Source organism: Hemicordylus capensis, chromosome 4 (assembly GCF_027244095.1).
Source record: "Hemicordylus capensis ecotype Gifberg chromosome 4, rHemCap1.1.pri, whole genome shotgun sequence".
In the NCBI taxonomy this organism is placed as follows: domain Eukaryota; kingdom Metazoa; phylum Chordata; class Lepidosauria; order Squamata; family Cordylidae; genus Hemicordylus; species Hemicordylus capensis.
In genome coordinates this window covers 282,564,148-282,636,236 of record NC_069660.1, presented here as the reverse complement: position 1 = coordinate 282,636,236, position 72,089 = coordinate 282,564,148, and the positions used below count along the sequence as shown (strand labels likewise).

The following is a 72,089-nucleotide window of genomic DNA, read 5'->3' as shown; positions in this document are numbered from 1 at the left end:
CTCAAACACATTAGCATGAGCTACTGAAAGTGTCGAACCAGTGGCGAAACCATATGAGTTACGGGAAGTGGAGAAATGGGAAGTGGAGAAACCAAATGAGTTAAACTTCACCTTTGGAAGAACCCTGGAATACTCTTTGCATTTCTTGCAGTTTCATTTTGGAGAAATTTCAGTTGTAGCTGTCGCGAGCAGGTCAGTCTTTGCTTTTAACACGCTTAATAGCATTTTATTTTTAACGTGTGTGATTGTTTAACATTGTATAAGGAATATGTGTTTGTGTGCATGAGTTCAACACAACACAACCTCCATCATGAATAGTAAACGTGCCAAAGAGCCCACCACAGACCTGACAGAAACCAGTCTGAGCTGGGTTTGTGGTTGAATCTGTCTGTACAGTATGGAAACAGGAAGAAATGAGAGACAGCCCTGAACATAGTATAAGAACACTGCTGTGATAGGTATGCTTTTTGGGAGAATACCAACGAAAAGAAAATAGCAACAAGATAGTACAAGCATGTACCAGAGCTTTGACATGGACTAATTTGATTGGCTTCTAAACAAAGTCTTTTTCTTATTTTTACATTAAATTGACTAGAGAAAAACTGTATTTAATTACAGATTACTTTACTCCACTGCTTTCCTTTATCTTTTTTTCTTTTTCTTTTTCAGTTTGCCTTGAAGCAATCATTCAATACTTTTTGGTAGATAATATGCTGGACACCCAAACGATATATAAGCCAGTGAGATTCAGGTTAAATTTGAAGCTCATAATTGACAGAGTTGCCACTTTTCTGTTATCATACCTTTTCCTTTGGACTTTACTTAGAAAGGAAGTTTGGTTGGATCAGATAACTCTGATGATAAGATTGCACTTTATTCTTGGATAACAAGTTTGTAAAATAAGTTTGTAAAACTGTTTATTTGTGGATATTGTAAGTTTGGAGATGCATCCTATTTTTTTGATTTTATATTATTATTTTCTTTTTCCTTACTTTTGTATCTTTGTATTTTGAAAAACAATAAAATCTATTTTTAAAAAAGCACACAGAGTTCTGCCCTGAACATCAACACTGCCTTAGAATCTGGCCAATTCTCAGCATGTGCTTGTGTGAGTATGAGAGTGGTCAGTATTAAATGAGTGAGCCATTACTTTCTACTTACTTAGGTAACATGCTGGTATTATTTATTAATTAGTGGCAACAAAACATGGTCATCCTTTCTCTTTCATATGCTTAAGTCAGTCCCTTATGGGTCTGAAAATTCTTAAATAAAATTACCAATCAAATTCATGACACAGCTACAAACTCAGGTCTGGATACCTGTTCAGTGGGCTAAAGGGGCAGGACATGGGAGATTAGAGAAAGAGCTGTCAAGAACGAAAGAGGACTTGAACAGATGTGAGCTTGTCTAATTCCCCTTTTAACACTATTTAAGCCAAAGGGCATCACCAGTACTTGTGACTGTGAATGCCATATTTCAGTTATGCATTTGTGTGTGTGTGTGTGGCGGGGGAATAAGTGTAACATAGGAAGCTGTCATATACCATCAAATATATTTATTTGTTTGCTATTTCTCTTTGTAAACCGCCCTGAGCCATTTTGGGAAGGGCGGTATAGAAATTGAATTATTATTATTATTATTATTATTATTATTATTATTATTATTATTATACCATTGGTCCATCTCGTTCTGTATTATCTACACTGACTGGCAGCAGTCCCCAAAGTTTCAGATGGTTATCCTCAGGGAGATCGTTTTGGGAGTCATGGAGGGCTGCAGACTAGGAAGAGGAGATCACCGAAAACCAGTTATCACCTTGCACAGTGAAAAAACCAGGTACATGAGCAGGGGGTTAGTCGGGACATCAGCCAGCCTTTCAAAGGCAGCTGTCCCAGAGATTTATTTAAAGTTGTACTCTTTACCTAGCAGCCTCTAGCAGCACAGAGCACCCTACTGTATAAAGTAAGTGTGCAAATATCAGTGTGCAAATATTAAACTACCTAATCAAATGTAAGCAATTTTATCAGTATGAGTTCCAGTTGGCAAAATGGGCCAAGAGTTGATTAATGGGACAGAGGGCAGGAAAATCTAGCTTTGGGATGGAACATGTTGAATATCTTGCTTTGAGTATTCAAATGGTGGCAAATATGACATCACAGGCATAGTCCTGAATTGTATCACTACATTTTACAGCAAGTTCAGTTGTACTCAAGTCAGTGGATGTAAGGGGGAAATAATCAGTGTTCCTATCATTAGCAGGAAAATGACCACATGACTTGAATTAGCACTATAATCACAGGGTAAATATTGAATTTGCAAGATAGCTTTACTTGTAATTAGGGATGCACACAGAATAGGATTTGCATTCTGTTCCGAACTCAGTATGAGGGGGAGAAATCCCCGGAAAGAAGATGTTCAAACTGCTCCATCCCAGAACTAGATTTCCCTGCCCTCTGTCCCATTAATCAAATCCCCAGGTGAGCTGGCTGTTCCGATGGAACAAGCTCGGAACATTTTGAGTGTTCTGAGGTTCTGAGCACCATCTTGGTGGACTGTTTCCCCCTTGCATCCTGTTTTTGGCACTGGCTTCTAATTGGCTTCCTTGCTTCTTGGTTGGCTTGTTATCATACAAATCAACTTGATTTGGAAGCAAGGGGAAAACTGCCTGCCAAAATGGCACTCGGAATGCTTGGAACATTCCAACTCAGAACAGAGTCGTTCCATTCCGAGCTCGAAACAGGCCTTTCATTTGAAGGGTATTCTGTTTCAAGCTCAACACTCAAAACGGCCTGTTTCAAGTCAGAAAGTTCCGAGTTTAGAACATTCTACACATCCCTACTTGTAATGTTTATGCTTTGCTTTCAGATGTGAACTTCAGAAAATGCTCAAAGTAACAAAGAGAACCAAGTGTAAGTGGTGTCTTTAATGAATGGACTGCATGTGTCAGAACCCTGTCTTCAGACACAAGTTGCATCAAGATGCTGGAAGGCAGGGGTGGTTTTCAGGCAGAAACAGTGGCAGGCTAAACCGCTCCTGCACCCACCTCCATGTAGGGTTGCCAAACCTCCAGGATTGGCCTGGAGTCTCTGGGACACAGCATCAATCTGCAGGTGACTATTGCACACAAATCTAGAAGTTTTAATTGTTACAGAGATTTGGAGGGAAGATCATTTATCTACCCTACCCGCAGCAGAAGTGCACAATGTATGGAGAACACTGCTAATTAATACTGTCTGGAGACATGGAGTTAAAGTTTAAAGTAAAGTAGTTTATTTAGGAAATACATCAGAGAGATAGGAAAGGCCTACATGCCTAGCTGCTTCCTTCATCATCAGGAAGGAGAGAGAGGAAGGAGAAAACCTGTCTCTCAGGTGAGAGAGTGAAACTTGAGACTATCAGTCTAACAAAGGGGAAGTAGAGTAGAGAAAACGTAGTCAGAGAGGGGGCTCCCTTGCTCACTGGTCCTACCTCTAGGGCCCCTAGTGGTCAATAGGATTGCTGGTGCTAAGAGTTGATACCATCAGGAGCTGCATTTCCAACATTAATGGCTTAATACAGTGAAAAATATTGGGGAAAATATTGGGTGTGGGTGGGTGGAATCTCCAGGAATAACTTCAACCAGAACAGGCAACTTTATGCCAACATAAATAACTTCAACTGCCCCTCCCAAGCTATTGTTCTAATAACTGGACTTTGATACCAAAATAATTCCAGCAAGCGGGGGGGGGGAATCCTGGGGTAGGGGTTAGAAGCAGAATAGCAGCAGGCCGAATAATGGCTTACCCAGCAGCCAGTGGATCTGAACAGCAGAGCACTGGGTGTGCTGAACCCATGAATTGGCCCCAGATGCTGAAAAAATATTCTAAATGGCAGAGTTTCTCTAACAGAAACTAATAAGATAATTGTAATGACATCTATAGAGAACTGGCAGCAGCTGTGGAATCCGTGAGTCACAGCCCTGTCAATGACGGCCACAATGCTGAAATCTAGGGAGATTCTATAAACTGTAATAACGTAAACAGAAGCACAGAAGGTCATGTGAAATGATGAGCTCCTGTAATATCAGTCTTTCAAGAAGAATGATTAGACTGGCAATACAAACTAGAAATACACTGACAATGTCATCTCAGGATGTGCCAAAAAGGCAAGCAGAATGTTAGCAGCTGGACAGAAAACAATGCAAAAGTATAATTATATGGCTGGTAAAGTTATGGGGCTGGGGCTGTACCTCAGTGGCAGAGCATCTGCTTTGCATGCAGAAGGTCCCAAGCTCAATTCCTGAAATCTCCCGTTAGGGCTGGGGAAGGCTCTTGCTTATACCTCTGGAGAGCCAGTCCCAGTCAGTGTAAACAATAGTGAGCCACAAATTCTACCACTGAGCTATGGCCATAGACACCCATAGCAGGGGTGGATGGTGTGGACAGTGCGGGCAGACTCCCCTTGATTCATGGCCATATATTTGCACATAAATACTTGTATTTGTATATACAGGTTGAGTATCCCTAACCCAGACATCCAAAATCCGGTTGCTCCAAAATCCGGAAACCACCACGGTGTGCACCCGCAACATTCTTGTGTTGAAAATTTTCTCACAATTACTTTTCCTTACATTTACAGCTACCTGTAGTTACTGTAAATTCAATGCTTATTTGTTTTTGTACTTTAAATAAAACCTATAAAATAAAATAAAATACAGTGTACAGTAATCCTTCGTGTTTAGACTTGAATCCCATGCCCAAGATATCTCATTACAGTATGCAAATATTCCAAAATCCAGAAAAGTCCAAAATCCGGAACACTTCTGGTCCCAAGCAGTTTGGATAAGGGATGCTTCGCCTGTAGGCACTTTCCCTCCCACTGGGAAAAAAACACATTTTGTGGATACTCTTGTGGATATCCCAGCCCCTCCCTAGAGAGAAGAAATGATGTCAATGCCAGAGGAGACAAGTCACAAGGAACCATTCTGATTCTTGTTGAAAGCAATTATTGTGTACCATTGGCTTCAATGGGGCTTAGTCACAAGCAGCCTGGTGACCTCAACTGTAAAGTCTGCATTAGCTTTGCTGGGGATTCACCAGCACTTCATGCCTAACTGATGCCTCATCCAGATCTGTCCTAAGCATTCTGTTTTACTTAACAGTAAAACAGGAGGCTGAACTAGTAGAAATATTTGCTGCAGCTGTAATGTAATAAATATCGTACGATGTCCTTATGGGTGTTCATAGATAAATTCAAGTTATGATTCTTGACATGAAACTTCTTTCAGTGAACATTTATCAGCACTAATTCATTACTTGTTGGTGGATGTATCAAATCTGCTAGGATCATGATGGTGTCATGAATATAAATCTAATTAGATTTATAGTTTTAATATTTTTTTAATATTGCGTTTTCAATGTTTTCAATATTTTCAATGATTTTAATTGTTAATTGTTAATTGATTGGATGTTTTTAATTATTTTACTTGTAAACTACCCAGAGATGCATGTTTTGGACGGTATAGAAATATTTTAAATAAATTAAATAATAATAATAAATCAATATGGACTGGAGGAAGTACCTAAGTTAAGCCTATGAAGTGATGCCCTGCAGAAGTTACTCAGAGATAGCACCCCAAAATAAGGTCTACCATAGGCCAGGGTCAACACTGAGGAGCCTGCCTGAGGGAAATGTGGCAAAGTGACTGGTCGGAGGGCAGATACACAAATCAAAGAATGTACTATCAGGTAGACAAGCAAGACAAGAAGACAGTTGTTGCTCATTGAAAGGCCTTGGTTCTGACTCAGAAGTTCTTAAAGGTAGACCAGGTCGGCAAGGACTTGTGTGGGCTATTGAGACTAGGGTGGGGTCATGTGAGAGCCGTGGAGAGCTGATCTTGCAGTAGCAAGCCTTAATTGGCCCCTTTGCTAAGCAGAGTTCACCTTCTTTGGATAGGTGACTAGTACTACTACATGTGTGTGCTGTCCACTGTAAGATATTTCCCTTAGGCGATGGAGTGATAGCTCAGTGGTAGGGCATCTGCTTGCACGCAGAACGTCCCAGGTTCACTGCCTCAAATCTCAAGGTAGGGCTGGACCCCATCCTGAAAGCATCCTTGGAGAGCTGCTGCCAGTCAGTGTAGACAATACTGAGCTAGATAGACCAGGGGACTGACTCGATTTAAGGCCTCCTATGTTCCCTGGGAGCTTTGCCCTTTACTCATTGTGACTTGAAATGATTTGCCACTGAAGGAGCTATTATACAAATCAGAAGGTTCTCAGTTTGTATCTGGTTGACTAACAAGATGTTCTTTTGGACCAGAGCATCAATTATTGTTAATCGACACTTGTCAGTGCTCACTGGTCTCCCAGGAACCCACATCTTGCCACACTGAAAATATGGTACGAATCTGTCCTCAGGCAGAGACACAGTAATGGAGGCAGAACAGATACACATCTCAACATGCTTGCCCCGTCCTCTTCCCATCATAGCTTCCTCACTGAACTCATCTTTTTCCTTATAGATGTTGTTTCCCAAGTAGCTCACTTGTTTCCCTGTAACACAAGAATGGAGGAGAGAAGCAGTTGCATGAGGCTTGGAGAGTGCAACTTAGTGTGTGTATCCCTGGTGTAGTGTGTGGTGTGTGTGTGGCCCTTTAAGCTATAGAGCAGCCACTTGAAGTTGCATGAACTCTGTGAGTTTTTTGCTGGCTTGGGTGTTTCCCCCCCCAGAATTACTTTCATTTCTAGATTTGCTGGTGAGGAGTGCAGGCTCCATTTGGAGGGATTGCAGAGCAGTGTTTTGGTGTTTTGGCCCTGATCAGCTTGGCTCAGGTGAGTTAAGGGGAGGATGATCCTTTGACCAGGCACATTTTGGCCAAGATGTTTTTAATTCAATTTGTTGCAAGGTTTTTCTTCAACCTTTGTGAGCATCAATTCCCTGGAGTACACAAGAGATTGTGGCCACATTTGCACGTAACACGTAACACGGCCACCACTACCCTTGCTCTCCTGTCCAAATTCCGATGATGGCAGTGATGGGGAGAGAGGCAGGCAGCATGTAGCTCTGCTGGTCCTGGCCCCACTGGGAGGCCTGTGTTCACTGAACACTGTCACCCAATGGTAGATCTGCCACCAGCAGAGGTGTAACTATAATAGGGCCAGGGGAGACAGTTGTCTGGGGGCCCACTGCCTTGGGGGCCCCCCAGAGGCAAGTCACATGACTGACTGCCCCAGCTGCGCACCTGCCAGGGCTTCCTTCAGTTGTATTCATCCTCCAAAACTGATGTGAGTGTTCAGACCTGGAGCTACCAGAACAGCATGTCTTTCTCTAGTACCATTAAATCACTTGCATCGTCCACAGTTTACAAAACCTTCAATTTTACTATGATTTTTGTTACCACTGTTCAGCCTCATTTAAGATTTCTTTACTTCATGAACTGAGCTTCAGTGAGGGGGGAGCTTTTAAAATCTTGTCTCTGGGCCCACTACAACCTTGCTACGCCCCTGGCAGTATGTCTGCTGTGCCAACCCTGATTTTGTGGATAATGAAAGGACACTTGTGCTGCTAAAATACATCAGGCACAGGAAAGATTTGTTGTATTTCAGAAAATTTTGGGCTGGGATTGTGTTTAGATAGATAGATAGAGATAGAGATAGTCAAGGTTTATTTCTGTGGGGGTCCACAGAGTGGGAGAGACAAGAAAAGGTTATAATGCATACAGAAAATTCCAAGAACAATCCCTAGTATCTCCAGGGGCATTTCCAGATAGGGCTTTTAGTTAGTTTCTCCTCCATAAAGGAGGATGTGCATTCATATATTGGCCAGATTTACCCGGAAGTCCTTGCAAGCTATTAGGGAGCACTCCAGACACAATTTGGGTTCTTCATTGCACATTAGAGCATAGCCCAATTTATGTCTGGGGTTAAAAAAAAAAGTCCACTTTTTGTGTCCTTTTGTGGGGACAAATTTGCAGTATAGTCTTTTTGTAAACCCACAGTAAATCCTGCTGTCTGGAAATGCTCCAGGTAGGTTTGGGAAAGACACCTTGCTCACTGAGACTCCGGAGAACTGCTGCCAGTCAGTGTAATAGTGTAAAACTAAGACCAAAGGCTAGTTCACCTGACTGATATCTCGGTAAGAGTTGTACCCAGCCAGAGTAGGAGAGCTGGGCATGCTCTTGATCAGCAGCCATATGAACTTTAAGATCAAGGTCGGAGGGGAGGGTGATTGTGTGGGAGGCAGGAGGTGGGTCAGACTGGTGCACCCGGCCCAGATTTTCTCCCCAGCATTTTACTGGTGGAGAAAAACCTGTTTGACCCAGCTTCCGCTTCCCACACGGGAATGATCCCCCAAATCACCTTCTCCTCCTCCTCCCACCGTGATCCTGCAGTTCACACAATGGCTGATCAGGAGCACACCCGGCTCTGCTACCCTGGCTGGGTGTTCCTCTGATCCAGATTTCAGTCATGTGAAGTAGTCTGATATTAGCTTGGTACTACTGAGCTAGATGAGTCAATGGCCTTACTCTCTGGCAGGTCCATATCACTGCCCTGACAGACCAAAGCATTTTGTAATCAAGACATACCAGTCTTGAACATACAGATGGCTGGAGAATGATGCTAGCAAACACAGATAGAAATGTTCAGTTGCAAAAATCCCACTGAGGATTGAAAATCCTGAGGTTTAAACCAATGCAAAAGTGAGGTTTCAAAAGTGAGGTTTCAGTGAGTTTTCAACCAATGCAAAATCCTTTGCGTTGCATATCTGTAAAAATGGGGATGGACATTATTTATTTTTATACTGCCCAAAACTTACGTATCTGGGTGGTTTACAAGAAGATAAAAACAAAATTAAAACATTAGTTAAAAACAAACAGAAGAAATTTAAAACACAATTTAATTTTTTTAAACAATATTCTAAAACAACATTAAAAACAATAAAAACAGTATCAGTTAAAAGCCTAGGTGAACAGATGCGTCTTTAAAGACTTTTAAAAAATTGTCAGAGATGGGGAGGCTCTTATTTCACCAGGGAGTGCATTCCAAAGACTTGAGGCAGCAACGGAGAAGGCCCGTCCCTGAGTAGCCACTAGACGAGCCGGTGGCAAATGCAGACGGACCTCTCCTGATGATCTCAATGGGCTGTGGGGTTCATAATGAAGAAGACGTTCTCTTAAATATCCAGGGCCCAAGCTGTTTAAGGCTTTATAGGTTATGACCAACACCTAGTATTTTGCCTGGAAAATTGACAGCTTCATTGATGGTAGTGTGTTCAGTCCAGGGAGGAATTAGCTGGATAGAAAGAAAGTATTCATTCCAAGCCCTCTCTGTAACTGTGGCTCTTAGCCTCTTGCTGACTCATTTCCTCTCTAAACAATAGTATGAGCTTATATATATATAAATTGTGTGGGTTTAACGGCATGTGGGTTCAGCAATGCAGGAAGTTAACGTAATGACATTGACATGCCTCATTCAGTGTCTCTGATATTTACTTTAGGATGGTAAAATTGATGTATGTTGGAATTGCAAATAATTATGTGCCTTTTGGCATAGTAAGACCAAGGCACAGAGGGAGAGAACAGGGATGCTTCATGCTGATATGGAAAGAGTCCCTTTTTCTATAATCATAAGAAGTGCTTATATGAGATGTTAGGGCCAATCTGAGTGGATAAAAAGAAGCTTTTCTCCTTCTCTCATAACACTGGAACCTGGGGTCATCTGTTGAAGCTAAATGCTGGGAGACTCCAAACAGGCAAAAGGAAGCACTTTATGCAACGTGTAGTTAAGTAGGAGACACAATGTGTAGTTAATGTGTACACAATGTGTAGACACAATATGTAGTTAAGCTGTAATGCACAATGTGTAGTTAAGCGGTAATGCTGGGAGACAAGGCAAAAGGAAGTACTTTATAACTTGGCAAAGAGGCACCTTTTAACGTGGTGATTCTCTTTATTTAGCAGGGGGAAAGTAACTGGCCCTATCAACCCCCAGCACAGCACCTTCAGGGACTGTTGCTGGTGTCTATCTTATGTTTCTTTTTAGATTGTGAGCCCTTTGGGGACAGGGATCCATCTTATTTATTTGTTATTTCTCTGTGTAAACCACCCTGAGCCATTTTTGGAAGGGTGGTATAGAAATCGAATAAATAAATAAATAAATACATACATACATACATACATAATGTGTAGTTACGCTATGCAATTTGCTGCCACTAGATGTAGTAGTGAAGGCCGCCATTCTAGGCAATTTTTAAAAGGAATTAGACAAATTCATGGAGAACAGGGCTATCAGTGGCTACTTGCCTGGATAGCTATATATTTCCATCAGGATCAGAGTAGGCATAGCCCTGGACACCAGGTGCTAGGGAACACCAATGGGAGGGAGCAACTGCCCTCTTTTCGCCACTTGTGGGCTTCCCTGATGTATCTAGTTGGCCACTGCGTGAAGCACTTCACACACAATTTGGGGTTTTTATTGCATGTTAGAGTGTAGCACGATTTATATTAGGGCGTGAAAAAAATTCCACTTTTTGTTTTGGGTTGTTGTTGTTTGTTTTTTAGCAACTTGGAACTTGCAGCAAAGTCTCTCAGTAAACCTGCGGTAAAGTCTGCTGTCTGGGAAAGCTCCAGGAGAAGTAGATCTGGAGTATTAAATGTTTTAATAAAACAAGCAAGCAAAGAAAGAAACAATGTGCTCTTTCTTTGGGAAAAATGCGTGCATGCCTGTGTAAGGCAGCAGGGAAAATGTCTTTAAAAGGTATTTTTGAAATAACTTTCAAAGAGGAGAGCTGATCTTGTGGTAGCAAGCATGATTTGTCCCCTTAGCTAAGCAGGGTCCACCCTGGTTGCATATGAATGGGAGACTTGATGTGTGAGCACTGTAAGATATTCCCCTCAGGGGATGGAGCCGCTCTGGGAAGAGCATCTAGGTTCCAAGTTCCCTCCCCAGCATCTCCAAGATAGGGCTGAGAGAGAACCCTGCCTGCAACCTTGGAGAAACCGCTGCCAGTCTGGGTAGACAATACTGAGCTAGATAGACCAAGGGTCTGACTCAGTATATGGCAGCTTCCTATGCTCCTATGTTCCTAACTTCCTCTTAAAAAATACTAAAGCAAAAGAAGCTTCTTTATCTGAAGCTCTTCTTGGATGAAACGAAGGCACCACTAGGATGTGCTGTAATTGGAGAAAGCTAAAATGGGGTAATGAGGAAAATTAACAGAAAATGGGATGTCAAATGAGGTAAGGACATGAGGCAGAGAAACATCAAAATTCAAGAAATGGGTAAGTGGATGAAGCTATGAGCAGCAGCACGGCAAAAACTGTTTATGGAAAAACTGACTCACACACTAAACACCTTACTGCTGCTCGGTCCCTTTTCATCACCCACTCTTGAAGAAACTGCTGGAGAGAGACTCCAGTTTTTTTGCTGATTGACTCCTCCTCAGAGCTTCAGATGTAGCTACTGGACTTTATAATATTTTGACATCCTGTGAGGTGTCTTCTAAGTTCCTTCTCCAGCCTACGAGGTGAACAAAACATTGTGGGCAATGTGTGCCCCAGTTTTGTGTCCACAGCTGTGAAGCATCATGCCCATTTCTGTGGAGGTGTTGTCTATTCATATCATAGCCCGATTCAGACATTATGTTGTACGAGTGTACCGGTGTTTGTACACTTGTGTTTTTGTGTGAATCGCTTTATCTTGCATTCATTTTAAAAGTGAACCTGGGTACAGGTTCCTCAAATGCATGGTACAGAGAGGAAGTATATGTACTGCTGTGCCTGTGTTCAACATGTGAATAACTGTACCTCTATGCTGATCCTTACCTGTGTTGTTTGAGTGTTGTACAAGCGCTGAGCGTAACGTATGGATAGGGCTATTGTTTTCAGCCTTGGCCAAGCTCTGAGCAAGCCACAACTAGGGAGTCTGGTTCTGGAGCAGGAGGTTCCACAAATCTGCACACAGATTTTGAATCTGGAACCTGTTTGGTTCTGCCACACACTCAGGTGTGATACCTTGAGAGGCGGACAGTGGATAGGGAGTTCAATTAGGGGCATGCTTGTCCGTCCCTAGTGCAGCAGTAGGGCTGGCTTTCCCAGTACCGTGCAACTAGGGTTGCCATATTCTGGCTCTCCAAATCCAGGTGCCTAATTTGCATATTATGTAAACTGACCTGCATATAATTTGCATATGCAAGTTAGTAGCTGCACTTTCCAGCTGACTTGTCTTTGCTCTGGAGATCTACCCACAATAGTTGGGGAAGATATATCTGCCTGACCATTTTCTTTGATATATTAACAGCAGCAATAGAACAACAACAAAAAGCACAGCTTTTTAATTAAGGCTGCAATTCTGTACACACTTATTTGAGAGACAATCTGATTGAAACCAATGGTGCTTACTTCTAAGTAGGCATGCATTGAATGTAAAGCCAAGAAAGTCCTCAAACATTACAATACACAGCTTGGTAGGCAGGTATTCACATCAAAAGCAAGCTATTCTCTCAACTACCCAATAGAGATCCCCTGCTGACAACAAAGACGGCAACATTCCTCAGGGGATTACTGTACTTATGAAAGTGAAATGCTCCCATTTAGCCTCCTGTGCTCTTCCTCTCTTAATCTAGGTCCAGCAGTTGAGCAGAATAGAGACTGCACGTTTTGCTCCATAACTCCACTTCTACAAGGGCTGGAGCTTAGCTTTTTTAAATAAATAAATAAATAAATAAAAAGCTGAAATCCAGGTGAATCTGGGTGGGCTAAGCAATCTGGGTGAGATACTTAAAATCTGGGTGATACCCAGAATTCGGGGGGGGGGGCATGGCAACCCGATGTGCAACAAACAAGGGTATTCTCCATGGCAGCGATTTACACGGCAAGGGAGAGTCAATCCCAAATGAGTTTTCTTCCTCCCAAATTGTGAGACTCAAGCTCTACTAGGGCGCAGTGTGTGCTGGGTGCAGCCCTATTGGCCCACTCCTTTTCTCTTTCTTTCCCCCTCTCCCCTAACCACATCCATCCCCTCTTTGATGCCTACCCTTTGACAAACTAAGGGGAAACTTGATTGATGCATGTACAATTAAGCATGGTAGATGCAGGAGTGGGATAGGGAAAGAGGCATAGGGAAAGGGGCGGGGTTGGCCCCTGCAACTCCGCCCTGCAGTGCTACTCAGTCCTGCTAGTTCTGCGCCCCGCCCCCCCCCCACGGTGGGAATGAGGACTTGAGGCTGCGTATGCCATTGGAGGAGGAAACCATGTTCCTCCTTATGAAATCCAGTGGTGATGGCTGAAGCTATGCTATATAAACCACTTTTTGTTGTTGTTGAAAAGCATCATCATCATCATTATCACCACCACCATCATCATCTGCCATGAGTCTCAGTTGTGAGCAAAGAACAGCAGCTAAGGATGCCTTAAGCCCCTTTGGAAGAGGGAGATATAACTGGAGGTTTCTGGGGTCCTTGTAATATTTGGGTTGTTTTACAAATATGCTAGATGGAATTGAAATAGGTCAGCAACAGGTTTCATCAGGAAAGCCTGCACCCCAAGCTCCCTGCCCACTGTCTCTGCCTGCCTAGACTCAGCCTGTTTCTCTCTGTGTCCCATATCTAGCCGGAAAATTGGTATTCCCCTGATTCCACACTCACACTGTGTATGAGGGCGGAGAAGGAAGGATGAGTCATTTTACAGTCTCACATCAGCCTCTCCCATCATGCGGGTGATATGTGCCATCTTATAAAACTCTTTTGATGCCTGTTCCAGGGTGATCTCTCAAACATTAGTCTACCTTAAGAAACACCCACTAGCCTCCTGGACTATTACCCGTGACCTGTCTATTACACATGTTAGGAAGCTTGGGTTTGTATTGACCACTGTGCGACATATGAAGTAATTCTTACAAAGTGAGGGCAAATCCCCCGCTGAGTACCTGTCACAGCTAGAAACTCCAAGCCACAGAAGGGCTTTTGCCCTTGCTCATTGTCATGTCCTTCCCTCCACTGTATTGGACAGCAAATACAGAAAGATTCCAATTGCAGAGAGACTTTGTCCCTGTGGCAAGGGGGAGGTCGAAACCACACAACACGTACCCCTCTTTTGCCTCTTTTACAGAGACATTTTGGCCAAGTTTATATTTCCGCTATTTCACAAGTACCCTGGCTACCCAAACCATGTCTACACCCAGTTGCTGCTTTCAGATGAAGACCTGACCTTCACGTTTAACACTGCCAAGTTCTGCGTGACAGCGTGTAGGATCCTCTGGGTCGTGACTATCAGGCCATTCACATGCATCAGTTCTGCATAGTTTTAAACCGCTGATGTTTTTAGTGTTCCTATTTAGATGCCTTATTTTATATACCCTGTTTTGGCCACTGCTTTTTGCATTTTATATGTTTCAGATTTTATAGGTTGTAGCAGATTATAGCCTTTGTCTCAGAGCAAGCTCATGTGAGGGAAAGAAATGCTAACTCATCCCTGCAGAGCTTTCTGGCAAAGGCTACTCCTAAAAACTTTCCTGTATTTCTGGTAGATTCAAAAATGGCTGCCGCTGCCACCCCTCTTTTCAGTAGAGCTTGACCCTCCCTGGGCTTGGGATGGAATTCTTAGGGAAAACTCTATTTTGCTATTGGAAAAGTGCAAAAATCTTCCACATAGAAGCCCACATGTTGTGGGGAAACTAATAGCTGCTGAGCTCCTGTCCTGAGGTGTATTTTGTACCCCCTTTCAGCCCCCTTTTCCTCCTGAGTTAAAAATCGAAGAGGCTTGTACAAGAAAAGATTAAAAAGAAAACAGTTTTATTCAAAATGCTACAGACTGCTTCTGTCTTTGGTTTTCTCAGCTTCCATTTACTGGTAAAATTACTCAGTAGGTTACAAGAATACTTCAGAAATCACCCCAGATGAAGTTGGGGAGGCATGCTTTAAAAATCATGATTACCCAGTTACAAGGAACAGGTATATAGGAAAATACAAAAGCACAATTAAAACTTACAGAATCTTTTGCAATGCCCAGGCTGGATGGACAAAGGCTAGTGTTTCTTAGCTTAATTATGTTGCAGATAGCAATAGCAATAGCAATAGCACTTACATTTATATACCGCTGTATAGCCGGAGCTCTCTAAGCGGTTTACAATGATTTAGCATATTGCCCCCAACATTCTGGGTACTCATTTTACCGACCTCGGAAGGATGGAAGGCTGAGTCAACCTTGAGCCCTTGGTCAGGATCGAACTTGTAACCTTCTGGTTACAGGGCGGCAGATACACAATAGTAGACCAGTATGTTGGAAGGCATCCTCTCATACTGTGCAGGAGATGGCAATGTTAAACCCCTCCGGTATTCTACCATGAAAACCACATGGCTCTGCGGTCGCCAGGAGTTGACTCCGACTCGACAGCACAACTTTTCATTTCCTATCAGGGATATACAGAGCACACACAAAAGAAAACAGAAAGTCTAATGCAAAATCTGACTAAACAAACTACTTTCCCTAGACTAAACTTCCAGAAGCCAAAGTCCTGGCTTCCTTTGTCTGAACTCACCGAATCCTGGATGAGAATTCAAGCTTCCTGCCCTCCTGTCTTTCAAGGAGCTGCAGAGGTCATTCCATGAGAGAAATCTCCAGGCTAGCTTTTGACCACGAGGGAGCAAACCTCCATTGCTCCTCACTAAGCATTTCCACCCATGCTTCTCTCACCTGCAACATAGCTTCTTCTAACAAAGAAGTCTTCCTCCCCAATGGCTCTCTAGGTCTCTAGGCTCTCTGAAGTGAGGGCAAATGAGGGAGAGGACAGAAGCACACAGCCAGGGTGGCAAAAAAGTGCCCATCGGCTTATATGTGGAAGAAGCATGGCCAGTGTGAGGTAGCATGCATGCACACAGCAGCAGAGAGAAGCAGGTGTGACCTCTGGCAGTAGCGGCAGGGAGAGTAGGCATGGTGCCCACTGGTGGAGGCTTTTTTGAGGGGGCAAGGGAGCCCTGGTAGCTCCCTGCACCTCAGGTATATTTCTTCCCCTTGTCCAGTGGTAGCTATGCCACTGGCCTTCAGTCTGAACTTACTTCATGATGATAGTACACAGACAATAGCCCTATTCACATTGTGTTCACAGCACATGCAATGCCATTACATGTAATTATGCATATATGTATGTTTTTATATCCCTTTCCCACAAAAAAACCCTCTCAAAACTTACATCAGGGGAAAAGCAGGAAAAAGATTATCTCTCTAAAAACAATATGTGTACAGTGTCTGCACTGGCAGATCTGTATGTACGTATACTTATTCTCATGTTATTGAGCCTTATTTATATGTTACATCCAACATTTCTAGAATGATTTGTACACAGGTACAGTTATTCACACACTGAGGTCATTCACACAATCAAAAACTGTGTTCTACCCGGGTTTGGGAGCTATGTGTGCTCCCAATTTTCACTTGTGTGGTAGGAGAAAACCTGGGTAGAAGTGATTGTGTGGAAGCAAGGTAGGAGGAAAAGCTACCAGGTTATCCTTCTACCTTACTTCCACACAATCACTTCTACCCAGGTTTTCCTCTTACTAGGGGTGTGCACAAAACTGGTTTGCCCAGTTTGGTTCAAGTCATGATGACCTGGCCATACAAATGGCCAGGGCACATGCACAGCAGCCTCCAAAATGGCCACTGCCACCTTAGAAGGGGCCAAAATGCCCCACAAAACAGCTGAAACAGCTCTTTGGAGACTGGGGGGAGGCCAGCAGGGGGGAACCACTGGAGACCCCCCCCCAGCCATGGCAGCACCCCTGAGGCTGCTGTTGAATCTTGCAGTAAGTTTTTAAAATTCCCTCTCTAGAACCCCTGAACTGACCCCGAGCCAGCTCTGGGGGTTCGGCTCGACCTCAAGCCATACTGTGCCCATTTCATCTCAAGGGTGAGTCCTCAAGCTAGACCAGTATGATGTTGAACAGGCTCGGGGTTGAGCCAGTTCACACATCCCTACCTCTTTCCTTGCTTCCACACAACCGAAAATTGGGAGCACACACAGCTCCCAAACCCAGGTAGTACAGTTTTTGATTGTGTGAATGACCTCAATGTCTAGACTATGGTCAACACACATACATTTGCACACTTCCTATCTGTACCCTGCATCTGAAGAAGGCTGCACCCAGGTTCACTTTTAAAGTGAACACACACCATTTACAGAAAAACATGTACATGTGTACAGACACCTATACAACATAATATCTGAAGAGGATTAATGAGATTTGACTACGTGATGATGTCTGAAGCCAAGTGAGAGTGAGGGCAATGCTTCCTGTCCTTATCCTGGTATCTTGCGGATGAATGAATGAATGAATGAATGAAATTGCATCCTGGAGGAGTGGGGAGCGTGGTCATTCCATCACCCTAACCCCTGACCCTAACCCTAACCCCTGCGCAAGGATGACACACAAATTTGTGAAGCATTCCATTTTTTTGAGCCCCTGCTAACTGAGCAAAGAGACACCTTTTAAAAGTGGTGATTCTCTTATATTTAGAGCAACTGGCCCAGCACAGCATCCCTCCAGTGGTTGTTGCTGGTGTCTACCTTATGTTTCTTTTTAGGTTGTGAGCCCTTTGGGGACAGGGGGCCATCTTATTTATGTATTTTTCAATGTAAACCACTTGGAGAATTTTGTTGAAGAGCGGTATTTAAATATTCTTCTTTGTCGTCATGGGGAGTGTAGTCATTCCATCACCTGGACTATGAACAGAGTGTGAAAAACAGGTGAAAAAGTGGAGCAAAGGGGACGTATGTGACACTTTCACTGCCCCAAGGGGCCCACCTTTGAGGCTGAGAGAGTGTAATAGAGAACTCTTGACTCAGTGTTGGGTTTAATATTGTTTGAAGGACCTAACCTATGAAAATCAGAATATAACAGGAAAGTTCAGTGGAAGAAAATGAATAGGAGGGAAATTCGCATATTGAAACGGCTTCTTTACATTTGATTGCGACAGTTGCCATTTCAAGCCACACCTTGCCATTAAATATCGGGACCAGTCGATGTGCAAAGTTAATGTTTGTCAAAAGTCTATGGAGAGTCTGAGAAACTGCCAAACAAATTGAGAGACACGGGCAGAAACCACCAACTTGGGCAGGTGTGGGACTCTATTTCAGAACAACACAAGGTTTTCTTGCTCCAGGTAAGAGGTTATTTATCTATGATTTCTTTAGCAGATTTTAAAACTGGATAAAATTATTTTAATCATTCTGTCTGAGTTTCAAGACACTTTCTTTCCCTGCTCAAGTTGGGAGAATTGTCTCTGGTCGCAAACCAGTGTCTATTTGGTGCTTTTATCTTACAGAATCTAAGTATTTGTAAGTTTTATTTTACAAAAGCTAAAATCATTTTCCTTGTTTGTCGACAATCCACATTGCTACAGGTAGAACCATACTAAGGTGAGTGGGTGATTTGCCTATCAACCAGAGGAAGGAAGCTGGAGGAAAAAGAGAGTGCCTGCACTAAATATCCCTTTTAACAAGATGCTCTCTGAAAGATAGATAGATAGATAGATAGAACTATTTATCCCCATTATTCCCTATGGGAGAAATGCAAAAATTGAAAAAATCTTCAGAAAAGCATTAATAATCACAGAAGTGTCTGATTACTTTGGTGTTCGGTGGGTGGTAGGCACCCCAGTTTAGTGCCACTAGGTGCTTCACATAGGGAATAATGGGCCAGTTTAAATTCAATTATACCTTATGTAGAACTTTTTAGAACCAGTTCGAATTGGGTTTGAATTAGAACCAAACCAGGGTGGGGGGTTCGAGCAAAACCAAACCCAAACCTACTCACCTTGGTTCGAAGATGGTTCAAATTCAAACCAAACAGGCCAAGCCGGTTTTGCGCACATCCCTAGCCCGAACGTATAAGACTAGTCCTGTTGCTTTCCATTAAGTGGCAATCAGGTCAGGCTTACTATTGCAGTGAAGCATTTACAAATCTCAGCCATATCCATGTGAGAAAGGATATATCTGCCAAGACCCCAAGATGGTACAGTCATATGGAGAATTGCTTGAACATTTGAATCTACTTTAAGAACAGAATCTCTACTCAAATCTATTATCTAAACCTCTTGTAGGAATCAAAACCAAATACCTCACCAAGATGTTTAAACCTTTTGGACCTCACTTGCTGTGTCTCCTTGTGCTTTATGAGGTAAGCAATGAAAGCTTTCTGTCAGTACATGAGATATCGGAACCTTTAAATATTATAGAATTGATGTTTTATACCATCAGATGCAATGGCAATATCAGAGATTAGGATGGAAATAGCATTTTGTGAAGTATATTCATTTATATGAGTTCTAATCTGCCTTAATCTTCACAATCATGGCAGGAAAATCCATTTATTTTGTCAGAATAATAAATGGGTTGAAAATATTGGTCTTCGGTTGGGTTTGTGAATGTGGGGAACTTTCTCGGGGCATTTTTGTATGACTGTGTGTGTGTGTGTGAAATGTGCACTTGTTTCTTCTTATTTGATGTGCCTTCCTTCCAAGCTGTGCTTTGCTTGTGGAGATATAAATCAAAATGCAATGTTTGGTAGTCAGGGGAATGCAATATTTCCCCCCAGATAAATTACTAGTGCAATTGATGTGAGGAACTGATTGCATAAGAATGTCCGATACCTAGTGTATATTGTTGATGACATGTAGTGCCATGATTAACAGAACTCTTTGCCATACCTGCGCTACGTTGTGAATGCCCCCCCCCCCATTTTCACATTATAATTTTGCAAATCTTGCAAACTATCTGGAGGCTGCCCCAGCTCTACAACACCCGTGCAGGAATGCTCATCAAGCAATAACCTTGTAAGTGGCAAACCAACTTAAAGCTGATGCCCCAAAACAGCACATTGCCATTTTGTGAACTTTTCATTTGTCTATCTGCTTAACGTTCTCGCGAGGCTGTAGACATCTCGTACATCTCCTGTGCTGGTGTCTAGCACATCTAGCCGGATTTAGCAAGAGAAGGAGGAACAGTAGCAAGGCTGTTTCCCGATCAAATACACATGCCCATGAACAGCAGCAGAGCTGCATGGTGATCATGGGGGTGGGGAATTCATGCCCTTCGCTTACAGCACTGGGAGGTGGTGGTGGAGGCGGTTGGTGCAGCCACATGGCTGCTGACTAGAGAGGTGCGCCTGCTGACATCAGCAGCCTAGCTTTGCACTAGGCGTCTATCCACCCAGCTACCATGTCCCTGCCTCTGCCACCGCCTCCGTGCTGAAAGATAACAGTCGGCATTCCCCACCCTCTTGGTCACGATGCAGAAACCACCAGCGGTTTCACCCAACCTTCCCTCGATTGCCATGCAGTAGCCACTGGAGGCAGGGGCATAACTATAATAGGGCAAGGGGAGACTGTTATCTTGGGGGCCCCTGCCTCGGGGGGGTCCCCCAGAGACATGTCTCCCCAACCCAACACCCGTCTGAGCTTCCTTGAATATATTTTTAAAATTTTTTAGAGGATGGCAGTGATGGGGAGGGGGTGGCATTTTAAAATTTTGTCTCTGGGCCCACTCCAACCTTGTTACGCCCCTGACTGGAGGTTTTGCCTAGAGTACCATCCCACCCACTGCTGCAATCCATGAGTGGACACAGAGTCTACTAGGATGGAAAAGGGGCTTCCAAAATATTATTCCAACAAGTCTATGCAGTTTGACTAACTTTGCAGAATGGTCTCCAGTTTCATACCTTGCAGCATTTCATAGGTGAAATTAGGGACATACCGTTCCCATTCCAAGGACCGCTTCATGAGCCTCTACTGTTACATTGTTTGGCTGTAGCTCCTTATTCTGCCATCACTGGCCATCCACTGATTTATGAGCCAAACAGTGTGATTTTGTTATTTATTAATTTATTATTATTATTTCTTGTTTACACAGTCAGACAGGTGTTATTGACTGGTTTGTTTTATCCAGACATAGAGTCCTTCCCAAGGACCTGGGATGGCTAAATTTTTTATTATTATTTCTTGTTTACCCATTATTATTATTATTTCTTGTTTACCCAGTCAGACATATTATTATTATTATTATTATTATTATTATTAATTGATACATAAACATTTTCTAATAATATTAACATATTTAAGAGATGTCCATTTTATTTTTATGACAAATGTGTTTATGTAATATTTATTTATAGATTTATTATTACATATCTATACCAACTAAATGCTTAGTTGGAATACCTTCCTTATGAGGCGAGGCTTCAGTAACTGGGACTTTTTAGTTTGGAAAAGAGGGTGACTATTGGAAAACATGGTATATAAAATTATACATGGAATAAAGACAGTGGACAGAGAGAAAATTTTCTTTTTCTCTCACAGCACCAAAACCAGGGGTCATCTGATAAAATTGTTTGCCAGTAAATTTAGGATCAACAAAGGAAGTACTTTTTTCACACAGCGCATAATTAATCTATGGAATTCTCTGCCACGGGATGTGGTGATGACAACTAGATTGGATGGCTTTAAATGAGGCTTAGACTAATACGTGGAGGACAGGTCTATCAATGGCTACTATTCTGGTGGCAATAGGCCACCTCCATCCTCAGAGGCAAGATGCCTCTCAATACCAGTTGCAGGGGAGCAACAGCAAGAGAGAGGGCATGCCTTCACCTCTTGTTTGTGGGCTTCTCAGAGGCATCTGGTGGGCCACTGTGTGAAACAGGATGCTGGATAGGCCTTGGGCCTGATCTAGCAGGGCTGTTCTTATCTTCTTAGTCTTCAAATCAGAATGTAAAAATCTTAAAATGAACAACTTTACAACAGAACTTTAAAAATCAAACAGTTAAGTACAGCCAAACGCCTAGATAAACAAATGTGTTTCCAGGCCTCTTCTGAAGTCAAAGTCAAACCCAGTGTCTTGGCGGGGAGTGTGTTCCAAAGTTCAGGAGTGCTATCGAAAGGCCTGAATCTGTAAATTGATCTCTTCAGATGATCTTAATAAGTGGCAGGGTCTTAGAAGGAGGGGCTCTCTTTAGCACTCTGGGCCTAAACCATTTAGGGTTGTATAGATAATCATCAGCACTTTGTATTTTGCCTGGATATTTATTAGCAGCCAGTGCAACATTTTAAAAACTGGTGTGATATGATTTCTCCGAGTTGTTCCTGAGACCAACCCAGCTGCCACATTTGGTGTTAATGAAGCATGCAAGTGCTCAAATTTATTTCTTTTTCCCCCTTGATCCACCAGGCGCTTTATAAGGAACGAGAGAACAGGTGTAGATATTGACATAAGGAGACAACAGAAGCCTTATTCACACATAATGTTCAGTGCATGGGGGTGGGGTGGGGGAGTTACCCTAGCTAAGTGGTTGAGTGCCTGTCTTGCATACAGAAGGTCCAAGGTTCAATTCCTGGCATCTCCAAGTAGGAGAACCCCTGCTAACTTGGTAAAGAGGCACCTTTTAATGTGGTGATTCTCTTTATTTGCCAGGGGGAGAGTAACTGGCCCTATCCACCCCCAGCATAGTACCTCCAGTGACTGTTGCTGGTGTCTATCTTATGTTTCTTTTTAGATTGTGAACCCTTTGGGGACAGGGAGCCATTTTATTTATTTATTATTTCTCTGTGTAAACCGCCCTGAGCCATTTTTGGAAGGGTGGTATAAAAATCGAATTAATAATAATAATAATAATAATAATAATAATAATAATAATATATTCTGCGATGATATCTATAACAATTGACAATAAAATTCAGCCATCCCAGGTCCTTGGGAAGGACTCGATGTCTGGATAAAACAAACCAGTCAATAACACCTGTCTGACTGTGTAAACAAGAAATAATAATAATAATAAAAGGGCTGAGCTAGATGGACCAATGGTCTGTCTTGTTATAAGGCAGCTACCATGTACAATCTGTACATAACATTCACATGCTATGTTCAATGCACATACAGTAGGATACTTCCTATCTGTATTTGAGGGAGCCTGTACTCAGGCTCACTTTGAAAATGAACATATATACTGTCCAGTCATTCATACAACACACGTACCTGTTACAGACATCTGTATGCATGTATAACACAATAGTCTGGATAGGGCTAGGGTGGCAGGAAAATTGAGGCAATGGTAAACAGGGGAAGAGCATGTGATATTTGTTCAGTTACATGTACTTCAGCTTAGATGCTGTAGCGAATGGGGCTAAGTGATTGTGCCAAAGACTTCTCGGATAAGGTGCGTTTTTAGAAGGGGGTTGCAGGAAGTGTGGAGGTAGTAAGTAGCCTGGGTGATGTCTCCTCCAGTGTCCCTCCTGCCCTGTATCAGGCAATCAGGATGGCTGGGCAAGTGCTTCTTGCCTCTTCTGTGTAAAAGGAAACTTTAGTCCAACAAGGGGCAAATGCTCATGGGAAAGTTTCCCCTTTTTACTGTTGAAACTATACTTGGCTGCAGCCATTTCATACAAGACTGGAGCAGCAGCCAAACAAGGAAATGGAAGGAAATACCCCGCCTCAAGGTTTCATCAAATAATTATTCACAAGCCATTCCGACATTTTACAGCTCACATAAAACAGTTTGAATTGACAAGGTGGGGTCTATATCCTGCTACAAGCGCTAAACTTTGAACTCTGGAGCCAGGCTGAAGATCAGACTTTGTTCTATCCAAGAGGGACATGTTTCTCCATAAATATGACAAAGACAAAACCTCTCCAAACTCAACTTTCAGTTTTTTAAAAAAGTTTTATAGCTATGTAAATCTCTGTTTCTCTCTTTCACCTATTTTGAACAAAGCAGGTTCTGTTGATGTCAGTAGGGCCTTAACAGAAGCTGGTGTGGTGGATAGGCCAGAGAGAATGCAGGCTAGGAGAAACGAGAAGGAAGGAAAGAAAGAAAAAGAGAGAAAGAAAGAAAAAAGAAAGGGAAGGAAGGAAGGAAGGAAGAACGGAAAGAAAGAAAGAAAGAAAGAAAGAAAGAAAGAAAGAAAGAAAGGGGAGGGGAGGAAGGAAAGAAAAGGAAAGGAAAGGAAGGAAAGGAAGAAAGGAAAGGAAAGGAAAGGAAAGGAAAGGAAAGGAAAGGAGCGATGTTGCCTTGGTTCATATGTCATAGCCATACTGTAGCTTGCTTGGCCATTAGGACCAAGCCTTGGGGGATGCACTCTCCCTTCTTCCTGCATATATGGTTGTGCACAGAAATGTTTCTAGCAGTTTGGTTCAAATGCAAACCGAATTTGAACCGCTGGTGTGTGCTCTGATTCCTTCCCTAACTTCCTGATTTCTGGTTTGTGGTTATATCCAAACTGAGCAAACTGGCTGACTTCCAGACTAACACTACGCTAGGGCAGCAAATCAAACGGTGTGCACTCAAGAAGCTTACAGAGCTGCACAAAGTCATGGGGATGCTCGCAGTTGCACAATCACTTGCACTCTTGTTGCACTTGTAGAAGGATATAGGGTTGTAATGTGCACGGAAACGTTTCTAGCAGTTTGATTCAAATGCGGACCGAATTTGAACTGAACCACTGGTCTGTGAACCTGTTCAGTCGAACCAGGTGGCATTCAGGTCCGTTCTATCAAACCAGGTTGTACTGGTTCGATGCGGTTTGAGGGTCTGAGGGGCTATGCTTGTAAAGGGGTATCCGGGGAAGATTCCTATTAATAAGCAAAGGGGAATCCTTTAAACGGCTTCTAAGGGTGGCCAAGAGAGTGGCAGGAGAGCACCTTACTAGCACCAGTGGCAGCGATGGCTCCTCTAAACCCTGGCGTGCCCCCCATCCCAGCAGTACAGCCCATGTGGTGGCGGTGGTGTGGTTCTGGTCTCCCCACATGTGCAGATGCCGGAACTGCACCACTGTCATGCAGGCCATGCCACTGTGGGGGAGTGCCATGGTTTAGATGAGCTGCCATTAAAGTGCCCTCTCACCGCCCACTGCCCGGCCATCCTTAGAAGCCTTTTAAAGGCAAGATTCCCCTTTACTTGTAAAGTAAAGGGGAATCCTCACCGGATTCCCCTTTATAAGCATATCTCCTTGAACCATCAAACAGGTTCGAACCAGTCTGCAATGGACTGGGCCCGGTTCAGTTTGAACTTGGACCGGCTGTCTTCTTCTTCTTCTTCTTTTTAGACTGGTTCGGTTTGAGTTTTGCTACAAGGATAGCAGAACAGGAAGTGTGTGTTTCACAGCAAGAGGCATGCCACAGAATTTGCCCCTGTTGTGCAAGTGTAACCCTGTTTGGAACTCAAGCTCTTGACTTCGCTAGGATTCAAAACATCCTTGTGCTGACGCATTCCAGTTGCCTAGTCAGGTCTGTATCTTTTGTAGGGATGTGTACTAATTGATTTTTAAAAAATCAAATCACCCCTGATTTGTTTTGTGTCCAAATCTGTCCCCCTCAAATCACCCCAGATTCGATCTGGATTTGATTTGATTCAATTCAGATCAATTCAGACCACTTATAAAGGCCCTAGGGGCACCAAATATAGGTGGTGGATAGGTCCCCATGCCACCTACCACCCATATTTCAAGGCAATGGGGCACTTGGTTGATTTTGTTTTAGTTTTTACTGATTTTGTATATTTCTGCCATAGGAAATAATGGGGTTTTGAAGTTGCCCTATCCTAAGCCTACCATAGATCCCCAGTTTTCATTTTTTTAAAAAAGCTAAGCTGTAGCCCTTGTAGAAGTGGAGTTATGGAGCAAAATATGTGGTCACTATTTTTTAAGTGTTTGGTGTATAATAACAAAAATCTCTTAGGTCTCTAGTTGTGGGAACTCGAGAACAGATAGTTGTGCAGTATGCACAATTAGATTTCAAACAAAAAGATAAAAATATCTTATAAAGTTAGTGTAGAAAAGGTGGAACATTTGGTCAAAGAAAAGAGAATGAAACCTTGTTATAAAGCATTAATTTTAATACTGAAAGAGATGAAAGCCGAGCACAATCTGGGACAGAACACAGTGTTAGGTCAGGTGTAGATTATATAACCTAGCAGCATATTAGGGAAAAAAGAATCACATGAAAATTGACTTTTGACCTTGAGGGATAAGCATGTTTATCCTTGGCAGAAGAGACAAGCTTAAACAAAATTATAGTTGGCAGAAGAGACAAGCTTAAAATGCACAGTACTGTATATGTTATCCATCAAATACAAATTTGAAAGATCTCCCAATGCCTTTTGTTTACAACGCAGTAGAGTGTCTGTGTGAGAAACTTAGAATACAACTCATTTACTTTACAGTTTCTATGATCTTGTCAAAGGCAGTTATAAGCTACTAGGTGAGGAGCCAACCCTTGAACAGCACGTGTGAGTGCAAGATATTAATGGACTATAGAATCTGAGTCATCACACCCATAAATGTTTAGTCACAGTAGCATTTACAATGAATGGCTACCCTGTGATATTTACAGTGAGTGGCAATTTATATAGCTGATGCATCATAGGTAACTACATACTTAGCAGCAAAGAAAGTACTTGAAAAAAGAAATGTGTGCATGTATGAGAGAACTTCATTCAGTGATTTGTTTGATGTTTTCACTGCTGAAAAGGCAAGCCATTTGTTCTGTTTAAAAAGCAGCTTGTCTCATCATCAGCAGGAAGTGCTGCCATCAGAGCTCCAGCTGTGTGAAGATTTCTTCCTGACATGGACATATCAGTTCTTTCGAGTGTGGGCTGCAATATTTTGAATTTTTCTGAAACCCCAGCTCATCTAGTCAAGAATCTCAATTTAATATTTTAAGGAAAAGTACACTGAGTCTCCCTGACTGCAGAGAGAAACTTAATGACATTTGCTAACACATTTCAGAACAAACAGGAAAGGAAAGGAACAGCACATCATTTACATTTTTATTTTCATTTCAGAGGATTATAGTCTGACATATCCTTTTCCTATAACAGAAGGGGGGAAACATGATTCATTCAGTTTTATGGCATGAAAAAGCAAATAAATCATCCATGTGTAGATGTATCAGTTCAAATGAAACCTGCACTAGTCCATCCTAAATGTATGGAGGAGGAGTATGGGCATACACATTTCCCTCCCGCAAGCCAGCGCGCCATACTCCTTTTGCTGCCTAATTATGTGGGAAGCATGCGTTAATACTACATGCTGACCGAGCACAGTGGTATGCCACTTTATAAAGTGGTAGGGATGTCCAAACCGGCTCAAGATAGAGCCGGTTTGCACGCGACCTGCTTTGGTTTGAAGTCTTGACTCGGTCCAGTTCAGGCTGGCTTGAAGCCCTTCAATTCCCCTCAAAGCAAAGGGGAATTTGGTGACTGAAATGGCCTGTGCGCATGCGCAGAGGCCAAAAAAAAAAAAAAAAGGCTTCCATGCATGTGCAGCGGCCTGAACTGGGCCTGGGAAGGCCTGAACCGGGCCTGGACCGGGCTGCTGTCAGCCCAGGAAGCTTGGAGGAGGGCAGCTGGGGATGGGGGAGCTGCCGCCACTGCCACCTCAACCGGCTGGACTTATGAGTACTTCAGTATTATGTTAGAGAAGACTCTGCTCCTACTGTCTCTTTTACTGGTAAAGGAATCCTCACTGTATTCCCCTTTGCCGGTAGGGCTTCGAGCCGGCCCGAACTGGTTTGAATTCAAAGTGAATGGCAGTTTGGTGGGCAAAACTGAACCGGGGAAAACAGGTTTGTGCACACCCCTATAAAATCAAAAAAGTTTTTTAAATCAGCAGCTTTGAGACGGAAAGTGCTTCACTTCATGAACAGCAGCCGCATTGCCCCTAGGGTTGCCAGGTTGAAAGGGTGCCTAATGATGTCACAGGCAGGGCTAGCCCTAGTGTTTTTGGTACCCTGGGCCAAGGGTGGCAAACTGTGTCTGGGGAAGATGGGAGTTGTAGTTCAACAACAGCTGGAAGGCCAAGTTTTCTCACCACTGGCCTAGGAGAAGTTGATGAAGTTTGCCCACAAGTTTGGAACCCTGGTTTAACTTGAGCGGTGCATCCAGACTGCTCATTGGCCAGGTCAGGAGAGAGACCAAAGGTCAAACAGTGCAGTGCGAAGCGGGAGCATGCTGGCAGGCCTTCTGCAAAGTTCTTGACTGTATGTTCAGAGCCTGCACACACATACAGCTTATGTGTGCAGATATGTCTATGACTGAGTAAGAGGTGCATGAGGGGAACATTTCCACTCATGCATTGTTGGGGGTTGTAATTTTTATCCCCTAGTTAAGCTACCCACTCCAGTTACAGAGCAGTTGCAGAGTTTAGTTGTTGTAGCTATTTAGAGAAGACACATGGAGATTCTTGTAGAACTAAATACTAAGTATTTATTGGTGAAGTACACTTTGGATAGGAAAGACCTAACCCTAATCTATAGAACTACATAATGGATAGGTAGCCACCTAATGGTGCAGCGGGGAAATGACTTGACTAGCAAACCAGCAGCAGCAGCAGTTGGAAGATTTGATTATAGAATTGGAGAGGACTTGTACATCATCTAGTCCAACTGGGACATCTAAGGTTAGGGCATCCCCAACCAATGCTAAAGCGCCTCACGTGGGACATTCTGGAACTTCCAGGGGCCGAGAGGCCTACAAACCCTGCTGCCCCAACCGGCTCCGTGACAGAGCTGGTAATCATGTGGGTGGCCAATTTGGCCGCTCAGAGAGGGCTGCCTGCTCGTGTGTGGGGAGAGCGGGTCAAGCTCCCTCTCCCTGGTAACCCCGTTCTGATGCTTCACGCTGCTTGTGTGAAGCACCTCATAAGCATCACCTTAGCTTGGCTTCGCAAACCCAGCAAACAAACAACAACAACAACAAATATTTATATACCGTTTTTCAACAAAAGTTTTCAAAGCAGTTTACATAGAGAAATAACAAATAGATAAGATGGCTCCCTGTCCCCAAAGGGCTCACAATCTAAAAAGAAATGTAAGATAGACACCAGCAACAGTCACTGGAGGTACTGTGCTGGGGGTGGATAGGGCCAGTTACTCTCCCCCTGCTAAATAAAGAGAATCACCAAGTTTAAAAGGTGCCTCTTTGCCCAGTTAGCAGGGGTCTGCCCAGTTAGCAGGAGTTCAAGCATGGTTGCCGAGGACTCTCTTGCTGAATGTGACAGCTGAAAACCCTGCCACTCCATAGAAAGTCCTCCAAGGGTCTGGATGCCTTCCTCGCATGCTTTGGGTTCTCAGCAGACTCATGACATCAGTAGCTGACCTCCCATTGGCTATGAAGGAGCAGGAGGTGGTCACAGCCCTGACAAAGCTGCTCCAGGGAAATGCCTGTGTTCAGACGTGACAATCATGCAAATCTGGGTAGCCCACCTCCTACCCTGATTTTAATGGTCTGGAGAACCAGCCTAATGTGTATGCAGACCAATCTGTCAAGGCACAGTGCTGACTGTGAGTTTTGTCTTTTTCCTTTGGCATGCAAAGCATGCATCCTTTTGCACCAGCAAGGTGAAGTCAATCCGTGCTCAGAAACCTCTTTCTATGCGTGAATCGCCTTTGCTGGATTGGACAAGGGAGATTGCTCAGAAAAAACAAGCTGTGCCACATGCACCATCATTTGGCAGGGACCATGGCTCAGAGGTGGAGCACATGCTTTCAGGGCAGGAGGTTCAGTTCCTGGAATCTTCAGTTAAAAGAATTGGGTTGCAATTGATGGGAAAGACCTCTGCATGAGATTCTGGAGAGCTTCTGCCGGCCAGAGTGGATAATACTAGGCTAGACAGAGCAAAGGTCTGACAATATAAAGCAGCTTCATACGTACAGAGCAAGATGAAAGATCTTCAGGATTACTACCCAATCTGAAATCCCTTTATGACCCCAAATATGGCAATCAGTTAGATCTGAATGTGTTAGCAAATTCTGCATAGCTCCCATAGGAAAATTGTCTTAAATCTCACCACAAGCACATCAGCTGTCACAGCTCAAGAAAAACAAACTTCCAGACTTTTACTGAAACACCAAACAAAAATTTCTGTTATAAAACCCTTCATGCATTCCATCTATTGGCGACCAGATCTTGTCAGAGGAGACAATCTTTTTAGAGGCACTGAATCCCTGTCAAAGTTGATAGCCCAAAGTTGCTGTCATAACTGATAGCTCTGACCTGCATATTTGGTGGCTGTGTGCATGAAGACCCTTGCTATGTGTGAGGAACTGTGGATCAGGGTTCAAGTGTTTTACTTGATGAGCAACCCAATTCTATGCATATTTACTCAGAAGTAAGTCCAACTGTGCACAATGGGCCTTAATTTCATGTTAATGGGCATAGGATTGCAGACTTAATTTCCCTTGTACAGGTATCACGGTTGCAAGTTCAGGATTAACACAAATATTTGCAAGTATTTTGCAAGTTGCCAGATTTTTCCATTTCAGCATTTGAGTTTCTCAAAGGGATTTTCAAAGCAAAATTCAAATTTGCATTTTGAATGTGTAATGTTTAGATCAAAGTCAAATACTTTAGATCTGTTGACATCTCTTGACCGTTTTGATTTGGGCAGGCTTCCAATATGAAAACTTATAAGCTCCCAGCCATCAAATACTGAATATCATTGCATATTATCTATCAAATGACATAAGATAAACAACACCCAGAATGTTGGGGGCAATATGCTAAATCATTGTAAACCGCTTAGAGAGCTTCGGCTATAGAGCGGTATATAAATATAAGTGCTATTGCTATTGCTAACACAATTGTGTGTCATAATTAATAGTTATCAAATATTGAGGCGATTCTCAAGATTGCCAAAAAGCGGGCTAAGGGATTGTGACGATTGTGTTCTGCAACAGGAGCCACGCAGCTCCCGGCAGCAAACCTCCCAAAGGAGCCCTCCCCTTAGCCGGGGTTAATGAAGCGAGCGCTCCATTAACCTCGGCGTTTTGCTTGTGTGTTGCCACAGCATGTGGCGACACACGAGCAGACCCCCAAAAGGGAGGCTGCAAGCAGCCTCCCAGGCTCGGTGGTCTCTCCAGGAACTCTCCACATGGCCTCCGATCCCCCTGGAACTCTCCAGGTCTCTCCGCGTGGCCCCCGATCCCTGCAGCCCCCGCCAGCTCTGTGACGGAGCTGGCAGTTGTGTACGTGGCTGATCTGGCCTCCCAGGGCTGCGCAGGCGATCACCTGTAGGGAGAGCGGGCTAAGCCCGCTCTCCCCGCAGACCTCATTTTGGCGAATCTCACTGATTGTGAGACTCGCCTCATTGTCACATATGATATAATAGTGATTTTCAAATTATTTTCTGAGGAACTGCAGGTTCATTCAGAGCTTAACAGGGTTCCACAATAAAAACAATAGAGACAGACTGCCCATTCTTTTGCAGTGTGCCGTTCCAAGTAGGGGTGTGCCTGAATCAATTCAGCGTGTCCAGTAGGGACGTGCCGAATTGATTCAGAATCACCTGTTGAATTGTTTTGGCAGGGCAGGGAGTGGTACCTTTAAGCAGGAGTAAAGCAGGTCTTTACGTGCTCCTCCTCTGCTTTTCTGGGCACAGTGCCACTCAGAAGTCCACACATGGCCGCAGGGCTTCACTCAGCAGCCTGCACATGGTGGTGGTTTGCACATGGTAGCACACGGTTACCGCTGCACGCAAGCTGCTGGGTGAAGTCCCGTGGCCGCACGCAGACTTCTGAGTGGTGCCATGCCTGGAAAAGTGGCGAGGCAGTAGAGGAGCAGATAAGGACCTGCTTTACTAATGCTTAAAGGTACCACTTCCTGCAAAAACATCTGTGCACATCTCTAGTTACAAGGGAATGTTGGGGTGCAGATGTACTCCATTCACAATAGGATATGATGAAGCCCAACGCTGTACAACAGTATATGAACTGAATGCACACCTAGAACATGTCCCAGAATCTTCTGAAATATACAGAGATTCTGTGGCAGAAGTTCTTTGACAGATGATGTGGAAAATATACTCTTGCCTATCAATTATCTATGTTGTCAAATACAAAGCACCATTGCATGGCAACAATCAAATAATATCAACTGTCAGATAGAAAATACTGAAATCAAATATCATTGGGTACAGATTTACAAGAGCCAGAAAACATTTGAGCATTCAGGGAACATCCTGATCTAATTACAGCTATACGGGATTATAATTATTCTGCACTGATGGGAGGACCAGTGTTTCAAGACAACTAATTAATATGGTCAGTATTAATTATCCATCTCCCTTCTCCTCTTTTCTGCAGGTTGCTTGGCAAGGTGTCACTCAGCTAGGGTTAAGTGGGCCTTTGGAGGACAAGACTTTTTCTGTTCCAGAGGGTAGACTTAGAGTGCAGTATTTATACCAGGTAAACTGATGCATTGCACCTGTACTTTCATTGGGGCTGGGATTACAAATAATCAAAAGGCTCATTCCCATGAACCTCATCTGGTAGGACAGGAGCCCAGCCAGGGTAGGTGATCCAATTGTGCTCCATAATTGTGTTGCATAAACCCAAATATCAAGGTAGGAGGTGGGGAGAGATTGTATGAGAGGCAGGAGCTGGGTAGGATGGCTTTTCACCCCTCCCTAGTAAAATGCTGGGGACAGAATATGGTTAGGAATGCCCATCTTACTCAGCTCCCGCCTTCCCCCATGATCACTCTCCCCTCCTCCTACCTTATTGTTTTGCTTAACATGACTGCTGATTGGGAGAGCACCCGGCTCTCCTACTCTGACTGGGCACTCCTCCCACCCGGATAGGAATGTGAGAAGCAGCCTAAAGACATGTAATAATGAACTGGGCATCATCCAGAGTTATGAACGTTCTGTTCATAGAAGAATGTTCCACTTGTGCAAGTGAGGGAGGGATAATTTTTGTGGATCCCCCTTCCCTCTGCTGCCCCTTGTGCCCTCTTAAAATGTATTCCTGAGGTTTGGTGGACTCCTGGGAGCAGAACCTTTTTAGGGCACAGGGGATGACACAAAGAAGGAGGGATCACTGAAAATCACCCCTCCCCTTTGTACGGCAAAATGAACTTCCACAAATGAAAGTCATGTCCAGAAGCCACCCACTATTCCTAAAATAAAATATTAACAGCAAGGAAAAAATAAAACCTAAGCAATGAAGAACTGAAGTACTGATCTGCATCTTTTTTCCCCTGTTCACTAGTTTACATTTGAACCTCCTATTGTCAGCTTAAAATTGTCTGGTGAGAAAGATGGCATCATAGAGATGTCACCGAAGGAAGGGATTATTTATCTGAACGGATCTCTTGACTGGGAAACAAGGAAGGTCCACAAGCTACAGGTAAAACAAAGATATGAAAAAGGTTGTGATGTTTTCTTAAAGCTGACTAGAAAAACATTTGTAACTCAACCAGCCAATGATGTGAAGTGGGATAGGGAAATGTACAATGGCTTAGATCCAAAGGACCATATATGGACAAAGAAAATGTATTAGTGCTGTTTCAAGAACGGTTGCATGCGTTCTAGCAGAAGGCTTCATCGGTGCAGTGGCAATGCCATTGTGGAGCAAGGACTGTGTAACAATTTGATAAACATGATGAATAAGAGAGTTACAGGTTGTAATGTTTGTGCATCTATCTATCTATCTATCTATCTAATTTTTATACCACTTGATATATAAATCTCTAGGCGGTGTACAAATCCCAACATTAAAAATCACAGGTTGAAATACATAAAACATGATAAAAACAATATAAAACAAATGACTGGAATTATTAAAATTCTAATTAAAAGAAAGTCTTGAGGGTCTTCCTGAAAACACACAGAGAAGGAGATGTTCTTATTTCAGCAGGGAGCATATTCCAAAGCCCTGGGCAGCCACAGAGAAAGCCCGGTTCTGAGTCGCCACCAGACAAGCTGGTGGCAACTGTAACTGGACCTCTCCAGAAGATTGTAAAAGGCAGGAGGGTTCATGACAAAGCACTCTCTTAAATAGCCTGGTCCCAAGCCATTAAGGGCTTTATAGGTAATAAACAGCACTTTGTATTTCATCTGGAAACATATCAGCAACCACTGCAGTTCTTTCAAAACTGATGTTATATGGTCCCTTTGTGTGGTCCCAGAGACCAATCTGGCTGCCGCATTCTGTACCAATTGTAGTTTCTGGACCATGTACAAAGGCAGCCCCACACAGAGTGCATTACAGTTGTCAAGTCTGGAGGTTACCTGTATATGTACCACTGGTTTAAGGTCATTCACCTCTAGAAATGGACATAGCTGACGTATCAGCCAAAGATGATAAAAAGCTCTCCTGGCCACTGTCTCAACCTGAGAAACCAAGGAGAGCTTTGAGACCAGGAGCACTCCCAAGTTATGTACCTGATCTTTCAGGAGGAGTGTAACCCCATTCAGAACAGGCAGATATAAACCATCTCTCAGGTTCTGATCTCCCCACAGTCAGTACTTCCATCTTATTTGGATTCAACTTCAGTTTGTTATCCCTCATCCAGCCTATTACCGCCTCCAAGCAGGCATGTATATAAGATATGCCGTTTCCTGATGAGGTCAACATGGAGAAGTAAATCTGGGTGTCATCAGCATATTGATAACACCCAGCACCAAACCTCCTGATGATCTCTCTCAGCGATTTCATGTAGATGTTAAAGAGCATTGGAGACATGTGACCAAGAAAAGGCCTTGAAACAAGGTTATGCAGAGTCTTCTCGAAGATTGTGCACAAAGAGAATTTATCTGGATATGGGGTCACTTTCCCCACACTATTCTTCTGCTACATTGGAAATGTTGGCGAAACAGCTCCTGATGGCATCTACTCCTAGCACCAGCAAACCTATTGACCACTAGGGGTAGAGATAGTGAGCACGGGAGTTCCCCCTCTGACTACGCTTTCTCTGCTCTGCTTTGTTAGACTGATAGTCTCGAGTTTCATTCACTCACCTGAGAGACAGACTTCCTCTTCTCCCTTCCTGTTGCAATGAGCTCCTAGGCATGTAGGCTTTTCCTATCTGTCTGGTGTATTTCCTAAATAAACTGCTTTACTTCGAACTTTAAGTCCATGAGGTGAGTCTCACAACCTGTGAGACTCGCCGAAAGGGGGTTAGCAGGGAGAGTGGGCTTAGCCTGCTCTCCCCACAGACGATCGCCAGGCAGCCCTGGGCGGCTGGATTGGCCACCCACATGACTGCCGGCTTCCATCCCCGGAAGTTCCAGGATGCCCCATGCGAGCACGTGGGGCATCCTGGAGAGACCCCCGTGCCCGGGAGGCTGCTTGCAGCCTCCTGGCCAGGGGTCTACTCATGTGTCACAGTGCACCGTGGCAAGGCACGATCAAAACGCCGAGGTTAACGGAGCGCTAGCGAGGTTTGCTGCCGGGACCCACGTGGCTCCCGTTGCTGCACACAATCGCCAAAAAGTGGGCTAGGCTCCCTTAGCCTGCTTTTTGGCGATCGTGAAAATCACCTCCATGTCTGCAGATCATATTAATTAGCAGTGCTCTCTGTACTTGTGTGCCTCCACTGTGGGTGAGGTAGATACATTATCTCCCCTCCAAATCCTTATAACAGCAAAGAGGTGCCCTTTCCACTAGATTAGAAAGAGCACACTTTTGGATCTAAGTCAATGGCATCTCCATATCACCTGATCATGCAACTACAGCCTAACTCAGGCAATGAAGAGACTAATTGAAATGTTACTGAGATGCAAGACTTTTTGACCTTGTTTAATACTGTTTCTTTCTTTCCCTTCCCCCAAATTAGCTGGAAGGTCTGAATGCAAATGGAGACCGAGTGAAAGGTCCATATTCTATCACTATAAATGTTGAAGATATCAATGACAACCCACCCACCTTTGATCAGCCAAAATACTACGGAATCGTCAGACAAAGTTCTCGTCCAGGTATTTGTTTCCAAATTTATGTCAGCCTATACTTGAACCTCCTAGACATTTGAGATTATGGCATTTAAATTACATAAAACTGTAATTGTCAGGTTGTGACTGTGGTGTATTTTTGAGTGGTCTGGGAGACCACAACAAGCAAAAGTTAAAAGCTAAAGAGCTGAAGATTTCACTGAAGTTTCTACCACAGCAGGCCACATTGCAGAAGATGCTAGCCACTTTTTGGCTTTCATTTTTAACTGAGGAGCAGTTTGCTCTACTGACTGATCATCTGGTTCTTCTTGATGCATGCTGCATATATGTCCCAGTGATGAGGAGCATGTGTAATCCTAGAGATATCTGCTGAAAAAAAGTAGCTGAGAACACAGGAGAATGAAGATTGAAGGGACACAGAAGGCCAACACACAGTCAGTGAGGAATTGCCATAAGTCTCAAAGTCACAGGTCCCAGTGTGAAAGGTCACAAGAAGGATAGTTTTGACACTTCTAACTGAGAAGCCAGGATATGCATATGATCGTGAGCTGACATACTGCGCAATGTTCTTAGCGCCTTTAATGAAACGTGTGAAGTTGCTTGAGAGCACTCTTGCACAAATAGAGTTGAGTGATGGCTGGCCATTGGAAATAATGGCCAGCCATCACTCAACTGCATTTGTGCAATTCTTGAATTTGTGAAAGAGCACTCTTGTGCAGCTGCACACATATTTCATTAAAAGGCACATGAAACGTGCAGTATCTCAGCCCTTGTTACTAGTGGATTTACTCAGTTTTTAAAATTAAATTATATCCTGCCTTTCTTTTCCAAAAATGGAGGCATCCAATTTGATTGCTGATCCATTCCAATAAAAATACCCACATAATAAAAACAGAGTCAGCACAATAACTAAAAAAGTATTCCTACGATGATGATCATGATGTACATTTCTGTCTCACCAGTCCTTCAAGCTGCTCAGAGATACATCATTCTCTTCCTCCCACACACTGTATCCTATATATGAAGAGAGCTGGTCTTGTGGTAGCAAGCATGACTTGTCCCCTTAAGCTAAGCAGGATCTGCCCTGGTTGCATATGAAAGGGAGACTAGAAATGTGAGCACTCTAAGATATTCCCCTCAGGGGGTGGAGCTGCTCTGGGAAGAGCATCTAGGTTCCAAGTTCCCTCCCTGGCAGCATCTCCAAGATAGGGCTGAGAGAGATTCCTGCCTGCAACCTTGGAGAAGCTGCTGCCAGTCTGTGTAGACAATACTGAGTGAGATGGACCTATGGTCTGACTCAGTATATGGCAGCTTCCTATGTTCCTCACAACCACCCTAGACTGAGAGAGGTGACAGACACAGAAGTTAACATTAACAATCAAATCAGATTGAGGAACCACAGAAACAGCATTAGTAAGAAACGTTACAACATTTAGCAAACCAAGCCCATGTTTAAATGATAGTGGAACACCAGGAGCAAGTGGGCTAATCTAACTTCCTTGTTGTTGTTGTTGTTGTTGTAAATAATATATTATGTATTATATATAATAATAATTTTTTCCTCCTCCTCTTTCTAAACAGAGCAATGCGTACACTGAAGACAAGAAATGGCTGGTTCTCAGAGGCTGCCATTCAGTAGAGAATGACATCTTCTGTTTCTATCTTCTCATGTATGTTTTTCCCCCCTTTCTAAATCCAAACAGGAAAACCCTTCATGCAAGTCACTGCTTCTGATCGTGATGACCCTACCACCCCACATGCACAGCTGAGATACAGCATTCTTCAACATTTCCCCAACCCTTACCAAGAGATGCTTTTTCAGATTGACAACATCACAGGAGCAATTTCTACAAGTCTTGCTGGTAGGCAAATCTATTTTTGATAGTACCAAAGTTCTAAATGAAGGAGTCTGCTTTGAAAGGTCTGGGCCAATCATTGAGGCTATTCACACAATGGGGCAAAATCGGACTAGTGGAGCCCGGTGGTTCTCACAGTCAGGTGAAATCGGGCTAGGCTCCCCTAGCCCGACTTCACCTGATCATGAGAATAGCCTCATTGACTTCCTTTCTAAGTAAGAAAAAGCTGAGATTGGTTGTGACATCTGAACCACTTGTTCAGAAAACCTGAGTTCTGAAACTTACTTCAACCCTTGGGTTCAAATTAGTTTCAGAGTTTGGATTTTCTAAAGCAAGCAGGTTAGAATAAGCTGAGATTGGGGGATTTGGACATTGCGACCAATCTCAGTTCCTAACCTAGAAAGGAAGTAGACACTTGTCTGGGGCGGGGAAGGAGGAGTGTGCGCCACTGGGGTTGAGGGATGTCACTCAGAGCTTAGTATTAACAGTGGTTCCACATGATATCTGAAGCCACCCATACATTATGAGGGAAGTTAGTTGGAGAAGACCATGGTTAGCATCAGCACACATGTAAAGGTTTGGTGGGGAGAGCGAGCCTGTTCTCCCTGCACACGAGTGGCTAGCCCACTCTGAGCAGCCGGATCGGCCACCCACACAATTACCAGCTCCATCATGGAGCTGGTAGGGGCAGCGGGGATTGGGGGCCTCCTGGCTCCCGGAAGTCCCAGTATGCCCCGCGTGAGTTTGTGGGGCATTCTGGAGAGACCCCCATGCCAGGAGGCTTGTTGCAGCCAGTTGGGGTCTCCTCATGAGTCACCGTGTGTGTGGAGCCACACCATGGCAACTCACGATTGAAAAAACAGGATTAGCAGAGCGTGCACGGCACTCACATCATTTAAGGGGAGGGGCACTTAGGGAGGTTTGCTACAGGGAGTTGTGCAGCTTCTGTTGAAGCACACAACCAGGAAAAACCAGGCTAGGCTCCCTTAGCCCGGTTTCTCCTGGTCGTGGGAATAGCCTCTATGCCTCTAGCATAGGTAGAGGAAACATCTAGGACTAAGTCTCATGATCAGTGAGACCCGGTTTGGGGTGGTGAGTGGGGAGAGAGCCCTGGGTGGCCGGATCGGCCACCCACACGATTGCCGGCTCCGTGACAGAGCTGGCGGGGGCTGGGGGGAGCAGGGGGCCGATTGGCCCCCTAGGGCAGGGGTTCTTGAGTGGGTTACCTGCTCTAGAACCACCAGGCTCACAGCCGAGCCTGGTGGTTCTTAGGATCTGCAAAAATCGGGCTAGGCTCTCCTAGCCCGATTTTTGCAGATCGTGAGAATAGCCCCCTAGAGTAGATGGTATAATAGCTAACGTTGGTGTATGTATAGAACAAAACCTTATGTAATGCTGACAAGGGAAGGGAGGGAAAATTGAAACCAAGAAGGCGAGGAGTGATCAGAAAGCAGAGCACATTCCCATAGTCTGCTTTGCAAGCCATGGTTTGGCTGGGGTGTTGTTCAATGGAATACAAACAAGTGAAATAAAAAGCACATTCTTTCATTTATTCTTTGTTTGATTTTCCAGGATTTCAATATTTAGATCCCCTGAAGGAGAATAATTTTCTGCTCATTGTTTCTGTAAATGATATGGCAGGACAATCAATAAATTCTTTTGTTAGCAACGTTGATGTGAACATCACTGTGATGGAAAACCTCTGGAAGTCTCCTCCATCAGTAAAGATCAGAGAAAATGCTACTGAGCCCCACCCTATCTGCATCCCGACGGTAGGATCTTGAATTCACCAACAAGCTTAGTATCAACCAACAGTTTGATTTGATTGATCTAGAAGTTCGGGTAACCAATGAAGTGGCCAAATTTGCAGATGATACTAAACTATATAGGGTAGTGAAATCCAAAACCGATCGTGAGGAACTCCAAAAGGATCTTTCCAAACTGAGTGAGAGGGAGATAAAATGGCAAATGTGGTTCAATGGAAGCAAGTGCAAAGGGATGCATATTGGGGCAAAACCCCTCAACTTCACCTATACACTGATAGGGTCTGAGCTGTCAGTGACTGACCAGGAGACAGATCTTGGGGTCATGGTGGACAGCTTGTTGAAAGTGTTGACTCAGTGTACGGCAGATGTGAGAAAAGCAAATTCCATGCTAGGGATCATTAGGAAGGAGATTGAAAATAAAAATGCTAATATTATAATGCTCTTATATAAATCTATGGTGCAGCCACATTTGGCATACTGTGTACAGTTCTGGCCATCATATCTTAAGAAGGACATTGTAAAACTGGAAAAGGTACAGAAGAGGTCAACCAAGTTGATCAGGGGCCTGGAGCAGCTTCCTTATGAGGCAAGGCTATGGCATCTGGGGCTTATTAGTTTGGGAAAGAAGTGACTATGGGGAGACACGATAGAGGTGTATAAAATTATGCAGGGAGTAGAAAAAGTGGACAGAGATAAATTTTTATCCCACTCTCATAACACTAGAACCAGGGGTCATCCCATGAAACTGAAGGCCAGGAAATTTAGGATCAGCAAAAGGAAGTGCTTTTTCACACAGCAGTCAATTAATCTGTAGAATTCTCTTCCATGTGATGTGGTGATGTCCTCTAGCTTGGGGGGCTTTCAAAGGGGCTTAGACAAATTCATGGAGGACAGGTCTATCAATTGCTGCTAGTCTGGTGGCTATAGGCCACCTCCAGCCTCAGAGGCAAGATGCCTCTAAATATCAGTTGCAGGAGATAGGGATGTGCAAACCGGTTTGACTTCGAACCGGTTCAGTTCAAAGGTTTGGGGTTGAGCTGAACCACCCCCAGTTCAGCTTGACCCCTGACTGAACCCTGCCCCCAGGCCATTCGGGGGTTCATGAGCCATTTTGAGTTAATTCCTCCCCAGTACTTACCCCTCTGGGGGGGCTTCTCTGAGGCCGTGGTAAGGGAAGTGTGTGGTTCTGCGGAGGCTCCCCCTTCCACCACCAGCCTTCCTTATGCCAAAACCCACTGTTTGGGCATTCTTTGGCCCGTTCCAGGCCTTTCCCCCATTGCAGCCAGCGGCCATTGTGGGGTCTGCCACATCTGCACAAAGGGCCCCTGTGTGGCTGGGTCATGGGGGGCAAAACTGAACTCACCCGGTCCAGTTGAGGTCCAGTTCAGACTTGAACCAAACCGAGCCAGCTGGTTTTGTGCACATCCCTAGCAGGGGAGTGACAGCAAGAGAGAGGGCATGCCCTCAGCTCTTGCCTATAGGCTTCTCAGAGACATTTGGTGGGCCACAATGTGAAACAGGATGCTGGACTAGATAGACCTTGGGTCTGATCCAGCAGGGTTGTTCTCATGTTCTTATGTTAGTTCAAACCCTGAATTTCTGTTTCCCATGTGTTGCTACTTTGGCTTATTCACCAAATTCACTTTGCTGTAACCTCCGTATGAGACCTTGAATTCGTTTGCTTCAAAAAGCTTTGAAAGAAAAAAGGATATTACAAACAAGGCATTGAACAACCTATTCATAGTTTGCACCCAAGCACCATACAATGTGTGTGTGTTTTTAAATTAGTTGTGCTGTGGATCAAAAAGAAAGACATCTTAAATTTAAAATAAATAAATAAAAGATAGCTCTTCCAAATCTTGTTGCTCCATTTAAAAAAATGTTTTAAATTAACAAGCCAGCATTAAAAGATTGAAGAGGTTGGTATCACATCTCAGTAGAAGATCAGAACCTTCCATTTCTAAACCTGTCATTTTGTCCTTTTTTGTAGTGTCGGGTGCAATGGAATGACCCAGGTGCAAAGTATGAAATCATGTCCAAGGAGAAGCCTCCTATTAATTTACCATTTGTGGTTTACCCAAATGGGAGTATTTGCATGACTCAACCACTCGATAGAGAAGAAAAAGACCTTGTAAGTATGTAGAAAGGGGCTGGGCAGATTTTTTTTCCCCCCTTAATGGAGGAAGCTGAACTATTCCAGTCCCTACTACAACTATTACCCCTACCATGGCTGCTGCTACTCCTATTTATGCTACAGCCATTATGGCCTAATTTCTAAAGTGGGCTAGTGCATGGAAGGTCCTGCTTTAGGGAGGGGGCTATATGAACACATTAAGCTGTCCATACTTAGTCAGATCACTGGTCTATCGAGTTCTATATGGACTACATTGGCTGGCAATGGCTCTCCAGGGATTCAGACACGAGTCTTTCTCAACTCTACCACTTACGTGGAGATGCTAGGCATTGAACCTAGGAGAGCACACACTCCATCACAAAGCACTGTAAGTGAAGCGGGGCCTCTCCAAAGCACTGAGGCCATTTCTGAATAAAAGTGCGTTGTTTGGACAGCTCTGCTAGTCATGACCAGGGGCAATGGTGAAATAAGGCGTGGTGGATCTGGAGAAGGTTTGTGAGCAGCAGAATGCACCGCCGCCGCCACCTCCTTCCCACTGTGGTAGGGGGAGAAATGCTGGTCTCATGGTACAAGCATGAATTACCCCCTTTGCTAAGCAGGCTCTTCCTTGGTCTGCATTTGGATGGGCGACTACCTGTGAGCACTGTAAAATATTCCCCTTCGGTGATGAGGCCGTAGCTCAGTGGACCAGCATGCAAAAGGTCTCAGGTTCACTCCCTAACATTTCTAAGAGCTTTCCCAGATGGGCAGCTTTACTGCAGCAGGAAGTGCTCCAGTGAAGCCATTTTGAGCACTGCACCAAAGTGCTACCTTTTTAAAGTTGTGCTGTTAGGTAGACAATACTGAGCTAGATGGACCGATGTTCTGACTCAGTATAAGACACCTTCTTATGTTGCTGTTATCACCAAGCGTATGTCATGAAAACTTTGAGCCCTGTCAGGGAGTGGACTTGCCACTCACTCCCATCCCCAGCGATACTGCTTCATGCGGGATGGACTTCTGGCCTTGCTTGCCTCCACCCTACTTGCTCCCTGCTTCTCCTGCTTGCATCTATCCATCACCTGCCACGTGAGCTGGAGGCAGCAAACAGGGAAGGGCACATTGCTAGAGGAGGAAGTGAGCAGGAGCTGGAGGGAGCAATGTGCCCCTTCCTTGCTTGTAGCCTCCAGCTTGCATCTGACGGCTGGATGTGAACTGGGCACAGCAAACTAGAAAGGGGTGCATTGCTCTCTCCCCCCGTCCTGTTTGTACCTGTTTCTCAGACAGGTGATGGATGCATGCTGGAGGCAAGCAGACCAAGCACTGGAAGGGGGAGGTGGTAGGAAGGAAGGAAGGAAGGAGGTGGTGGGCTCTGACCTGTGCACACTCTAACAGGGATTTCAGATGGCGCTGACTACAATTCCCATAATGCCTGGGCAAAGGCTACGGAAGCTGGGGGTGATGGGAGTTGTAGTCAACAACATTTGGGAATCACTGTTACATGAACATTGTCTCTGACCCCAGGACTGGACGGCTATACTGCGTGGGCTCACCTCAGGCTTCCATTTATGTCAAGCCAACTCTACACTCTGATCATGACTCATTCATGATTTCCCCACAAACCAGAGTTGAAGGGGCTTGAAGTTGAATTTCTTGTACATCTGAATGCATGCAACACGGTTCAGACACAAAAGCAACCCGAGGTTTCCCGTCCCAAACTCCAGTTTGAACCTTTGGTTTGTAGTGAGTTTCTCCACTCCTACCTCAGGTTTCATTTCACGGTCATTACATCCATATGCTGGAGCGAGCTCTAACGGGAGTTGAGGGAGGAAGCTCCTCCCTCGCTCTGGCTGTGATGGGCTGCTGGGGCTGTCTTTCATTCCAGAAGGAAGTCCACACAGCCAGTTCCCCCTCCTCTCTGACTGACTGCAGTTTGGGTCCTGGCTCTTATGCCCGAATGTGGACAGGTTTAAAGGGTCTCAGGTCAGGTTGGTCATAACTAACTTGGAATAACAAATGGAACAACCATTTCATTCCAACTATAATTAATGACCAGCAGAATAACAGAAAAAAATGTATTCCCTTTTTTATTATGGGTACTGGCTCCTGCACTGTGCCCTCCCCCCCTAATATTGCTTTTACCCTGTGATAATTTTACTTTTTGTTCAGTTCTTGTTTATTGGGTTTGTTTTGCTGCCACGGGGGCCCCATCTTCTGGGCCAGAGAGGCAAGACACAAAAATTCTAATCAATCAAGGAAATGGTTGCTCAGGCATGTTTGCAGGGAGCGTTTATCAATGTAGTCTTCATTGCCATTAGGATAAATAAATATTCATGATGAATGCTGTTCCTAATTGCACTGCTCCTTTCCCAGTATTCGTTCTTTGTAGCTGCAAAGGATGAAGAAGGAGACCTGCTGGCCCGCCCAGTGACTGTTGAAGTCGTAGTAGAAGATATTAATGATAATCCCCCTGTGTGTGACAAAGTTCTGACTAAAATTGAAGTTCAGGAGAATGAAGTTGTAGGTAAGGAAGCATTACATCAGAAATCTATTGTGTAGTTCATTTGGAAACCAGATGGTTGGAAGGGGTGGTGCTTTTCTCAGTGTGAGTCACTTCGTGTGCTGAGGCATAAGCATTTTAGCTCTAAATAGAGGTGCATCAAATGGATATTTGATGCATATTTCTGTTTTAATTGGTTTTATGTTGATGTAAACCACCCAGAGTCGGATGTTTGGGGGTGATGTACATGTATAGTCAATCAATCAATCAATCAATCAATCAATCAATATTCCACCCATGCATTCACATAATACCATGACTTCATGCCACACTGGTCCCTCACCTGCCTACACAGAGAGCCATAACCACAGGGGGGTCCTGGCCCATTTGGGGTAGTCCAAGCTGCCTCCCTGAATGTTCACTTTTTAAAAGTAAGTTCTAGCCCTTTTACTTGCAGAGATATAAAGAAAAGAGTTCAGGCCATATAATACCCACCGCACATCAAGAAGTAAACGTGAGCCTGCCTTCCAGGGTTCTGGCCATTGAGGTCTCTGGCCACTGGGATTACTGACTAGCACTAGGCCTTTGATCTGCAATATTATAAAGCTAATATTTAATACAATGGTTAACACAAGATGACCTGTATGCATCTTCCAGCCGTTCTGCAATTACTCCCTGTTCAGTCAGACCTCTTCACCAAAACATTTCTGGCTAAGATAAGCGAACACCTCCTCCCATCAAAGAAATCAAACACTAAAGGAAATATTCCCAAGGAGAACACGTTGAAGACATTCATCATGGGCAAAACCCACACTCAGTTATTCATGACTGAGTCCCATTGAAATTAACTGGGTATAACTTATTCGTGATTAACTTGCCTCATTGATTTTATTTCTGCTTGGATATGGCTAACTAGTCTGTATGCTGCCCACTGTCTTTTAGCACAGCCAGGTCCTCACTCTGTTGTCCTCCACAAAGGAGTGCCTTTTCTTTACCTCATCCTTGCTTCTCTGCTTGTAACAGGTAACAGTAATGGCAAACTCAGCATGCTTCCTCCAAGCCAGGGATGGAGCCACCATTGGGTGAATGGGTTCAAAGAACCCAGGCCGCTGCCAATTGGGCTGCATCTCGCAGCCCCGACACACTCCAAGCGTCTGACATCAGTCACGGGAGACATTATTCCGCTCCCAAACGGGGCTGCGTGGCCCCATTTGGGAACAAAATCGGCCCGTGCTACATTGGCAGCATGGACTGGAGCGACTCTCCCTGCCTTTAAAGGACCCGTTAATCCACCTGCTTGGGAGGGAGACCACGCCCCCACATCTGACATCAGGCACCGGGGCATGGCTAGCTGGCCTCACTCCGCGCCTGCTCCAAGCCATTGCCTGCCTCATGATGAGCCTGAAGAGGAATGCACCCCTGCCTATGCTCAGCATTGCGCGCAGCTGTTGCCGGAGTGTCCTACTTGAGCTGGGAGCGCATGTACTGTGCAATAAGGAGGCTGCTGCTCGCTGCTATCTCACCATGGGGTGGGGAGGCCTTCAGTGAATGCAAATGCCTTTGCAGGGATGTGCACGGAATGGATTTTGCATCTTGAGCTCGAAACGAAACGCAAAACAGCCAAAACGTTTCATCGGAACAGCAGCGGCCAAGCCAAACTCAGATTGTTCCGCCCTGCTCTGTGCTTCATGGAGCAGGGCTGATCATGTGAGAGCGCACTCTGCACTCCCACCAACCAAAAAACAACCGTCTGGGGAGTAGGCAAGTTATGCAGAGCCTTCCTCCCACCTACCTGCTCCGTAGGTCATGTGAATGGCCCCAATCTTTCCAAGTAGAAAGATAAGGCAGGGGGAGACCATTGCGGTGATCAATTCTAAATCTAGATCCCTTTCTGTTTAATTGCTTTCCCCCACCCCCATATTCATTTCTGGGGGTTGGCATTCTGAAATACTTTTACTACTACTATAACTTGTTTCATTTTTGAATAGTTTGTTTATTGTGCTGCTTGACTAATATTACCTTTTTTTGGCCCCACTAGGGAATTACATAGGAACTCTTCGTGCTTCAGACAGGGACCAAAAAGACACGCTAAACTCTCGCCTGAAGTACCGCATCGTGGACCAAAACCCCAAAGCCCCTCATGACAATATGTTCCGCATTGAGACAGACACGGGAGTAATCCACTTATTTAGTTCTGCATTGAACAAACAGTCAGTCTCAAATTACTCTTTGAAGGTGGAAGTGACAGATTCAGGTCAGTATATCACATATACAGTTATTTCTCTCCCACACACACTCTTTTCTTCCTGAGAGTCTTGTACCCAGGGGTTTTTCACTTGTTCTCACTCACATAGCCTATGAATGCGTGAGGAGGTAACAGCGCCATAGCCAGCATCCACCCCCACTGCTGGTTGCAGCTTCAGAGTGAATGTGAAGAGGCCCTGTACAGTTTGGAACCCTGATCAGCATCTAAATCATGGGGAGAAACACGAGACACATACATTAAGGCCCAATGGGACTGGAGTGGAAAGGAATCTTCTTCAGGGTATCTGATTCAGCCTCTTCAAGGATCAGCTAAAATAAACAATCTGATGTCTGATAAAGATTCCTTTCAGATCTCAAGAAATAGCGCAAACATTCCCCTGGGGAAGTCTTGCAACTCAAGATGCACGAGGCCTCAATGTATTTTTCTTAGCATACTTTTGAGATTGCCTTTTTTTCTTACATTCCTAACTTGCTTCTAGGACAGTCAACTGATTGAAAACATTTAGCTGGTTAATTGTGTGGCTATGAACTCATTGGGGCCTTTCACATGATTGCATGGGGGGGTGGGGGCGGGGGAAGGCAGAGTTAAACCTACCTTCCCCACAGACGATCCGAACTGACTCTAGCCGTGCCACTATGCACATGATCACAGGGCGGCGACCGGTGCAGCGTTCCGGAGGCTGGGGAAATCTGACAATGCACCGCCCGATGAGCGCGGTGCATTGGGGGATTCCCCTGGGAGACCAGCGCTCTAGGTGCTAGTCTCTGCATCAGCACAGGTTGCAATCATCCCATGCTGAGACACCACCCCTGAGCCTGGGTTAACGGTGCACTCGGTCCGTTAACCGAGGCTGATTGCTGGGCTTTGGTTTGGCGCCATGGCACTACTGGGATCCATATGGATCTCGGTGGTTCTCACGGTCCAGGCTTGGCTGCTCATGAGAACAGCCTCCTTGAGTGATTCAGTTACGTTTACATATTGCTCTACCTGTGAAAAGTGCTTTGAGGGAGATTATTCTATCCATTCTATTAAATGCATTGCTGAATATTCTTTTCTAAGTCTAGATTATAGTCAAGAGAAAATTGAATTCAGGCAGTCATGATATTCATTAGCGGATTGCAACAATCAGATGGTCAGCCTCTAACCACTTGTTGACTCATGACATGCTAATCTTTTCATTGACTAAGGGCAGTCAGATACAAATTGATATTCCTCTAGCACAGTTCACACGGAAATTCTCCCATATAAGCCACATTGAAAAGCATGGGAGCTATATATTATAGGTGCATAACAGTTAATTAATTGCACTAATTAAAATTGTACTTGCTTTTATCTTATGCAGAGGTGGAACTCTTTTTCAGAAAACGTTTGAGCTGAAGTAGTACAGTGGTCTTAGAGACTGATCAGGAAATTCCCAGCTCAAATCTTACCTCTGCCAAAAACTCAGTGGGTGGCCTTAGAGAAACTATGCTGTTTCAGCCACAGCCGACCCCACCCCCAGGGCTGGTGCCAGACTGTTTTGTGCCCTAGGCAAGGCTAGGTACTTGCACCCTACTCCCCCCCCAAAAAATTCAACTTTGATTTTCATAAACAGATGTTTTATAGAAAAAATGAAAAGCACAAAACTTGAAACTTCTAAATTTATTTTAAATGCAAGAATAGGTAATACATCAATTTTTTATTCTCACAATACAAAAGAATATATTTTGGCACACAAATCATTTTATTGATTTGATAGACTCTGCGCCCCACTGAGGTCTGCGCCCTAGGTGGCTGTCTAGTTGGCCTAATGGTAGCACCGGCCCTGCCCACGCCTCTGCCTACATTCGCAAATGGTCATAATAATACTGACCTGTCTTACAGGCTTGTTGTGAAGGCATGTATGTGAAGTACTCTGAACACTGTAAAGCATGACATCGGTGTGAAGTACTATCATTGCTTTTATTTTATTCATTGTTTCAAAATATGCTTGAATGAGATGTGTGTCATGCTGGCTGGCATGGTGCACAGTTTCACAGAGTCATACTGCTGCACCCCAGCACTGCTGCACCCCAGCACTGCTGTGGACTTTTAAGCAAACCTCAACGTTGTTCTGAAGCAGCAGTTGTGGAAGTGACAGTTGTGGGCCCAGGGTTTCCACAGATCTCCCCATTGTCACAAATGGGACAAAGAAATGCGGCTTCCACACCTGCTGCTTCTGAATAGTGTCAGGGCCTGCTCAGAAGTCCAGAGCAGCCCTGGGCCACAGCGTTGCAGCCTGGTAATGCTGCACATCATGTTCGCCACTGGTCCATACAGAATGGTTTGTTTAGCGTAAACATTTATATGCAGTACATTTATATACCACCCCAAACTCATGTCTCTGAGTGGTTTACAACACAACAAGACAGATTCAAACAAACATTAAAAGACTAAAACAATGATGAATTCTGTAATGGCTTTCCTTCATTTCATACTCTTTGGCTTAAGAGGCAGATATAAAAATATTAACTGGGGCTTCCTGACATTCTGAAAATGATAGGTTTACCTCTGACTTCAGATCAGCTAGGAAGATGCATTTGTTCCTTCTGTTGAGGCTGATATCTTTTCATAAGGACGTGTTTGCTCCTTTTATCCAAACTGGTATCATGTTGGTATGTATCTGTAATAGTATCTGTAATAACCTGCGCTTGGGTGCTGTCATTTCTGAACCTGTTGCTTACTTTAAAGTTTTCCAGGCCTGCTCAACTTAGGCCCCCCAGCTGTTTTTGGACTACAACTCCCATAATCCCAAGCTACAGTGGCCAGTAGCTGGGGACTGTGGGAGTTGTAGGCCAACATCTGCAGGAGGGCCAAAGTTGAGCAGCCCTTCTTTAAACATATATTCCCTGGCATCATCCAATCAAACTCTAGAAATGTAATGTTCTGAGAACATCTTTTTTGGGGGGTGGGGGGAGACTCCTGACCTTGATAGATCTTTGACCCTGTTGTATTCTCTTTCCTGCAGCATTCCAAACTCTGTGCAATGTGCAAATAAATGTCATTGATATCAATGATCAGATTCCAATCTTCGAAAAATCTGATGTGAGTATTCTTCTTACTATATCTGGAGTAGCTAGAAAAATTTCACACTTGAACAGAGATCCATCTAAGACACACTTGTTCCAATCCAAGAAGGGTGCTAAGCATGCTGGAGTAAGCTTTTGCTTGAACATTCCTACTTAGATCAGAAATTATTAGGACAGAAATCAGTATTGTGTGTGCAATTCTTAGAACTGCATCCAGCATTTGAGTTTCCACAGACTGGGTTGGGAATTGTGTACATAACACAGGACAGCTGGCTATTAGAAGAAAGGACTGAATCATCTCATGGTGTAGGACCGAGAGCTGGGCCACATACAGGTGAAACTCAGAAAATTAGAATATCGTGCAAAAGTCCATTAATTTCAGTAATGCAAATTAAAAGGTGAAACTGATATATGAGACAGACACATTACATGCAAAGCGAGATAAGTCAAGCCTTAATTTGTTATAATTGTGATGATCATGGTGTACAGCTCATGAAAACCCCAAATCCACAATCCCAGAAAATTAGAATATTACATGGAACCAAGAAGACAAGGATTGTAGAATAGAACAATATCAGACCTCTGAAAAGTATATAGTGTACTGTGCTTGATTGGCCAGCAAATTCGCCTGACCTGACCCCATAGAGAATCTATGGGGCACTGCCAAGAGAAGGCTGCGAGACATGAGACCAAACAATGCAGAAGAGCTGAAGGCCGCTAATGAAGCATCCTGGTCTTCCATAACAGCTCATCAGTGCCACAGGCTGATAGCATCTATGCCACGCCGCATTGAGGCAGTAATTGCTGCAAAAGGGGCCCAAACCATGTACTGAATACATATGCATGCTTATACTTTTCAGAGGTCCGATATTGTTCTATTCTACAATCCTTGTCTTCTTGGTTCCATGTGATATTCTAATTTTCTGGGATTGTGGATTTGGGGTTTTCATGAGCTGTACGCCATGATCATCACAATTATAACAAATTAAGGCTTGACTTATCTCGCTTTGCATGTAATGCGTCTGTCTCATACTGTATATCAGTTTCACCTTTTAATTTGCATTACTGAAATTAATGGACTTTTGCACAATATTCTAATTTTCCGAGTTTCACCTATATTATATCTCACAGGAATGCTGCCAAAATGGCAGCTCTTAGCAAGCTCTCCTGTTCCTTGCTATAACATGTGTAGCAATACTAGCTACACTTTGGGAGTATCTCCATTCTGCACCATTGGTTGGGGAAACTCGCAATGTGATGATGCTAGAGCACTGGGCAAGTACCCCTAGACATTAAGGCAGAGAAAGGGAAAGCTAACCATAAGTGTATTGTTTTCAGTGGCATCCCTATGGCAGATCCAATGTGTAGTACAGGTTTGAATCCAGCTGATTCAGACTCCCTGCTCTTCCAAACAGGTGATTGGTGCTGTCAAAACTGATGGTTTTGACCAGCTTCTGGTTCTCTAAGCATGTACACCTGCTCATGTGCAAATAACACTACTAGCATTATTAAAGCTAGTACCTATTTCATGCTAAAGCAATACTGGTTTTAATGTTGAGAGAGAAAAGGGAATACAAGTTGGAATTGTTCGTGGGAGTAGATGCAGACACAGACTGTAGAAGTAATGCAAAAAAAAAAAAAAGAGGTGCTTTGTGGACAATTTCTCTCTGATCAATGTAGCAAGGATTTACCCCTACTAACTCAGCAAAGAGGCACTTTTAAAAGTGGTGATTCTTTTATATTTAGCAGGGGGAGAACAACTGTCCCTCCAGGAGGTTTTACAAACAGGGCTTTACCCCTGAATCCAATCCTGATTGGAGTGTGCCAGTCCACATATTTGTTGGATTTAATCTGATCTCCCTGTGGGCTATCAGGGACAAGGGCAGACAGGACTTTGATTCTCCCCGAAGGGAGGCTGCGAATTCTGGCTTAGCCCAAGTTATGTCCAGGGTAAAAAAAATCCTCTATTTCCAGCAGCTTTTGAAAAAAAACTCAGGGGCTTCTGCTTTCTCCGAAGATGTTGATGGAGTTGCTGATGGCTATCTAACGGTCCATCTAATCCCTCTAATTAAAATACCTCGGATCTGCTGCAAAGCAGATTCGCTCTTCAGATACCCCGAGGCATAGAGCCATGTGTGAAAAACCTCTAGTGGCTGTTGCTTGTGTCTACTTTATGTTTCTTTTTAGATTGTGAGCTCTTTGGGATAAGGAACCATCTTATTGGCTAATTTTTCTATATTTCGGGAACTTTTGTTGAAAGGCAGTATATAAATAGTTGTAGCAGCAGCAGCTACTGTGTATGCCTATTATTCTAATCACTAAATAGATCTGAATAACTCAAAGACAACATTCTTTTAACTGCCCCATATCTGATACTTCATACTTTGTGTCTTCTTTCTCTCTTTAGTATGGCTCTCTGACTCTTCCGGAAGACCTACCAGTTGGAACAGTAATATTGGCAATTCAAGCTACCGATGCTGATGAACCATTCACTGGAAGCTCTGAAATTGTGTACAGCATAACAAAGGGAGACCCAAACAATACTTTTTCAATAACAACTATTCGAAAAACAAACAGAGGCTATGTTAAAATTAATAACGTAAATATATTATGTTTCTTTTCCTGATAGAATCATTAGGGGAAATGTTTAATGTTTGGGCCCCTATAGCAAGGCGGAGAAGTTGCCAAGAACTGCATCACATTAGCAAAAGCCCTATTCAGATATTATGTCATATGAGCATACAGATGCCTGTACATTCATACATGTTTTTGTGTGGATTGACTGTACCTGCATGCATTTTAAAACTGAACCTGGGTACAGACCCTTCAGGGAGGTTTGTGCACAAAACTGGTTTGCCTAGTTTAGTTTGAGTCTGAAACAGGCTTGAACAGATCTAGTCATGTTTGGTTCTGCCCCCTGAAAAGACCCCCTGGTTCGGCTTCAATTCGAGCCGGTTCAGGGGTTCTAACATTTTTTAAAAAAAATTAAAAACACTCACCATTTAATTTTTTTGTTTTGTTTAGGTTTTTAATTTTTTTTTAAAATGGTGAGTGTTTTTGCAGCAGGTGTATGCATTCCTCTTCTTCTTTATGCAGACGATGCTGCTATTTTATCTAGGACTCAGGTGGGTCTGAGGCGAGCATTGAAAAGATTGGCCCTGTAGAGCCAATCATCTTCTGATCAATTACTCGAAATCCAAAGTAATTATTTTTGCAAGGAGACCTAGGCAGTTAAGATGGTCTATTGAGGATCAACAGTTAGAGCAGGTCTATACCACATATAGCTATCTAGGTGTGACCCTGCAAGCAAGGGATTCATGGAAGGTGCATATAGATCAAGTTATTCTTACAGCATGGAGAAGTTCTCTGGCTATCCAAAGATTTTTCTGTTCTAAAGGAGGTGAGATCATTTCAGCCGCCTTGAAATTATTTGCGGCCAAAGTTAGGAGCCAGCTATTATATGGGGTGCAACTTGGTCCTTTTCCTTCATACAAGTCTATGGATGTGGTTCAAAATGATTTCCTTAGGGCTCTACTTAGAGTACCTAGATGCGCCCCCAATGTATTATTAAGGTTTGAGTTGGGTGTTCTGAAGATCGAGGTCTGGGCCTGGTTGTCTATTTTGACCTATTGGCTCAAAGTCAGATTTCCCCCCCGGAGATGGATTTCTCTTATCTTGGCTGATGTATTCCAGCCCACTTGGGCCCAGGCTATTCAGGACAAAATTGTGTCCTTGGGTCTGTCTATGGACTACCTGGTCATGTTAAGTCATGACCAGGCTAGGCAGATCCTGAAACAAAGACTCTTGGACTTTGAAATCCAAGAAGAACTCTCCCGAATCCCTGATTGTACTTAAAAGGAGGCTGGGTTTGAGCAGTTCTAGTTGGGGCCCTGCTGCTTGTTTGAATGCCTTGAGCATGACGTGCTACCAGAGGGCCTTTTTCAGAGCAAGACATGATATGTTACCTTCAGCGGTGCTCTCGGGGAGGTTTCTGGGGATTCCTAGGGAGGATAGATTATGCCCATGTGGTATGGGGGAAGTTGAATCCATCCAACATATTTTGCTGCACTGTCCATTATGTAGAGATTTAAGAGGTTCCTTATTAACTCCTCTTCTGACACCCTTCCCAGGTTGCTCAGGAGATTTTTATGTTTCCTATCTTCTTGCAGATAGAACTTTAGATGTCACCTTTAAGGTGGCCAAATTCTGTTCTATTGAAGTATTGTTACGGCAGTGAGCTTGTCTTGATTAATTTTAAAATTTTACTGATTATTTATTCGTGGATATTTATTTACATATCTCTTTTCTCCAATTGTATCTTTCTATGTTATGAGATGTTTTGTTTACGTTATATTATGCTGACCTTGGGTCTCAAATAAAGAACCTAAACCTAAAAAGCAAGCAAAAACAAAACAAAACCCAACACCACACTTTGGGGGCATGCGGCCGGGACCGCAGGGGGTGGTGGTCCTCCAGCAGTTCCCCCTCCCCCTGCCAGCCTCCCTCCAGTCTCAAAATGGCCCCATTTGGGCCATTTTTGGCCGATTCTGGGCCTCTCTGCACTGCTGGTGGCCATTTTGGAGGCCGCAGAGCATGCGTGCTGGCCACAGATGCACATGTGCAGAAGCCCCCCAAATGACCACCACTAGCACAGATAAGCCCAGATTGGGCCAAAAACAGCTCAAAACAGGCCATTTTGAGACTGAGGGAAGGTCAGTGGGGGAGCAGGAACCTCCAGAGAGCCCCCTTCTGCAGCTGTAGCAGTGCCCCATGGAGGTGGTGAGTGTTTATATATATATGAGACGTTAAAACCCCAGAACCAACCCTGAACCAGCTGGGAGCGGGTTCAGCTCAACCTCAAGCCTGGTCCAAGGGCCTGGTCCAGCTCAAGGGCAAGCCAGTTCAGCTCAGGGTTGAGCCAGTTCGTACATCCTTACCTTCAAGTGCATGGTACAGATAGAACCTGTACTGCTGTATCTGTGTTAAACATAACATGTGAATAACTGTAGCCATGCACAGATCTGTACCTGTGAACATGGTACACTCTTTGTGCAAGTGTTGAGCATAATGTGTGAATAGGGCTAGACCTGCATATCATATATAGAATTTTTTATCTATGTAAACCGCTTTGGGAACTTCTGTTGAAAAGCAGTATGTACATTTGGGTGGTGGTGGAGGAGGAGGAGGAGGAGGAATTAATCTTTGGAGGAAGATGCAGGATCACACTTCCTGGCCTCTCCCACCCTGACTTCTAAGCAGTGTAAGGTGAGAACAAGCTGTACATGTGTACAACTTCAGGCAGGTAGGGTCTGCACATTAGATCAGGAACCCTGTCACATTCAGGGTCCCTGATTCCGAATGCAGACTCTGCATATGGTTGTATGAACAATGCCAAGCAAGCCCTTGGCCAAATGTGCAGATGTCAGGAGGTAGGAGTGGTGAAGTCCACCTTCCTTTCATGTTAACTACAGGTAACTATAGGTGGAACATATAAATCATTGTCCAGAAAGACAGGCCAAGTATCTGAGCCATTGCTCAGGAGGACAGAGAGAATGGCCGACACAGGTTATATTAGAAAGGAAGAGGGGAACAAATCAGAAAAACAGGCCTTAATTTATGCCAGTAATCAACACACCCCTGACTCTTTGCGGTATTTAGCTTTGGGACATGTGATGTAACAATAGCCATAAGAATGCTTCTGAAGATGCACAGAATGAGTTTTCCTCCATACACGAGAAACAAGCCACCCATACACACCAAGAATTTAGGAGCAGCATTCAAAAGAGAGGTGTGAGTTTTAGGAATCCAGGATATTTCCCTTTTAAGAAACTGAGCTCTGTAGAGATAAAAGACATTTAAATGTGTGTTCATCCAGGAAGAAGGGATAAATCATCCCCAAGTAATCCATTCCCACAGGCTTTTAAATTTTATTTTAACTTTACTATTTCTATACTGCCCAAAACTTGTGTCTCCGGGCAGTTTACAATTAAAATCATTTAAAACATCAAATCAATTAACAATGATCTTCTGTCAAGATGATAAATTATTAACTTATGGAATTTAAGCTGGATATCCACTAGGGATGCTTTCTGATATGGTCGTTTCCTCCCTGCTTTCTTAGGTTCTTGATTTTGAAACAGCTCCAGTATACAATCTTGAAATCAGTGCCACAAATCCTGAACCACTGGTGGCTGGAATACAGTACAATTCAAGTTCTGTGGCCTACTTGAGAATTTATGTCACAGATGTGGATGAAGCCCCCGTTTTCATCAAGAACACCTTTATAATTGATAAGTTGGAAAATGTTACTGTAGGTTCCTTGGTGACAGAAGCAACGGCCATTGATCCAGAGGGAGACCAGATAAGGTAAAGTCAACATTCTCTCTGTTTCAACATTTATTGGTTGCTGGGATCCTGAGGCCTACTGTTAATAGTCTGGTTGTCCTCAGTGTCCCATTAGAAAATAATACACGGCAGCTCCCCATTGTTGTGTGGAGATGATTGTTCCCACTGAGCTGAGCTTTGCACAGTGCTGTACTTTTCCTAGCAAAAGGGGCTCCTTTAAGAGAAATGGAACCTCATCAAACCCCGGCATCACCTTGGAAGGTGTGCATGAAGCACTGAGAAGTGTTGTCCTTCCTGGTGCTTTCTCCATAATGTTGTCCTTCCCGGTGCTTTCTCTATGGCTCTACTAGCAGCCAGCCGTCTTGTTGCATTAAAATGTAAGCAAGACAAAACATGTAGGGGTGGGAGCCAGTTCAGGCTGCCATATGTGCAACCTGCTGGTCCAACACCCCACTCCCAAACTCTGAGCCTTCATCCCCCAGTACAGCTTCAGCTTTGAAGAAATCCCTCCCTGTCTTACTCCCCACTCCAATGTGTAAGGGGGCTCAGAATCTGAGGGGTGAGTTAGAGCTTCCTGTGCTGGATGGGTTACACCCCCCAGAAGAAGCAGGTGCATAGCTTGGGAGTACTCCTGGACCCAGGCCTCACCCTGGTATCTCAGGTGGAGGCCATGGCCAGGAGTGCTTTCTATCAGCTTTGGCTGATTCGACAGCTGTGCCCATTCCTTGAAGTGGATGACCTCAAAACAGTGGTGCATCAGCTGGTAACCTCCCGGCTTGACTATTGCAATGCGCTCTACATCGGGCTACCTTTGTACGTAGTCTGGAAACTTCAGCTAGTTCAGAATGTGGCAGCCAGATTGGTCTCTGGGACAACCCGGAGAGAGCATATTATGCCTGTCTTGAAACAATTACACTCGCTGCCGATATGTTTCCGGGCAAAATACAAAGTGCTGGTTATTACCTTTAAAGCCCTGAACGGCTTGGGTCCGAGATATCTTAGAGAGCGCCTTCTTTTACATGATTCCCCACCGCACGTTAAGGTCATCTGAGGAGGTCCATCTCCAGTTACCACCGGTTCGTTTGGTGGCGACTCAGAGGTGGGCCTTTTCTGTGGCTGCTCCCAGGCTGTGGAATGCACTCTCAGTAGAAATTCGTAATCTTAATTCCTTACTGACCTTCAAGAGAGCCCTTAAAACCCATCTGTTTGGCCTGGCCTTTCAGGGTTTTTAATTAGTTTTACTGTAATTGTTTTAATGCTAACCTGGTTTTCAGGATTTTAATTGTTATGATAGTGTAATTGTTTTTTAAGATGATTTAATTGGTGTTAATATTTATATCTCTGTTTTAATTGTTATTCGTTTTAATGGTTTCTGTTTTTAATTGTTAACCGCCCTGAGCCATTTCGGAAGGGCAGTATAAAAATCAAATCAAATAAATAAATAAATAATAAGAGAGAGCCCTGGGGCTGATGGTGTCTTTGTCATCTTCACTTTAACTATAGATAGGAACATAAGAAGCTGCCTTATACTGAGTCAGACTATTGGTCCATCTAGTTCAGTTTTGACTACACAGACTTGCAGCAGCTTCTCCAGGGTTGCAAGCAGGAGCCTCTCTCAGCCCTATCTGCAGATGCCAAGTTGAGCAGAGAGGTGGGGGACAGACATGGAAATTGCTTTTTCCAGAGCGGCCCCATCCCCTAGGGGGAATATCTTACAGTGCTCACATATCTAAAAATACATTAAAAAAATTTAACCAGAGCATAGCAGAGACAGATATACTCCTTCAGCAGATAGCACAGCTATTTATTAATCCTGCATCAGTTCCCCACGAAGAACAAATGCACCCCAAGAATGCTCCAGCCAACTCACAACGTGTGTCCACTCCCTCCCTCCCTCTCTCTTTCTTTTCCTTTTATCTCATTCTCTCTAAATTCAGACTACAAATGGCCACTCCCACTAGCTGGAGGTGTTACTTCCCAAACACTGATGGATGTTACATTACAAAAGTTGAAGTGAAATTCCCAACTCTCAGGAGGACATATCCAGTCTTCAACTCCTCTTGACAAAACATCAACCAATCCCCCTAGACTATTAGCAGCCATCAGCTTAACAAAATGTGATCTCTCAGTATCCATAACAGAAAATAGAAACATGCATCCTTCCCTGTGATTTTTTGTTTTTTCTGTTTTGTTTTGTTTTTTAATTAGTTCCATACACTGTAAAGCCTCAAAGACTGGGTTGGGATTTGGAAGAGCTTCTTGGGGAAGCCGTCTATTTCAAGGGTTGCCAATCTTGGCTCCACAGATGTTGGACTACAACTCCCATCATCTCCGGCAACAATGACCTTGTGCTTGGGGTTGATGGGAATTGCAGTCCAAAACATCTGGGGACCCAAGGTTGGCAACCCCTGGTCAAATATGGTAGCTTTCAGGGGTTGTAGTAAGGTTGTAGTAGGCCCAGAGACAAGTTTTTAAAATGTCCCCCCCTCACTGAAGCTCAACTCATGAAGTAAAGAAATCTTAAATGAGGCTGAATAGTGGTAACAAAAAGCATAGTAAATTTATATATAGATATAGATATACCTATGTGCCACAACAGAACATCATCCTAAATTATTTTTTTAAAGGTTTTGTAAATAGTGGACGATGCAAGTCATTTAATGGTACTAGAGAAAGACACGCTGTTCTGGTAGCTCCAGATCTTAACACTCATATCAATTTCTGAAGATGAATACAACTGAAGGAAGCCCTGGAGGGTGTGCAGCTGGGGGAGTCAGTCATGTGACTTGCCACTGGGGGCCCCTCAAGGCAGTGGGCCCCCAGACAATTGTCTCCCCTTGCCTTATTATAGTTATGCCCCTGGTAGCTTTAACTCTTCTATCATTTCCCTGCAAAGCTGATTTCCTGGAAGCTGATTTGTGGCAGATCTGTCATCTGTGTGTCCCCTGAATATTTTGTGATGAAAACTATATTGTTTCAAGGGGAGATGGATATGTGTATAACTAAACTATATCTGTGAATCAATCCTAAACTATCAAACAATACAGGAATCAAGCTTGTGTCCACACTGTATTGTTGGTATAGGCTTCAGTATAGTAGCAGATACAGGTACAACCTCCACTGTGAACACACTGGGCTTTATAAATAAGCTGCCTCTTCTTTTTGCAAAGATACAAGCTGAGAAACAACAACAGGAATTGGCTGAGGATTGACCCTCTAAGTGGTTCTGTATTTACTGCTGCTCCACTGGATCGGGAAACGGAACATACCTACGTAGTGCAGATTGTTGCAACTGAGCAAAGTAAGCACAGAAATTGCTATAACTGGATGTTTTGCCATTCTGCTATGCCATTCTGACATTTCTAATTCCCACAATGGCGAAGTCTCATGCACGAAAGAAGATGTTGGCTATAATGGGGACTGTGGATGAGCTTAAGTTCCCGATCTGTTGTTAAATACCATCTAGCAATCTGTTAATCATTATTTTCACTGCAGAGAGCTAGCATGGGCTTATTGCAAGCACAATCATTCCCATCTCAGAAATGCTGGCATAGAGAACACCTCCTTAGTTGTGAAGGACCACCACTTTCCTCCTTACATCTACTTCCCTGAGCACCCAGCCATAAATGCATGGGAATAGGAGATTATACACACCCTGGAATATCACTTTTGTGTTCTGTTCATATCTGCAGCGAAAGCATCTCAGAGCTCCACAGCACAGCTGATCTTGAACTTAAAAGATGTCAATGATAACCCTCCAGTGCTTGTGAAGGATTCTTTGTTCTTCTGCCACCCCCTTCAAGGAAGTGAGACAGCAAAGATTGATGTTTCTGATCCTGATGAACGTTCGTTTATTCATGCTTTCACATATACTCTCATGGGTGGGAACACAATACAAGACAACTGGGATGTTGCTAAACCTGATGGTAAGTTAGTTGTTGATAAACCAGCACCAAATGCAATTGCAATTGTTATTGTTGTTATTAAAATATGTATATATTTTCTTTGCAAAAAAAAAGTCATCAAAGTGGTTAGAGCTTTCTGTTAGGATGACCCAGCCAAGTATAAGGGCTTTTTAAGTCCCCTTGATTGAAAATTGTGTATAAATATAAGCTTATGTTTCTCTTATTTAAAAAAAAATGGTACTTAAAAGTGGTGAAACACTTTTGATTGTCTTACCTTTATTGTTGGCCATTTTGAAAAGAAAAGAAAAACAGAGTTTAAAATGAAAGGACACATTGGCCAAGCCGTGTCTCAACATGTTTGAAGGATGGATTCAGAGCTCCTCATGAGCTTTGAAGTATGCACAGAGTTTTATTGTGCAAGTGGATGCACAACTGGAGCTTCCCTGTCAGTTGGAGTAAGGGATGTCTACACATTGCTAGGGATGGCTATACAGAAGCTGCAGAGCAGGTGTGCACAACGCAAATGCCCCGGTAGGCAGGAACCAACCATGCCTTTATGTGTGGAGGCTGAGGTCATTTTCAGTACAACAGTTATTATATTAAAATTAATGATTAAAAATATTAATGAAAGTGAGGGGGCAGAGGGTTGGAGTCGGGGGAAGGCAAGGGGAAAGAGGGGCTGAGGGATGTTGTCAGTGGGCTCCAGCTCAGGGATGGAGTCAGCAAGGCAGACGGAGGCCATCTGGTCTCAAGCAGCCAAATGCACTGAGCTGCTGTTGCTCACCAGTGCAACAGGCAGAGAGCTCTTCATGGCTCCTATTGTTGCTGCAGAATATTCCTACTTGCAGGCCAGCAAAAAAAGTCCCTGCAGGTCAGGCCTTGGACCTTAGGCTGTGCAGGCCTGCTATAGAGCCTGCATGGAATTTCTGGATCAGGCAGAATACTTTGGAAGTATTGCTCAAATTTCACCCATCACGGGACCTCCAAGATCTGATTGTTTGTTCTGATTGTACTCAGTGAGTGTCTTCAACTTTCCCTTTTATCCTATTGCTCTTATTTACAGGCAGACATGCTTACATTTCCCCAAAGCACAAGGATCTTGAAGCAAAAGAATATAACATCCCAATAAAAATTAATGACAAGGGACGCCCGCCTATGGAAGGAACCGTCAATCTGAAAGGTACAGTGAAAACTGAATTCACACTCTTAAATTTTTAATTAAATCATGGCATGTGATTCTTATATTTTTCTCTAACGCCTGAAATTTGCCTTTTGTCCCTAGTAAATCTATGTGCATGTACAGACCAAAAGATATGCTTCCATGAAGTTGACCGTAGCGATTCGTGGCCAACAGTGGGCATGGCAGTCGGTATTCTGGTTGGTGTATTGCTAATTATTGGTGAGTGGTGGTTTACAATGAGAAGGTTGATCATGGGCCTGACAAAGGGTTGGACTAGTGTCTTTCATGGACTGTCTATCAGTTGCTGGGTGGATACGGTGGTAACATTACAAACTGTCACACAACTCACTTTGCACAATTTTGTCACTTGTGCAAGAGCGCTCTTATGCAACTGTGTGAATACTGTGTTACAAGATGCATTAACATTGCACAGTAAGTTGGCCTGAGAATTCTTCCAGGCTGGTTGGTCTTTTCTTCTGCTTCACTTCTCTTCCTCTTACCATGCTAAACTATTCTACCTAGTGTGAAAACAAAAATCGTAGAATAAATCACTTGAAGGAAAACTGCACCCCATGGAAAGTAACTTCTGATAGCCTTCATTTTTGCCCATAATCTAATAATCTACACAAAGGGTAATGGGTAATTCTGAAGACATGTCTCCAAAGAGCAAACCTGCATACAAGGGAGTCGGACCTTGTGTCCAATATGCCGTTCACTCCTTATGCGGTGTTATCACATACAGCCTTAACATTGCCCCTTGTTCTGGGTGGACCTCAGGCATCAGACAGTTCAACTTTTAACCATCTGAATAGTTTTTAAAAAATCTAGCTGCACCTTTTTCTGGAATGAAAAATATGCCAGCAAGTAATGTCATGTGCTTACCTTACCTTACCCAGTTAATATTCTCCACAACTTAAAATAGGAACATAGGAAGCTGCCATTATACTGAGTCATACCCCTGGTCCATCTAGCTCAGTATTGTCTACACTGCACAGTCTGGCAATGGCTTCTCCAAGGTTGCAGGCAGGAGTCTCTCTCATCCCTATCTTGGAGATGCCAGGGAGGGAACTTGAAACCTTCTGTATAAAAGCATGCAGGTGCTCTTCCTAGAGCAACCCCATCTCTTAAGGGGAATATCTTACAGTGCTCACATGTCTCCCATCAAATGCAACCAGGGCGGACCCTGCTTAGCAAAGGGGGGCAATTCATGCTTGCTACCACAAGACCAGCAATTATGTGTAGTATTGATGGTTACCGAAGCTGCTTCCTGCCGGGCTGGTGTTTCTAATACTTCAAGCAGTATTGGAGGAGAGCTGATCTTGTGGTAGCGAGCATGAATTGTCTCATTTGCTAAGCAGAATCCACCCTGGTTTGCATTTGAATGGGAGACTACGTGTGAGCACTATAAGATATTCCCCATAGGGATGTGGCTGCTTGGGGAAGAAAGGTTCAAAGTTCCCTCCCTGGAATCTCCAGATAGGGCTGAGTGACCCTTACCTTAAACCTTGGAGAAGCCACTGCCAGTTAATGTCAACAATACTGAGCTAGATGAACCAATGGTCTGACTCGGTGTAAGGCAGCTTCCCATGTTCCTAAGTGCACACTTAGGTTGTGCGATTGGATAGCCAAAACTAGGAAGGAATAAGGATAACTCAGGAACTTGCTGGGCATAGTGGTGATGGAGTGGGAAGCATCCCATGGCAATGGCAGAGCAGGTAAGAGGGACCTACTCCACTGTGAGGATAAAAAGGTCTCGGATTCAATCCCTATCATCTCTAGGTAGGACTAAGAGAGACCCCTGTTTGGAACCTGAGAAGCTGCTGCTACACAGTGTAGATATTAGGGTTGTTCTCACAATCAGAACATGGGTAGGTCAAGCATCCAATCCAAGTTCAGGAGCTGTGCATGCTCCTGATTTCTGATCTCCTCTGAGTGGGAATCTTGCTCATGTGCTAAGCTTCAGCTGGGTAGGATGAGCACAAACTGGAATGAGGTAGGAGGAAAAACTCTCCTAACCAGATGGGACTTGGCACACGAGTAAGATCCTCATCTCTGACCTAGTTTTACACTCACAGATTATCAGTAGTCATTGTGTGAACTGCCCTTCGACTGAGCCAAATGGACCAATGGTATGACTCAGTGTAAGGCAGTTACATGTGTTTGGTGGCCCCAAATAGACTTCTCCTGAGGGATGCAAATATGCCCAGTATGTCAAACAGACTAAACTTTATTGCAGTTTCAGCAATGGCAATTGCAGAAGTTCCCAGGGAGACTTCTTTGCTGTTAAAAAATGTGGCATATTTTAAGCACTCCAGTAAATGTCTCCCAAGACAGACTGATACCAACTGCTTGCAGCTAATTTTGTTCAAAACGTAAGCAATGTATTGCTTACATTCATAAACCTCCAACCAGTTTTCTCCAGATTTTAACCAATGTTTCCCAACTTTCTGCAGTAGCATTTGTTGTGGTTTTTTCCTGAACAAAGCACTAGGGATGTGCATGGACCGTGGTTTGTACACTGGTTTGGCGCCATGGGGAGGAGAGTGACAAGTGGGATCTTTTAAAAGGAGGAGAGCAGGTCCTTACTTGCTCTCTGCCACTTCCTGCTGTGATGGCACTGCCCCCAAGAAGCTGTGCATGGCGCCAGCACACGCATGGCATCTGCGCATGCACAGGCACCATTTGTGTGGTTGGCACGGTGTTGCCGACCATGCGAATGGCACCTGCTTGTGGATTCTTGCACAATTCAGCACTGCTTGTGGATTCTTGTGGGTAGTGCTGTTGCAGCAGGAAGCTGCAAGACTCAGTGGAGAGCAGGTAAGGACCTGCTCTCCTCTTTTTAAAAGATCCCGCTCGCCACTCCCTTCTCCGTGACACTGAACCAGTTTGTGCACATCTCTTCAGAGCACAAGTCTAATGGTACTCATTGCGCTGTATCTGACAGGCAAGAACTGATGAGACTCAAGCAAACCTGATTGGTTTCTGTTTCCAAAACAAGACAAAATCCCTGGGGGAATTTTGAAAATACATTTAAACACTGAAGGAGCCAGGATGACTGACTGACTGAGGAATTTGGCCTTCAAACATATAAATAAATAAAAATTCGGAGCACAGTTCTTTGTGATTTTTGGAAGACATGTACTTTTGGAAGCAGATCAAGTGAACTATGATTGGGATAAACAGAGAAAAATTAATCAGAAAGTTGGAATTAAATGTAACAGGCTTAACATGTAAAGGGGACCAACATACTTTTCATAACAAAAAAAGAACTTGTATCATATTTGTGCAACCAGTTGTAGAACAGAAGTGGGCAAACTATGGCTCGCAGGCTTGATACGCCCCTCGGGAATCTTTTCGATGGCCTGTGTCACCTGGCCACCATCCCGCTCATGTTGCCTGGCTGCTGCCACCCTCCCCACATCGTTGCCTCTCTCCCCGTTGCCTGCTGCTGCCACTACCTCTTCCTCCTCCTCCTCTTCTGCTGGCCTGTGGAGCTGCTTCTGTAGCAGCTGGCTAGGCACCACAGCAATTTATTTATTTATTTATTCATTCATTCATTCATTCAATTTTTACACCGCCCTTACAAAATAGCTCAGGGTGGTTCACAAATATCATAAAACAGTTAAAATCAATCAATGGTCTGGAATAAAAGTACAATAAAACAGCTAAAAATAAAACAATTCAAAACCTTATAAAAACCCGATACATTGAAAAACCCTCTAAAACAATTTTAAAAGCCCGGAAGGCCAGGCCGAACAGGTAGGTCTTTAGGGCTCTCTTAAACGCCAATAAAGAATTCAAATTACGGATTTCTGCAGGGAGCGCATTCCACAATAATGATGCCACCCGTGTGGTGGTGGTGTCATTATAACATGTTGTGGCATTGCAACATGCTTGTGGCAGAAGCATTCGTGGATGCAGAAGACAGTAGAAGAGGAGGAGGAGAAGGTGGCATCGATGTCAGTGTCATGATGGCCAGGGAACGGGAATGGCAGAAGGCAGTGGTGGCAGCAGAAGAGGAGGAGGAGGAGGCTGTCACTGCTGCCACCACTGCCAGGCAACAGGGGTGTCACAATGGCCAGGGAGGGAGACAGGGGGCGGCTTCTGCCTGCCATCCAATTTCTTATACGTATGTGGCCCTCCAGCCCAAATGTTTCCCCATCTGTTGCAAAATATTCACTCCGCTATCTGGATTTGTTTTGCCTACCAAACGTCTGCAAAAGATGAGTGTGCTCGAAACTTATTGATCATTTATTTAACATATTTATCTATCGCCTGACATGTATCTCTAGGCGGTTTCAATGCCACCTAAACATCTTCTTTTCCATCCCCCCCTTCCAGGTGTCATTCTAGGGTTCGTATTTCTCCACTTGAAACGCAAAAAGCAGTATGAAATGAAGGCCTCCCCAGCAAATGCTGTAAAACCATCTGAACTGAAAACCCTGACGTAATTGTTTTACCAAAGGAACACTTCATATATTTTTTTATTATTTTGTTGCGGTTCTTTCTCTCATAAATGCCCTTTCAGAAGTGTTTGCTCTTAATCTGCAGGTGTCCCGCCCCCACTTCATTTAGCCAAAGTAGCAAACCCATGGTGGCTCAGCAAAGGTGGCTGAAATGCCTTCTCCAACTTCAGCTCCCTTTTTAGTGTATGCTACAAGAGGTGGAGGCCATTTTGGTTTGGGGAGGGTGAAAAGTGGTAAAGTGTGTGAAATATTTACCGCAGTGGCCGTTGTGTTCCTTATCATTCTGGTGGCTAGCAACTGCCATCTTTCCCCCCGCCAGCAGGTTCCAGGGTCTGGACACAATCAGGACCCTCACTCTGATTAGCTTCACGATGACACTAAAAAAATCTGGTGGGGTAGGAATTGCATCTGCCAGCCACCAGGACTCCCAAGAGCACCATCACTCCTGCTGCCAGTACCACAAAACAGATGGTAGTGGCAGCAAAAAAGATCCTCGATTTATATTCTCTCTGTAGCTCTCAATTCTGAGCCGAAAAAAATCTGCAAAGAGCTTTTGGCTCATCTCTGTTGGTGTGGCAGAAAAGCCAAATGGTGCTCCCCCTGTTGGTAAAAATATAACAGTACACCAACCAACTTGTTGCCCTTAAATAGTACCCCAAGACATGCCACCTCCCTATTTCTAGTGGCGGAACCAGCCCTGGACCACTGTCAAAGCTGCAGCTGAAAAGAAGCCTAACATTCCTCAAGAGTTAGACTGGAGCCTGCAAAGATCTTCCTAAGAGATTAGTCGCTTTTCTATTATCCCCACTGGTCAATATTAACTTTGAAAAGACAAACTTCAATTTTCCCTGGCTGTGTTTGCTGTAAGGTTGACTGTATCAATTTAATACAAACTCAGCCATGAAAGCAAATGAATATTCTTATCTGAAACTCTCATAATGCTATACTGGAATTCTAAGGACCAAACAAGACGTGATTTTAACCATGTCTTTGAATCCTGTGCTTGAGGCTGACCTTGAGCCAGGTCTCACGATCAGTGAGACCCGGTTTCAGGAGCTCAGCAGGGAGAGCAGGCTAAGCCCGCTCTCCCCACATACGAGCAGGGCGGGAGCCCTGGGTGGCCGGATTAGCCCCCCACATGACTGCCAGCTCCGTGATGGAACCGGCGGGGGCTGGGGGGAGCGGGGGTCGATCGGCCCCCGGAAGCTCCAGCATGCCCTGCGCGAGTGCACAGGGCATGCTGGCGAGACCCCCGGAGCCAAGAGGTAGCTTTTCACCTCCCCTCCGGGGGTCTCCTCGTGAGTAGCCACGGAGCAGCACCAAGGCTACTCACAATTTTAAAAACCGGGTTTGCGGAGCGCTCACTCTGCAAACCTGGTTTTAGGGGAGGGGTACTTAGGCGGGTTAACTGCCTGGGAGCCACTGGGCTCACCTGCGAGCCCGATGGCTCCCACGATCAGGCAAAATCGGGCTAGGCTCCCCTAGCCCAATTTTGCCTGATTGTGGGAATATCCCCCTTGTCTCTTTCTTGCCATGGAGAACTAGGTGGGGTGGGGGGCTGATCTGTATTGGGACCACAGTGTTCAGGAGGAGGGTTAACCTTTTAGCTCTGATAATTGCTCTCACAAAGCTGCTATTTGTGCAATTTTAAAATAATTACACAATTTTTAAAAAGCAGGGCAAATGGCAGCCAGGCAGATGAATTTTAGCAAGAAGATGGTGCAGAGGTTTTTAACTCCCTTCATCAGTTCAGGGCCCCATGGTAGCTCTTGTTTAAAAAACGTTATGTGGCCAGTTCCAATACAGGTTTCAAAGCAACTGAATAAAATCATGAGGCAATCCACACAGTCAAAAACTGTGTTCTACCTGGGTTTGGGAGCTGGGTGTGCTCCCAATTTTTGGTTGTGTGGAAGCAAGGTAAGAGGAAAACCTGGGTAGAAGTGATTGGTGATCTGTGTGTAGAGCCTGGGAGGTTTCTGTGGGAAGAGCTGGCTTAGCCCACTCTCCCCGCAGACGAGCAGATGCTCGTTGCTGGGCGGCCGGATTGGCTGCCCACACAACTACCGGCTCCGTCATGGAACCGGTAGGGGCTGCAGGGATCAGGGGCCGTCTGGCCCTGGAAGTCCCATTATGACCTGCGCGAGTGTGCAGGGCATCCTGGGGAGACCCCTGACACCGGGAGTCTCCTCACGAGTTGCTGCACCATGGAGCTGCACCATGGCAACTCACAATCGGGAAAACGGGGTTAGCGGAGCACTCGCTCTGCTAACCCCATTTAAGGGGAGGGCTTCTTTGGCAGGCTAGCTGCCAGAGAACCACCGGGCTCACCCATGAGCCTGGTGGTTCTCACGATGGGTGAAAACGGGGCTCCTTTAGCCCGGTTTTCTCCCACCGTGAGAATAGCCTCATTGTGTGGAAGCAAGGTAGGAGGAAAACCTGGGCAGTTTTTCCTCTTACCTTGCTTCCACACAATCACTTTTACCCAATTGTTCCTCTTACCTTGCTTCCTCACAACCGAAAACTAGGAGGGCACCCAGCTCCCAAACCAGGGTAGAGCACAGTTTTTGACTGTGTGAATGACCTTCATGTCTAGTTTGGCCCTAAACTTAGTGAAGAATGTGGGTTAAATTTTTTTGCTGGTTCTTCGTATCCATCTGTTCCTAACCACTTGCGTCTCTGAATAAATTACAAATAGAATCAGACCTAGGGATGCTTTATCATAAGGTTTGTGAGAAGAAAAAAGGAAGAAAACAGGCAGCATCCAGGCTAAGTTTGTCATGAGCAAATCCCATTGAAATTAATGGGACTAGTTAGTCATGGCCATCTTGTCTCATTGATTTCAGTGGTGCTTGCTCATGGCTGACTAGTCTCGATGCTGCTGAGTTTTTTCCTTGCTAAAGGACTTTATATTTATATGTATACATTTAAAAGGTACCTCTTTGCTCAGTTAGCCGGGTAAGTGACCCTATTGTTGGGGCCTAAATTTGGAATGTATCATAAAATCATCTTTGGTTCAGAACTGTTGTTTGGTGTGAATGAAATTTTCTTATTTAGTAAAGAATTAGTACTTAATAAGGTCATTCTCACAGGCAGGCCTCCCTGGGGAGGACAGGGCTAGCCCAAGTAGGTTGTGAGAAGCCCCAGGATTCCTCCCAATCCTGCCACTCCTCCCCTGGGTGGCCCTGATACTAAGCCTGAACTTACCGTGGTGAGGTAGGAGGAGAAGCACACGCCTCCTACTTCACTCACCAGTTGTGTGGGTCGTTGGACTGCCAGTGGCTGCTCCCAGGCTGCTGGCAGCCATTTTGGTCATAAAGCCAGGGGGAAGGACTGGACTGGCAGCAGGGAGCTTTCCCAATGTGCCATGCTGCTTGTGTGGTACATTGTGGGATACCTGGCTGGCCAGCTTCCTCCCCTGCCCTCCGCTCCTGGTTGCCACCCGACTCACTGCAACACTGCCCATGTAAGTGCACGGGTGGCGGAATCCTGGACAAGCTCTAGGCATCTGGGGGAATGCAGGTAGGCTCCAGCCCACCCTCTTACGGTCATGTACCAACCTTACAAACATTCCACACCATTTTGAAGATCAAGTAGTTAAGGCAGACATGAGAGAGAGAGAGAGAGAGAGAAACTCAACACAGTTTTTTCCTTACTCTGTAGTTTGCATCATTTGCCAAAGCAGAAGGAAAGGACAGCTCCCCCACCCCCGACAACATTGCAATTAACTGCATTTTTACAGATTGTTGCTGTTGTATCTTATTGTACTTTCCAGCAGCAGCAGCGCTTTATGGCAAAATACTTCATGCTGCACCTCAGTTCCAGCAGTTTTACGATCGTTATGCAGCACTGTGATTCAGTAATACGGTATACGCACACACACTGTTTTTAGGCAGTAGCTAGGTGCTGTTTTTATCTCAAGGACATAAGAGGAGGAGTCTGGCGTAACAGAGAAGCTGAGACAAGTTGCGTGTTTCATTGTTATGTTATACCCATCTAGATTTCCCAGACATTTTGTCATAATAGAAAGTTCCTAATTAAACACTGGAGTGCCTCAGATTGTTCCTACTCTTTCAACCACATAGAAGTTGCCAGCAACCTTGTCATGTTTTTAAATCTTCGGTCACACTTTGCAATTGGTTGGATATCTCAGAACAGTCCATGGAGTAACATTTGGAGGCTGGAGAGACTTGCAACCACTTTGAATGCTGTTTTTCTTACATAAAATCCCAAGCTTTTCACATTGCACAGCAAACCAGGTGTACACGCCATCATCCTGCAATACAAATTACAAATGAGCCTGCTTCAGTTGTTATAAAATTGTACCACTATAGCTGTGTTCAGTGGCACAAAGCAAGAGGACGGTCCACCCTTGCTGTGTCAATCACCCTCACATCCTGCTGCTCACACTTACAGAGGGGCTAGTCTGAAGAAAGAAGAATCCTAAGCGTGATGGCCGGCTGTAGTGATAGTCAGGATGTGCAGAACCAAGTCTATTTGAACCTGGTTTGAATAGAACCAGCCTGGTTCAACCGGTTCAAACTTGAACTGAGTCAGACCCCCCAAAAGGGGTGCCAGTCCAAATTTGAGCTGAACCAGCCCCGGTTCTAATGGAACTGGTTTGGTGGTTTCCAGGGGGCATGCTTGTAAAGGGGAATCCGGTGAGGTTTCCCCTTTACAAGCAAAGGTGGAAACTCTGCCTGCCTTTAAAAAAAAAAACTTAAAGGTGTGGCGAGAGAGCACCTCATAGATGGAGATGGTGGTACAGCACAGCAGCGGTGCGGGTCCTCTGAACTCTCCGCACCGGGCCTAGTGCTCCAGCAAAGCCCAGTTCTGGCCTCTGCACATGCAGGATGGGAATCCTCACCAGATTGCCCTTTGCAAGCATCGAGCTGAGCCCAACCTGTTCTGAACTGGTTCGACACTTCAACCCAACTGGGAGCTGGTTCAACTCAAACAGGCTCACGGTCTTATTTGAGTTCGGCTCTAATTCAAACCACCGGAATTGGTTAAACTGCCTAATAGTCAGGCTTGAGAGAAGACAAGACCTCAATTAGAGTAACTGTTTGAAGGGTGGGCTTTTTCCAAATGAAGAAGAAAGCCCAGGAGAATCAAATCCCTGTGGCCCAATCCAGAGTGAGGGGCAGGGTTTACTGGACTACAGAGAAGTAGGAGAGGTGTGTGTGTGTGTGGAGTCCAGTTCTTCCCTGGAGGCCTCTGAAAGAGGTCTGATCAGCAACTTCTGTAGGACAAAGGGAGACTCACAGCCTTGTGCTGGAAATCAACTGGGAGATCCTTACCTGGAAGTGAGTAGGGAGGATAGTTTAGCTAGATGAACCCCACCGCCCATTGAGATCATCAGGAGAGGTCTGTCTGCATTTGCCACCGGCTCGTCCAGCGGCTAATCAGGGACGGGCCTTCTCTGTTGCTGCCCCGAGGCTTTGGAATGTGCTCCCTAGTGAAATAAGAGCCTCCCCATCTCTGACCATTTTAAAAAAGTCTTTAAAGACACATCTGTTCACCCAGGCTTTTAACTGATACTGTTTTGACTATTTTTAATGTTGTTTTTAGAATATTGTTTTAAAACAATTAAAATTGTTGTGTTTTAAATTTCCTGTTTTGTTTTTAACTAATGTTTTGCCTTGTTTTTATCTTGTTGTAAACTGCCCAGAGATGTAAGTTTTGGGTGGTACAAAAATATGTTAAATAAATAAATAATAGATGCGGCAGGAGGCTTTACACATAGGGCTTCTACTCTGAATCTACTTCAGAGGAAAGTGTGTGTGTTCACACAACAGCCAAACTTATTCCAAAGTCCCTTCAAGATCTTTGGACCCACTCTCACACAAGTTGGGCTTTGTGATGCAAATTCTAGTGTATCTCGACATATTTCTGGATTTTTAGAATGTTACTTTTTCTGAAAATGCTGGAGCAAATAGGGAGAGGCATTGACGTAGAATCATTAGCATGATAAGAGGGATGCTTTCTTTAGAAATGCAGATATCGCTCTTAAGGAAGCTCCCACTCTCCCCCTCACCCACCATTGGCTAGAAGGAAAACACAGAGCATGCCATGTGAGCTTGTTTCAACAAAACCAAACCTGAGAGCAGAGGGGAGGGGCTGCTTCCCTCAATGCCGTGAGTGTAGTTCCAAGTGGCATCGCTCAATATTTACCCCGAAGCATGAAGCCATGTGCGAATAACTCCCAGGGAAGTTGTTTTTGTTTTAAGTGCTTGGGTCTGACTGCATGGCTCTGGGAAAGGTTTTACTTGAATGGAAATGGCAATTGTTGATGCTTCTATCGTTTTCCTTATCATCCGATTATTAATAAATCCTTGTTGTTGTTAGAGAGTGTCACTCCTTATTGGGTCCTGCCCTAGTTACATGCTCGTGAAGGCCTAAGACTGCTCAAGCCTTTCTTGTAGGGAGGAGTTTCCACTTTACTCTCCCAGCTTATTCCATTGGAAGAGTGAATCTGCTCCTATGAAAAGTAGATTGTGGCAGCCTACCCGGCACTCCTCACAGCTAGAGGAGGGATTTTGTCCCCCACCCCTTGATCATTACATGGGCACCTCCATGATTGTGAGGTTGGATTGATCCAGTCTCGCAATCACGGAAGCCCCCATCATCAGGAATAGGGCTCTCCCCCCTTCAGAGAAACCCCTCTGTAAGTGTGAGCAGTGGGGCGCAAGGGTGATTGATGCAGTGGGGGCAGGACTTCCTTCCCCTTGGTGCTGCTGTACACAGCTACAGTGGTGTTACATTTGAATCAGGCTAAGGAGTTTACACTTTCTCAGATATGGAAGAGCCTGAAGACTGGTTCATCTATAATATTAGAAATAGTGTCTTGCCTGTTGAACTTGGACTGCCGATGTCACAGGTGCACAAACACACCCTTCTACCCCACACATCATGTAATGTGTGATTCATGTGGAGGCCTCTATGCATGAAGGCCTGATTGTGCC

General features: G+C 44.3%; 1 protein-coding gene across 1 annotated transcript; it reads left to right on the top strand.

The window, feature by feature from the left end:
• The first annotated feature begins 27,407 nt into the window (after positions 1-27,407).
• On the top strand, positions 27,408-65,194 carry CDH17 (cadherin 17). The gene is made up of 17 exons (XM_053248186.1): positions 27,408-27,466; positions 32,097-32,198; positions 33,003-33,140; positions 35,572-35,710; positions 37,387-37,545; positions 39,112-39,311; positions 41,296-41,436; positions 43,792-43,942; positions 45,957-46,172; positions 49,171-49,247; positions 51,639-51,830; positions 55,353-55,597; positions 58,747-58,877; positions 59,269-59,502; positions 60,545-60,661; positions 60,764-60,880; positions 65,003-65,194. Exons 1-17 carry the CDS (start codon positions 27,428-27,430, stop codon positions 65,110-65,112), a joined length of 2,508 nt encoding a protein of 835 aa, XP_053104161.1. The 5' UTR covers positions 27,408-27,427; the 3' UTR covers positions 65,113-65,194.
• Positions 65,195-72,089: the final 6,895 nt, after the last annotated feature.

Excerpts from the sequence above, each read along its gene's own strand:
- CDH17 (XM_053248186.1), top strand. The coding sequence starts at position 27,428 with ATGTTAGAGAAGACTCTGCTCCTACTGTCTCTTTTACTG. Across the intron at positions 41,437-43,791 it reads ATAGAGAAGAAAAAGACCTT|TATTCGTTCTTTGTAGCTGC; the intron begins GTAAGTATGTAG and ends CTCCTTTCCCAG. Across the intron at positions 58,878-59,268 it reads GATTGTTGCAACTGAGCAAA|CGAAAGCATCTCAGAGCTCC; the intron begins GTAAGCACAGAA and ends TCATATCTGCAG.